The 72,089-nt window shown below is 44.1% G+C and overlaps 1 protein-coding gene across 1 annotated transcript; it reads right to left on the bottom strand.

The window, feature by feature from the left end:
• Positions 1–47,255: 47,255 nt before the first annotated feature.
• LOC143942291 (olfactory receptor 5V1-like) lies at positions 47,256–71,545 on the bottom strand. Its single transcript, XM_077463526.1, has 2 exons — positions 71,343–71,545; positions 47,256–49,930 (listed from the first exon to the last, which is right to left on the bottom strand). Exon 2 carries the CDS (start codon positions 49,526–49,528, stop codon positions 48,584–48,586), a length of 945 nt encoding a protein of 314 aa, XP_077319652.1. The 5' UTR covers positions 49,529–49,930; positions 71,343–71,545; the 3' UTR covers positions 47,256–48,583.
• Between the last annotated feature and the right edge of the window lie 544 nt (positions 71,546–72,089).

The raw sequence follows: 72,089 nt of genomic DNA, 5'->3' as shown, positions 1-72,089 counted from the left end.
TGGGGCAGTAATGGTTTCAACCTTTCTGCTATCACTTTTGAGAAAATCTTCACGTCCGTATTTAGAAGAGAGATTGGTCTATAACTCCCAGGGGATGTTGGATCCTTCCCCTCCTTCAGTATCAGAGTTATATAAGCCATTAATGCTTCTTCCCTCAGTTCTTCCCCTTCTGCGACTGCGTTCATATACTCGCATAATTTGGGCGCCAATATTTTTTCAAACTTTTTATAATATAGAATTGGAAACCCGTCCGGGCCTGGACTCTTCCCAATTGCCATTCCCCTTATTGCCCTCCCAACCTCGTCTATCGTTACCGGGGCCTCCAACCTCTCCAGCTCATCCTCTGGGACTGTAGGGAGATCTGTTCCTTTTAGGTACTGGGTATTATCTTCCTTATTTCTACTTTTCTCCTTTCCCTGTCCTACCTTATATAGCTGACTATAGTAGCGATGAAAAACCGTCGCTATTTCAGGGGTGGAATGCTTCATTTCCCCCTTTTCATTTTTTATTTTTGATATGAAGGACGCATTTCTTCTCTCCCGCACTACTCTCGCCAACCATTTCCCGGGTTTGTTCCCCTCCTGGTATCTTATACTCTCCGCCCAGTGGTTAACTCGAACCCTTTCCTTCTCTAAAAGTCCTTCCAGTTCTAGTTTCTTATCTTTCAGCTCTACTCTCTCTGGGATCCCCTTTGGTCTTGTTTGTTGCTCCAATTCCCAAATCTCCTTATTTAAATCTTGTAACCTTTTCCCTATTTCCTTTTTTTTCCCTGTCCCGATACTTATTAAAATTCCTCGTATAAATGCTTTATGGGTCTCCCATAACGTACTCCTCGTAACCTCTGGGGAGTCATTTCTTATAAAGAACTCCTCCAGCTCTGTTTCAACCCTACTTCTGATCTCTGGTTCCTGTATCAACGCTTCATTTAGTCTCCATGTCTCTCTTTTGGCCTGATCTGTTACTAGCTCCAACTGCACCATGACTGGCGCATGGTCGGACAGGGAGATAGATTTTATTACTGTATCTTTGAGTGCTGGGAGCATTTGATGTTCAATCAGTACATAGTCAATTCAGGTGAATGTCCCATGCACCGATGAATAGAAAGTGTAGTCTCTGCTATTCGGGTGTTTAATCCTCCAAGCATCAACTAACTGAAATTCTGAGAGCAGTGCCTTTATCTTTTTATATCGAGGCCCCGACCATCGAGGGGACCCCGCTGAGGAGTCCGCCCAAGGGTCGATGCACATATTCAGGTTCCCGCCACTATCAATTTACCTTTTCTAAACTCTGCCAATAAGTCCAGGACCTTCTTTAGGAATTTATCTGGGTCCCTGTTTGGGGAATATATGTTCGCAAAGGTGTATACTCCCTCCGAGATTCTTCCCCTTATAAACAAAAATCTCCCCTCCGGATCGGCCATTTGTTTCTCAACTTCAAACCTAACACTTCTCTCGAAGCCTATTGCTACCCCTCTGGCATAACATGTAGTAGAGTCACCGTAGAACCATGTAGGGAACCTCCAAGACGTCAATCTCCCTTTAACCTCGTGTGACATACAGTGGTGTGAAAAAGTGTTTGCCCCCTTCCTCATTTCCTGTTCCTTTGCATGTTTGTCACACTTAAGTGTTTCGGAACATCAAACCAATTTAAACAATAGTCAAGGACAACACAAGTAAACACAAAATGCAATTTGTAAATGAAGGTGTTTATTATTAAAGGTGAAAAAAAATCCAAACCATCATGGCCCTGTGTGAAAAAGTGATTGCCCCCCTTGTTAAAACATACTATAACTGTGGTTGTCCACACCTGAGTTCAATTTCTCTAGCCACACCCAGGCCTGATTATTGCCACACCTGTTCACAATCAAGGCATCACTTAAATAGGAGCTGCTTGACACAGTAAGGTCCACCAGAAGATCCTTAAAAGCTACACATCATGCCGAGACCCAAAGAAATTCAGGAACAATTGAGAAAGAAAGTAATTGAGATCTATCAGTCTGGAAAGGGTTATAAAGCCATTTCCAAAGCTTTGGGAATCCAGCGAACCACAGTGAGAGCCATTATCCACAAATGGCGAAGACATGGAACAGTGGTGAACCTTCCCAGGAGTGGCCGGCCGCCCAAAATTACCCCAAGAGCGCAGCGACGACTCATCCAAGAGGTCACAAAAGACCCCACAACAACGTCCAAGAAACTGCAGGCCTCACTTGCCTCAGTTAAGGTCAGCGTTCATGCCTCCACCATCAGGAAAAGACTGGGCAAAAATGGCCTGCATGGCAGAGTTCCAAGGAGAAAACCACTGCTGAGCAAAAAGAACATCAAAGCTCATCTCAATTTCTCCACAACACATCTTGATGATCCCCAAGATTTTTGGGACAACATTCTGTGGACCGATGAGACAAAAGTGGAACTCTTTGGAAGGTGTGTGTCCAAGTATATCTGGTGTAGAAGGAACACTGCATTTCATAAAAAGAACATTATACCAACAGTAAAATATGGTGGTGGTAGTGTGATGGTCTGGGGCTGTTTTGCTGCTTCAGGACCTGGAAGACTTGCCGTGATAAAAGGAACTATGAATTCTGCTGTCTACCAAGAGATCCTGAAGGAGAATGTCCGACCATCTGTTCGTGTACTCAAGCTGAAACGAACTTGGGTTCTGCAGCAGGACAATGATCCTAAACACACCAGCAAGTCCACCACCGAATGGCTGAAGAAAAACAAAATGAAGACTTTGGAGTGGCCTAGCCAAAGTCCTGACCTGAATCCTATTGAGATGTTGTGGTATGACCTTAAAAAGGCCGTTCATGCTCGAAAACCCTCTAATGTAACTGAATTAGGACAATTCTGCAAAGATGAGTGGGCCAAAATTCCTCCAGGACGCTGTAAAAGCCTCATTGCACGTTATCGCAAACGCTTGGTTGCAGTTGTTGCTGCTAAGGGTGGCCCAACCAGTTATTAGGTTTAGGGGGCAATCACTTTTTCACACATGGCCATTATGGTTTGGATTTTTTTTCACCTTTAATAATAAACACCTTCATTTACAAATTGCATTTTGTGTTTACTTGTGTTGTCCTTGACTATTGTTTAAATTGGTTTGATGTTCCGAAACACTTAAGTGTGACAAACATGCAAAAGGAACAGGAAATGAGGAAGGGGGCAAACACTTTTTCACACCACTGTATGTGTTTCCTGCAGACATATCACATTCGCCCCCTACAATTCCAACTCCTTATTTACTCTGAACTTTTTTTGGGGAGTACTTATGCCCCTCATATTATATGTTATCAATTTCAGCCTTGTCATGTCTCACTCATTCCCTCCCCCTCCTCTCCCCCCCCCCCCCCACCGGGGGGGGGCGGCATGCCCCTTCCCCACTGGAGGTCGGTATGGGGAGAGAGAGAGGAGGGGGAGCCGAGAGAGCGCGAGAGAGAGCACACATACCCTGTTTGAGAGAGAGATTACCCTCTATCCCACCCCCCCACTTCCCTAAATTTTTCCTTCTCCCCCGATTTTCTTGATCCTCGATTTTATATAGGATCGATCTATTTATTTTTTGGGCTGATTTCACTTGTTCTCTTAGGTCCCTCAGATTCTGTTCATACCCATTCATTCTTTCCTCCAACTCTTCCACCCTACCTAGTACTCGACCAATATCTGCCCTTATCCCGGCTATATCGGATTTAAGTGAGGTTTCAACCTTAGTCAGTGCCTCTGTGAATATCTCTCTCAACATACGCCAGCTCTAGATCTCCTTCTAATTTGGGGTGGGGGATCGGGTTGGGGGGGGCCTCTCCTTTTTTCCCCAATTCTTGCCTTCTTTTGATCTTGTCTTCTTCCCGGGAGCTTACCCCCCCATCCTAGTGCGAGTTGGGCACAGATCCTTAGACCTTTCCGCTCCCCGCCCTTCTCCTATCTCCATAGTTTTGCTGATACCCGTGCCTGATTTTCTTGATGTCTTCTGACTGGGGGTTTCCTGGCTGCTTTCCATCATACTTGTCTCCCCCACCAAGTATCGTTGTATCCCCCCAGGGCTAGCAGGCCCCGCTCCTCCCCTTTTATTCGCCTTCCCCCGCATTCTCCTTTTGTAGTAGGTTAGCTCCAAGGCCCAAAACCTCCTTTTTTTTTTCCAAGCCGATGTCCTTTTCCTTTCCTATAACTCTCGTGGGGAACGAATTGATTACATCACTTTCGGGGTGGCGGGACGCTTCCGTAAATAGGAGGAGTACTGGAGGGACTTATTTTGTGTGCAAATATTTTCTTTCTTTATTTTCTTTTTCCCCTTCCTCCTCCTTCTCTCCCCTTCCCCTTCCTTCTTTCACAGAGTAGGCTGTACACAATGGTGTAATCCTTTCCCCTTATGCCAGTATACCAGTGGGCAGCAACGGTGTTATTAGCGAGCTGTGGGCACCAGTCCAGTTCTCCACCCCTAAGCAATGTGTCAGGGTTCTCCCTCTTTCCCCCCCCCCCTTTTTTAGCCACAGATATAGGTCCTAAGTCAGCTACAGCATTCACCACCTGTGTCTGCCCACAGGGTCGCTTTCAGAAAGTGCTGGGCAAACAGTGGGGTAAGGTAGACATAAGGGTTGACAGTTGCAAGTGAGCGCAAATCCACACCGCTACTTTATACCTCTGTATGAAACATATGTGTAAGAAAAAAAACAGGAAATTCCGCACTACATTGCTGCTTATCTGTCCTTCACATATCCATCCACCTCACGTCCCTTCTCACCCTACAGGGTTTATATCCAATTGATCAGGCAGCGCTGGTACCAGACTGGTGGTCTAATAGTGAGCATCACGTTAATAGCAGTCATTAACAGGCTTATGTATATACACCTTGCCACTTTCAGAGAGTGGTCATTTCAGTGATAGTTTCATCAGTAGTAGTAGTAATGGTAGATATTCAGCTGTCCATCCACCCTCCTTTCATCCACATTCCTTGCTCATCTGGCTGTTCCGCTGCTCCTCAGCTCTGCCGTTACTATCTAATCCATGACCTTACCAATACATGCAGGGGTGGAGATGTCCGTATAGCCAGGTCAGCTCAGTGATGAGGGGGGGTGCAGAGCTCCGCACAGAGCCGCCGTCCCACCGCTGTATCCTTGCCTCGCAGTGGAACGCTCTCTCTGCCACTCTCTCTGTGTTGTCTTCGTCCAGAGCGTCCGCTATGCCGCGTGCGTGCGATGCGAGCATCTGACGGCGGGTAGGCCGGGTAGGATGGGAGGAGTCGCTGACACGTAGCAGCCGTCGGAGCGGCTTGCGTCCTCCTCCCCAGTCATCCCCGCCTACCGCCCTCCGTATCGCTCGCACCGCCGGCGCCGTCTACCCGTCATCAGAACTGGTACATTTTTGAAGTGTAGCTCCAGTCAAAAAAACGATTTTTAAGCTTTTAGGAAAACATAGGGAAGGGTTATCACCCCTGAATAATTTGTTTTGCCGTCCGTCTTTTTTCCTCTCACTTCCTGTTATCTCCTTCCATTTGCAAGTAGGAGACGTTTGTAAGTTGGATGTTTGAAAGTAGGGACATGCCCTATATGCTCTGCAGAAATGGGGGCCTAAGGTGTTGGTGTTGCCACAACACTGTAAGCCCTCAAAGTTACTCTTGCTGGGGGTTGAAAAACTGGACCTTAGGCACTGCTTGCTGGTGCCACAACACTGCAACCTCTCCCATATACTCAAGTTGGAGTGCAGGAATGAGCCCTGCTGCAAAGCATTGCATCAAAAATTGTAATCACACGCCCCTGTTAAACAGGAGCTGAAAAATTGGGCTGGTGGCATCACCCAGAACCAAAAATGTTCTTCCAAGATATCAGCGGAGGAGGAAGAGGATAGACAATCAACATAACAGGACAGTCACTCAGCATCAGCATAGGCAGTCTTGAAGGGATGTGATATTTAAAAAAAAAATATTCAGTTACATCAGCTTCAGGTGCTTGGTAGCTGGTGGTTATCCAAGACTGATTCTTCTTTATGAAGGTCAGTCGATCAACCGAGTCGGTGGACAGGCGCACCCTGTGATCGGTAACAAAGCCACCAGCAGCACTGAAGGTGCGTTCCGAAAGAACGCTGGATGCAGGACAGGCCAGTAGCTCAATTGCATACTGTGCAAGCTCTGGCCAGTGATCCATCCTCAAGACCCAGTAAGCCAGAGGATTTTCGGTGGGAAAGGTGTCCAAGTCTGACCTTGCCCCTAGGTATTCCTGCACCATGTAAATCAGACGCTGATGATGGTTGCTGGAACCGATCATATCTTGGGGCTGCAGACTAAAAAATTGTCTGAACGCATCGGTCAGACGGTCATCTTCTCCACCTCTCCTTCTGACCCTTCTGAAGCCTCAGCAACACGTTGTCCAGGACCAGGAGTTTGTAACCTTCCAGTCTCTGGGAACACGTTGCACAGACCTTTCTGCAAGGCCTCCCAGAAATGTCTCATCCTCTGCTCCCTCTGCGATGGCAAGATAAGGTAGGCAACCTTACCCTTGTACCGTGGATCAAGGAGAGTGGCCAGCCAGTAATGGTCCCTTTCCTTGATCCGAAGAATACGAGGATCCTTCCTCAGGCTTTGCAGGATCAGGGAGGCCATGCAGCGTAGGTTAGCTGAGACATTCGGTCTGGAGTCCTCTGGGTCACTAAGGACAACATGATCCGCAGCCACCTCCTCCCAGCCACGTAGAAGTCCATGGATTTCTTGGGACTGTAAATCATTCCAACAAGACTGCTGCTGCTGATGTTGGGTGCCAGGCTCCACCTCCCTGCTGACACAATCATCCTCCTCCTCCTCCTCCTCCTCTTCCTGTGTGATGGGTGGGACAGCAGGAACACTGTTTGGATAAAGGGGGCCTTGAGAGGCAAGGAAGTCCTCCTCTTCCTGCCTCTGTTCTGCCTCAAGTGCTCTGTCTATTATTCCACACAGCGTATGCTCCAAAGGTGGACAAGAGGTACAGTGTGAATGATGCATGCACTGTCACTGCTCACCATCCTTGTGGCCTCCTCAAATGGTGACAGGACAGTGCATGCATCCCTGATCATGCCCCACTGGCGTGGTGAGAAAAAAACTGAGCTCCCCTGACCCTGCCCTTGTGCCGTAGTCACACAGGTACTCATTTATGGCCCCCTGCTGCGTGTGCAGCCGCTGCAGCATGGCCAATGTTGAGTTCCACCTGGTGGGCATGTCACACATAAGGCGGTTATTGGGCAGGTTCAACTCCTTTTGGAGATCAGCCAGCCGAGCACTGGCATTAAATGACCAGCGGAAATGCACACAGACTTTCCTGGCCTGCTTCAGGACATCCTGTAAGCCCGGGTACCTGCCCAAGAACCGCTGCACCACCAGGTTAAGGACGTGAGCCACACAGGGCACATGGGTCAGTTGTCCATGTCGGAGGGTGGAGAGGAGGTTGGTGCCATTGTCGCAAACCACCAATCCTGGCTTAAGCTGGCGTGGCGTCAACCACCTCTCAGCCTGCCCCTGCAGACCTGACAAAATATCTGCCCCAGTGTGGCTCCTGTCCCCCAAACAAACCAGCGCAAGCACTGCATGGCATCGTTTTGCCTACGTGCTTGCGTAGCCCCTTGAACGCCTACGGAGCACCGCTGGTTCTGAGGACAGAGCACTGGAAGAGGCCATGGAGGAAGAAGAAGAGGAGGGGGTGGAGGAGAGAGGTGTTTCACAACCAGTAGCAATAAAGGGTAGATACAGGTGTATACTGTGCTGTGCTGGAGGCACACAACACCCACTAACTCCTGCAGATGCCTTTATTATAGATGTCAGGAATCCGTCCGTTCCATTCGACCGGCTCTCCGTGCGCGCACACGCGTTCGTGTTGCGGGTCGTCGTAGGCACGAGCGCCTTCCGACGCGCGCGGGTGCACGACGATCGTATGTACGCGCAGCGCACGCACGCACGGGCGTACGTTAGCTTGATTGGCGCCAGTGGCCCTTTTTAAGGGCACAGTTGTTGTGGTTCTGTGCTGTCTCGTCTGCAGCTAGTGCCTGAAGTTACCTGTTACCTGTCTGCTACTCATCTGATACCTGACCCGGCTCCGTTTGACCTTGCTGACCTCTCCTGCTCCGACCCCGGCTTGTTTGACCCTTCTTGGACTGTTTTCCTGTTGCCGAACCTCCTGCTTGTACCTGACACCTCTGCTTGATTCCTGCCTGTTCCTGAGTCGGCTACCTCCTCGTCCAGCGGACCTTATCCATCCAGGATCCACAGTCAGCAGCCTTCTCCTTGTCTCTTCCATACTACTGAGAGTTCCTGCTCCAAGGATCCTTACCTACCCAGCACCGGTTGCTGCACCTGGCCGGACTCTTCTACCCCGCTGCGCTCCTGTCTCCCTGTCCCCATTCCAGAGAGACCGGAACCAGAGCCGTAGGAGAGGTCCCCTTCCACCAAGTCAGACTCAATACCAGACGTTCCTAACAGTACGAGACAGCCATGTCTGAGTCTGCGGAAGGGACCTCCGCCATGAAGGAGATTTGCTCCCACCTTGCGGCCCTCACCCAGGCCGTGAAATCCCTTCAGGATGGCTACTCCAGGTTGGAGGAACGTGTCCAGCACCTCTCTACTCCGGGATCATCTGACGCCATACCTCAGCCTCCTCCTGTCCAGCCAGCTGCACATTCAACAGTCATGATGCTCCCACCTGAGCCTAGGGTTCCCACTCCTGAGAGATTTTCTGGGGACCGCTCCAAGTTCCGGGCTTTTCGCAACGCGTGCCAGCTTTACTTTACCCTCCAGCCCAGGACTTTCTCTCTGGAGGCCACCAAGGTGGGGTTTGTCATTTCTCTCCTGCAAGGAGAGCCTCAGTCCTGGGCCCACCATCTCTTGGAGAATGACAGCCCCCTTGTACAGACTCTCGCCACCTTCTTCGAGGGGATGGCGCAACTTTACGATGACCCCCAACGGGCTACCACCGCAGAGTCTGCATTAACTGCGCTCCAGCAAGGCCGCAGGACGGCTGAGGACTACGTCTCGGACTTTAGACGCTGGAGCGCAGATACCCTGTGGAATGAGGCGGCCCTTAGACACCAATTCCGTATGGGCCTGTCTGAAAGCCTCAAGGATGAATTAGCTCGTGTCTCCACTCCTGACGCTTTGGAGGACTTAATTGCTCTGGCCATCCAAATAGACCGCAGACTTCGCGAGCGTAGGGCCGAACGCTCTTCCCAACCACTGAGACCTGCCTGGATGACGGCTAGGACCTCGTCTCCCACACCTTTCTTCTCTCCGCCTCCTCAAAGAGGACCTACCAGTGTGCCTCCTGCTCCTGAGGAACCGATGCAACTTGGACTACTCCGACCCTCTCTGCTTCCTGAAGAGCGAGCCCGCCGCCGTCAAATGAACTTGTGCCTATACTGTGGCGGCCCCCGGACACTACGTGGCCAACTGTCCTGTAAAGCCACGTAAGTGCCTCTCACCTGTGTCTCACAGTTCCTTTAACCCACCTTCCAACCCTCTCCATGTTGTCCTTCTGCTCTCGTTTCAGCTGCCAGGAAGAACCATACACGTTAATGCCATTCTTGACTCCGGAGCCTGCGGCTGCTTCATCGACTCCGCCTTCACCGACCTGCATTCGATTCCACTACAGAAAAAGACTCATGGACTTGCTATCTTTTTGGCCGATGGTTCTCAGATTAAGTCCGGCCGAGTCACCCAGGAGACCCTTCCACTATCCGCCTCTACTCCCTGCCAACATTCTGAACTATTAATCCTGGATGTCATCTCATCCCCACTTTTCCCTGTGATTCTGGGCATTCCGTGGCTGCAGGCCCATAATCCCCTCATCGACTGGACTTCAAGGGAGGTGAAGTTCCTCTCCCCTTACTGCCGGGACCACTGCTTGCCTGGGGCTTCTACACACACCAGGACACTCCTCTGCCTAGACCCAGACTTGGACTTATGCCAATCTGTCCCCGAACCTTACCATGAGTTTCTGGACGTTTTCAGTAAACGGGGGGCTGACTCCTTACCCCCACATCGTCCCTATGATTGCCCCATTGAGCTCCTTCCTGGGGCTGAGATCCCGTTTGGACGTGTCTACCCTTTATCCGAAAAGGAACAAGAGGCCCTGAAGGCTTACATTTCCGAGAATCTCCAAAAGGGGTTCATTCGTCATTCCACATCTCCTGCCGGGGCTGGAATATTCTTTGTTACCAAAAAAGATCAATCTCTTCGACCCTGTGTGGACTATCGGGAATTGAACAAGGTTACGATCAAAAATCGCTACCCCCTACCTCTGATTCCTGAGCTCTTCCAGAAGCTGAGGTCAGCTACCATCTTCTCTAAATTGGACTTAAGAGGTGCCTATAACTTGGTCCGCATACGAGCAGGCGACGAATGGAAGACCGCTTTCCGAACTCGTTTTGGGCACTACGAGTATCTGGTAATGCCTTTCGGGTTGTGTAATGCCCCAGCCACCTTCCAACATTTAATTAATGATGTCTTCCGTGATTTCTTGGATATCTTTGTCATCGTATACCTTGATGACTTTCTGATCTTCTCCAGGTCCCTGGAACAGCACCGGGGGCACGTCGGCAGAGTTCTGCTTCGGCTCCGGGAACATGGACTCTATGCTAAAGCCGAGAAGTGCAAATTTGAACAGCAGGAGATCCAATTCCTCGGTCTCGAAATCTCCCCAGTAGGCATCAAGATGGACCCGCAAAAGGTCGCTGCTGTCCTCGAATGGCCAGCCCCTACTGACAAGAAAGGCATCCAGCGCTTTGTGGGCTTCGCTAATTTTTATAGAAAATTCATTAGAGGGTTCTCTGCCATTATTTCCCCCATCACCCAGCTTACCAAGCAAAATACACGCTTTCTTTGGGGTCCTGAAGCCCAGGCTGCCTTCAAGAGACTTAAGGACCTGTTCACCTCCGCTCCTATCCTCAGCCACCCGGATCCATCCAGACCTTACATTCTAGAAGTAGACGCCTCTGAGATAGCTGTAGGGGCGGTAGTCTCCCAGCGCCTTGGCGTGGACGACCTGATGCACCCCGTAGGGTTCTTTTCCCGAAAACTCTCTCCAGCGGAAAGGAATTATGATGTAGGCGACCGGGAATTACTTGCCATTAAGTCCGCTTTGGAGGAATGGAGATATTTACTCGAAGGGGCGGTACACCCCGTGCTCATCTACACGGACCACAAAAACCTCGAGTACCTCCGCTCCGCAAAACGCCTGAAACCTCGGCAAGCTCGCTGGGCCCTCTTTTTCTCCCGGTTCTGTTTTCATATAACTTATCGTCCTGGATCTAAGAACGTTAAGCCTGATGCACTTTCCCGTATGTTTGACAGCCCTAAGGACACCACACCCCCGGATACCATCCTCCCTGCTAATACTTTTCTTCTCATCCAACCAGATCTAGTAACTCTGCTCAAGAATGCCTCCTCCTCCTCTCCCGGTCCCCCGGGAATCTCGCTAGCATCCAGGGAGGGTCTGCTTTGGAAGGACAACTTGATCTTCGTCCCTGAAGACATGAGGATTAAGGTCTTGGGTCTCTGTCATGACCACCCGCTCGCTGGGCACTTTGGTGTCCGCAAGACTTTAGAACTAGTACAGCGTTCCTTCTGGTGGCCAGGCGTGAGGGAATTTTGCAAGCAATATGTAAACACCTGCCCCGTATGCAGCCAGAATAAGGTTCCCAGAAATCGGGCTTGGGGGCTGCTTAAACCTCTTCCCGCACCCGACCGCCCTTGGCAGATGATCACGATGGACTTCATTGTGGAACTTCCCCCTTCTGAAAACTGCACTGCCATATTTGTAGTTTGTGACCGTCTGACCAAGATGGCCCACTTCCTACCCTTAGCGGGAACCCCCTCTGCAACCGAGACTGCCCATGTCTTTATTAAGGAAATAATCAGGCTCCACGGGGTACCCACCAATATTGTGTCCGATAGAGGGGTCCAGTTCACCTCCCGCTTTTGGCGAGCCCTTTGCGAATCTTTAAGAATTGAACTAGCTCTGTCCTCCGCCTACCACCCACAGACCAACGGGCAAACGGAGCGCACCAATCAGACCCTCGAGCAATATCTTAGATGCTTCTCTTCTTTTGTCCAGGATGATTGGGTCCCCCTGTTACCTCTGGCGGAATTCGCCTATAACAATGCCAGCCATGCCACCACTGGGCAGTCCCCGTTTTTTGCCAACTACGGTTTTAATTTGTCTTTTCTTCCCGATGTTCCTACAGAATCCCAGGTTCCAGCGATCCAGGACAGGATATCCTTCCTGCAACAGAATAATCGGACGCTTCAGGAGGTCATAACCAAAGCTCAGGCTGACAGAAAGAGGAGCTTCGATCGAGGAAGAAGGGGAGAACTAATCCTTCAAGTCGGGGACCAGGTATGGCTGTCTTCCTCTAATTTAAAGTTAGCATGCCCCTCCAGGAAATTGGCACCCAAGTTTCTGGGCCCATTTCCCGTTAAGAGAAAAATCAATGAGGTGTCTTATGAACTGCTCCTGCCTGATTCCATGAGAATTCACCCAGTTTTTCACGTAGCTCTTCTTAAGCCTGCTGTACCCGATCCCTTCCCTGGTAGAGAAACAAGACCAACTGACCCTGTGCTAGTTGATGGCAATGAAGAATTTGAAGTTGAGGCCGTTCTGGATTTCAGAAGACGACGGGGACAAGGTCAGTTCCTTATTAAATGGAAGGGCTATGGCCCAGAGAGTAATTCTTGGGAACCTGCTTCTAATGTACATGCCAATAGACTGATCCAGGCTTTCTTTGCTGCTCACCCGGAGAAGAGAGCCTCTAGGGGCACCCGGAGGTTGCCCCTTGTGGGGGGGCAATGTCAGGAATCCGTCCGTTCCATTCGACCGGCTCTCCGTGCGCGCACACGCGTTCGTGTTGCGGGTCGTCGTAGGCACGAGCGCCTTCCGACGCGCGCGGGTGCACGACGATCGTATGTACGCGCAGCGCACGCACGCACGGGCGTATGTTAGCTTGATTGGCGCCAGTGGCCCTTTTTAAGGGCACAGTTGTTGTGGTTCTGTGCTGTCTCGTCTGCAGCTAGTGCCTGAAGTTACCTGTTACCTGTCTGCTACTCATCTGATACCTGACCCGGCTCCGTTTGACCTTGCTGACCTCTCCTGCTCCGACCCCGGCTTGTTTGACCCTTCTTGGACTGTTTTCCTGTTGCCGAACCTCCTGCTTGTACCTGACACCTCTGCTTGATTCCTGCCTGTTCCTGAGTCGGCTACCTCCTCGTCCAGCGGACCTTATCCATCCAGGATCCACAGTCAGCAGCCTTCTCCTTGTCTCTTCCATACTACTGAGAGTTCCTGCTCCAAGGATCCTTACCTACCCAGCACCGGTTGCTGCACCTGGCCGGACTCTTCTACCCCGCTGCGCTCCTGTCTCCCTGTCCCCATTCCAGAGAGACCGGAACCAGAGCCGTAGGAGAGGTCCCCTTCCACCAAGTCAGACTCAATACCAGACGTTCCTAACAATAGAACACCAGCAATAAAGGGTAGATATAGATGTATACTGTGCTGTGCTGGAAGCACACAACACCCACTAACTCCTGCAGATGCCTTTATTATAGAATACCAGCGATAAAGGGTAGATATAGGTGTATACTGTGCTTTGCTGGAGGCACACAACACCCACTAACTCCTGCAGATGCCTTTATTATAGAACACCAGCAATAAAGGGTAGATATAGATGTATACTGTGCTGTGCTGGAGGCACAGAACACTCACTAACTCAATGCCTTTATTATAGAACACCAGCAATAAAAGGTAGATACAGGTGTATACTGTGCTGGAGGCACACAACACCCACAAACTCCTGCAGATGGCTGTATTAGAGAACACCAGCAATAAAAGGTAGATACCGGTGTATACTGTGCTGTGCTGGAGGCACACAACACCAACCAACTCCTGCAGATGGCTCAATTAGAGAACAGCGATTTAGGTAGCTACAGGTGTATACTGTGCTGGAGGCACACAACACCCACTAACTCCTGCAGATGGCTCAATTAGAGAAGAGCAATATAGGTAGCTACAGGTGTATACTGCGCTGGAGGCACACAACACCAACTCCTGCAGATGGCAGATGGCTCAATTAGAGAACAGCAATAAAGGGTAGATACAGGTGTATTCTGCGGTGAAGGCACACAAACAACACCCACTAACTCCTGCAGACGCCGGAACACTACACAAGGCCACCACGCTGGCGTCCTTATATAGTGTGGGGCATGTACTACACAGCCTGAGCTATAATTGGCCACAGGCATCCTGACTGTGGCCAATCATGGCTCTCCTCGCTGCCAGCGCTGTGATTGGCCAAGCATGCGGGGTCACAGTACATGCTTGGCCAATCATGAGCCAGTAATGCACTGCAATGGTGCAGTGCATTGTGGGCCATGAGCGCCACGCAAATTTGGCACGAACGGCCCACAGAGTTCTGGCTTCGCCGAACGGATGAACGCATGTTCGACTCGAACACCAAGCTCATCCCTAGTAATCAGCATGGATTCATGAAGAATCGTTCTTGCCAAAGCAATCTATTAACCTTCTATGAGGAGGTGAGCTTCTATCTAGATAAAGGAAGGCCCGTAGATGTGGTGTATCTGGATTTTGCATTTGATACAGTTCCCCATAAACATTTACTGTACAAAGTAAGGTCAGTTGGCATGCACCATAGGTTGAGTATATGGATTGAAAACTGGCTACAGGGGCGAGTTCAGAGGGTATTGATAGATAAGGAGTACTCAGAATGGAAAGTGGGGTCCCCCGGGGTTCTGTCCTGGGCCAATCCTATTTAATTTATTCATAGGCGACCTGAAGGATGGGGTAAACCATTCAATCTCTTTAATTGTGGATGATACTAAGTTAAGTAGGGCAATAACTTCTCGGCAGGATGTGGAAACTTTGCAAGAAGACCTGAACAAATTAATGGGGTGGGCAACTATGTGGCAAATGAGGGTTATTGTAGAAAAATTTAAAATAATGCATTTGGGTGGCAAAAGTATGAATGCAATCTACTCACTGGGGGGAGAACCTCTGGGGGAATCTAGGATGGAAAAGGACCTGGGAGTCCTAGTAGATGACAGGCTCAGCATTGGCATGCAATGCCAAGCTGCTGCAAGCCAAGCAAACAGAATATAGTCATGCATTAAAAGGGGATTAACTCCAGAGATAAAACTATAATTCTCTCACTCTACAAGACTCTGGCTTTGGGCACTTTGGATTAATCCATCTTATAAAAGCTAGTAGCAGCAGCAGCAGCAGCAACAAGAAAGTAATTTGTTTTTCACTCTGTGTATGGAACTCTCTGGCACCTTAAGTTAAAGGCTGGGAAGGCTGTTCAGCAGTGGGGATGTATCTGGGGTTGGTTGTTGCAGACTTCATTCATAAACAAATGTTGATATGCAAATCTATGTGTTAAGATTATAACTGACTTTAGGGCTGGACTGGGACAAAAATGTGGCCCTGGACTTCATCCAGACCAGCCCACTTAAATTTTGCAAACAAGCACAAAAACAGTATATAAAACTATATGCAATTGTGCAAAAAAACATAAGTAGCATAACATAAGGAGTCCTCACTAACCTCTTTAATTATTTCACTTATTCTCCTCTGTATTTTTTATCTTTCTCACATCACTGTGTGAAGTTGAGGGCGAACCGCGCAGCCATTACTTTGTCATTGAAACCGGCCCACTGAGCCATCGGCCCACCGGAAAACTCCCTGTAGTCCCAATGTCCAGTACATGCCTGACTGACTTACTGTAGAAATACAAAAGAAGCAGCTAGACGGCCACTTAGCTTAGGGTTTGACAAAGCAACTAGACTGCCTCAAACATTTGGGAGTCACATTGCACCGCTGAGTTGTGGCTTTTAACGGTATAAAACTATACTCAAACATGTCATGTAATGGGAGAAACATCATCATGACCATCAAATTAAGTAAAATTTTATTTTTCATTCTTTTTAATTGTGTATGTGTTAGCCTCAAGGACATTTTAACATGTGGATTTGAAACCCCCTGATGGTCGGAGGTCATACTACTTCCCTGGCCTCACATACAGAAGGACTATATCCTTTCACCTGCCTTTGATATCTGTCCTGGCACTGACTACAGAGAAATTTTGAGAGATACAGCACTGATTCTCTCCACCAGGTCTTATCACACTTTATACCTTGCCATCTTCAGTCAGAAGGTTGGGAGGGGAGTGACTGCACATACATCACAAGGTCTTACTCACCTTCTACCTTTGGGATCTCTGGCATCCACCCAGCCAATGCCCCTCCCTCTCCCAAGCTGGCTGCTCCACCTTCCCTTTACTTTACACTCTTCACAATCCACAGGGTTAACTTGAAGTTTTTCACTTTTTTCCCCTAATTATATTCGCTGTAGGAGCACAGTATCTCTCTTCATAGGAATCAGACCATGCATTTTTGGTGCTCATACCTTTTTGGTTGTTCTCGTTTCCCATAAGATAAATAATAATGCCTCAATCCTTTAACCCATAACAGGGTCCTGCTACAGGGCAACCCCATTCTTCATGTAGAGACTATATCTCCATGTAAATGTCCACCCTTCTGCTTTCTCTGGAAAACCCCAAAGCCTGGCCTTTTTTCCTGCATATATCCCTTCTCAAATTGGAAGTGACATAGAGAAGCATACACAACAATGCCTTTAACTTCTAATGCCGTGTACACACAATCGGAATTTTGGTCGGAAAAAGCTCTGATGGTTTTCCTGACGGAATACCGACAGGATTTCGCACAAGCTGTCTTGTGTACACACGGTCACACCAAATTCCGACCGTCAAGAACATGGTGACGTACAACACGTAAGAAATTTCAAGACCCAGTGCACCACCCTTTGGGCTCCTTCTGCTAATCTCGTGTTAGTTGAAGTTTGGTGAGAGACGATTTGCGCTTTTCAGACTCCTGCTTATTCTGATTGTTTTACTGCTGTCCAGTTTGTGCTTGTGGGTTTGTATCTGGTTTTCAGTGCGTGTAGTCAATTTGTATCTGTTTTTCAGTGTGTTCTTGTCCGCTCGTTTCTGGTTTTAAGATCGCTCTTCACCGGTCTTGCTGTTCTTCAGTGCGTTCATTTGGTTCGTTCTGACCAGCCGACCGTTTTGAAGCCATGTTGCGGTTACGTACTCGTCATAGAGTTCGTGCTATACATGGACTTGGTGTTGGGGTTCTTACTTTGACACAAGCCCAGTCCATGAACAGGGTGAGGAGGAGTTCATGGACCAAGAATTGGTTACTTCAGCGTGGCCAATTCTCTCAAATGCCTTTGCTGCATGAGATCCAGGAGAATAACCCTGATGATTTCAGGAATTTTCTCAGGATGACGGACCCCGTTTTTCACCGTCTGTTTGCTTTGCTCACCCCTTATATTATGAAGCAGGACACTTGCCTGCTGCAAGCAATCACTCCGGAGCAGAGGCTAGTCGCCACCTTGGGGTACTTGGCGACTGGGAGAAGTCTACAGGACCTCAAGTTCTCTACAGGCATCTCCCCCCAGGCTCTGGGGATCATTATTCCAGAGACCTGTTCTGCCATCATTCGGGTCCTGCAGAAGGACTATATTAGGGTAAGATTTATCCTTTAACATCACATTATATGTTTAATGTTATATTTAATGTTTGCTAATGTTTTATATTTATTTCATCATTCCATAATTACCCTGATTGTAATATGCTGTGAATGTCCCCTTTATCCTCATGCATGCTTGAATCTTTTAATGCTCCTTTTTTCGCCTACATGCATATTTGCCTTCACTAACCTCCCCAGCATGCTGTCCTGGGCCCATACACACCTATAGCCTAGTCACTTAACAATTTATTTTGTCAGCTCCATTGTGTCAAGCCCTATACAGACTATCAGATTTTCTGATGATTTTTTTCTTCAGATTTACCCAAACCATGTAGTGCCAGGTCCTGCCTGATTGCATACAAATTGAAACTCCTAAGGTTTGACCTCATATTATATGGTTTTGGTAAATATGAAGGGAAACAAATCTGCAGAAAATCTGATAGTGTGTATGGGGCTTGACACAATGGAGCTGTCAAAATAAATTGTTAAGTGACTAGGCTATAGGTGTGTATGGGGCTTTATAGGCTTTTTTGTGGCTCACAAACTCATTTAGAACCCCCCCCCCCCCTAAAATTTGGACAATGGGCCATCAGAGGGGGTGAAGAATCTGATAAGTGAACCTTATGTTTTGTACAGATGCTCAATAGTGTTTAGGTTTTGGCCAGTCCATCACCTTTACCCTCAGCTATTTTAGCAAGGCAGTGGTCATCTTGGAGGCGTGTTTGGGGTCATTATCATGTTGGAATACTACCCTGTGGCCCAATCTCTGAAGGGAGGGGATCATGTTCTGCTTCAGTATGTCACAGTACATGTTGGCATTAATGGTTCACTCAATGAACTGTAGCTCCCCAGTGCCAGCAGCACTCATGCAGCCCCAGACCATGACCCTCCCACCACCATGCTTGACTGTAGGCAAGACACACTTGTCTTTGTACTCCTCATCTGGTTGCTGCCACACACATGTTTGACACCATTTGAACCAAATAAGTCTTGGTCTCATTAGACCACAGGACATGGTTCCAGTAATTGATGTCCTTAGTCTGCTTGTCTTCAGCAAACTGTTTGCGGGCTTTCTTGTGCATCATCTTTAGAAGAGGCTTCCTTCTGGGATGACAGCCATGCGGACCAATTTGATGCAGTGTCTGGCACTGAACCCCCACCCCTTCAACCTCTGAAGCAATGCTGGCAGAAGTTATACATCTATTTCACAAAGAAAACTCCTGGCTATAACGCTGAGCACGTACACTGAACTTCTTTGGTCGACCATGGAAAAGCCTGTTCTGAGTGAAACCTGTCCTGTTAAACCCCTGTATGGTCTTGGCCACCATGCTGCAGCTCAGTTTCAAGGTCTTGCCAATCTTATAGCCTAGGCCATCTTTAGCCCTTGTACACACGGTCAGAGAATCTGTCGGAATGAGTCTTATCGGACCGTGTCGTCAGATAATCCGACTGTGTGTGGTATGCATCGGACTGATTCCGTCCGAATCTCCGTCCGACCCAATTTTCCAACATGTTGTAAATATTTCCCGACCAACTGGGCCGGACAGATCTAATCCGATCATGTGTAGAGCATTTTCATCGGACCAAGTGCCACGCATGCTCAGATCAAATTCCTACATCAAAGCTATTGGCTACTAGCCTGAATGTAGTTCCATCGTAATGAAATTACATCATCACGTTCTGAAAGATCGGATTTTTCGCCAACTTGGCCCGACCATGTGTATGCAACAGTTTCGGACACAATCCGTCGGACTAAATCCGACGGGCAAAATCCGACGGATTTGGTTGGCAAAATCTCCGACCGTGTGTACGTGGGCTAAGAGCAACAATTCTTTTTTTTTCAGCTCCTCAGAGAGTTCTTTGCCATGAGGTGCCATGTTGAAATTCCAATGACCAGTATGAGAGAATGAGAGTGATAACACCAAATTTAACACACCTGCTCACATCTGAGACCTCATAACACTAAGGAGTCATATGACACCAGGAAGGGAAATGGCTAATTGGGCCCAATTTGGATATTTTCACATAGGGGTGTACTCACTTTTGTGTCCAGCGATTTAGATATTAATGACTGTGTGTTGAGTTATTTTGAGGGGGCAAATTTACATTGTTATACAAGCTGTACACTCACTACTTTACATTGTAGCAAAGTGTCATTTCTTCAGTGTTGTCACATGAAAAGATAGAATAAAATATTTGCAAAAATGTGAGTGGTGTACACACTTTTGTGAGATACTGTGTGTATATATATATATATATATATATACACATATACACATATACATATATACATATACACAGTACAGACCAAAAGTTTGGACACACCTTCTCATTCAAAGAGTTTTCTTTATTTTCATGACTATGAAAATTGTAGATTCACACTGAAGGCATCAAAACTATGAATTAACACATGTCCAATTATATACTGAACAAAAAAGTGTGAAACAACTGAAAATTTGTCTTATATTCTAAGTTCTTCAAAGTAGCCACCCTTTGCTTTGATTACTGCTCCGCACACTCTTGGCATTCTGTTGATGAGCTTCAAGAGGTAGTCACCCGAAATGGTTTTCACTTCACAGGTATGCCCTGTCAGGTTTAATAAGTGGGATTTCAAGCCTTATAAATGGGGTTGGGACCATCAGTTGTGTTGTGCAGGAGGTGGATACAGTACACAGCTGATAGTCCTACTGAATAGACTGTTAGACTTTGTATTATGGCAAGAAAAAAGCAGCTAAGTAAAGAAAAACGAGTGGCCATCATTACTTTAATAAAATGAAGGTCAGTCAGTCCAAACAATTGGGAAAACTTTGAAAGTGTCCCCAAGTGCAGTGGCAAAAACCATCAAGCACTACAAAGAAACTGGCTCACATGACGACCGCCCCAGGAAAGGAAGACCAAGAGTCACCTCTGCTGCGGACGATAAGTTCATCGAGTCACCAGCCTCAGAAATCGCAGGTTAACAGCAGCTCAGATTAGAGAACAGGTCAATGCCACACAGAGTTCTAGCAGCAGACACATCTCTAGAACAACTGTTAAGAGGAGACTGTGTGAATCAGGCCTTCATAGTAAAATAGCTGCTAGGAAACCACTGCTGAGGACAGGCAACAAGCAGAAGAGACTTGTTTGGGCTAAAGAACACAAGGAATGGACATTAGACCAGTGGAAATCTGTGCTTTGGTCTGATGAGTACAAGTTTGAGATCTTTGGTTCCAACCACCGTGTCTTTGTGCGACGCAGAAGAGGTGAACGGATGGACTCTACATGCCTGGTTCCCACCGTGAAGCATGGAGGAGGTGTGATGGTGTTAGGGTGCTTTGCTGGTGACACTGTTGGAGATTTATTCAAAATTGAAGGCATACTGAACCAGCATGGCTACCACAGCATCTTGCAGCAGCATGCTATTCCATCCGGTTTTTGTTTAGTTGGACCATCATTTATTTTTCAAATAGGACAATGAGCCCAAACACACCTCCAGGCTGTGTAAGGGCTATTTGACCAAGGAGAGTGATGGGGTGCTGCGCCAGAGGACCTGGCCTCCACAGTCACCGGACCTGAACCCAATCGAGATGGTTTGGGGTGTGCTGGACAGCAGAGTGAAGGCAAAAGGGCCAACGAGTGCCAAGCATCTCTGGGAACTCCTTCAAGACTGTTGGAAAGCCATTTCAGATGACTACCTCTTGAAGCTCATCAACAGAATGCCAAGAGTGTGCGGAGCAGTAATCAAAGCAAAAGGTGACTACTTTGAAGAACCTAGAATATAAGACATATTTTCAGTTGTTTCACACTTTTTTGTTCAGTATATAATTGGACGTGTGTTAATTCATAGTTTTGATGCCTTCAGTGTGAATCTACAATTTTCATAGTCATGAAAATAAAGAAAACTCTTTGAATCAGAAGGTGTGTCCAAACTTTTGGTCTGTACTGTATATATATATATATATATATATATATATATATATATATATATATATTGTAATGTTCGGGGGACCAGGTAGATCGCAGGGCACAGGCTTTTCACACAAGGGGTTTATTAAACTTAAACAGCTTTACAGCAGCCAAAAACAAAAGGGAAAGGTTTTTAGTCTCACCGACTTGCAAAGTCCAGAATAGCTGTCTCTATCAAAACAGTGCTTGATTTTGATGGCAGGTAGCTTCCCCTGCAAGGAGCCTTCCAAGCAGGACGTTGCTGTCCACGTCTGTTGCTGCAACAACCCAAAACAAACACCATCCACCATGTCTTCTCCACTCCTCCACACCCATCTACCACTTCCTGTCTTGTTTTTAAAGACACTTCCTCTAACAGGTGGGTTAAATCAATTGTATTCCCTTAAAGAGACCACAAACCAAATAGAGGGGAAATATAGCATCCTTCCAGGACCCAGCCACGACGTCCTGTACATATCCCCACCCTGTGCCCCAACGCCAAGGAGGTGGATGCAACAGTGGAGCTCAAACAATGGACTCAGGAGAGGGCATCTGCATTTTGATGCAGTCTCCCGGGCCTATGCTCCACTATAAATTTAAATTCCTGGAGTGCCAGGAACAACCGGGTAACCCTGGCATTAGTCCCTTTTCCTTGTCTCAGCCATGTTAAAGGGGCATGATCAGAAATCAACCTAAACTTCCTCCCCAAAATGTAATATCTGAGGGATTCCAGAGCCCACTTAATGGCCAGACACTCTCGTTCAATTATGGCGTCGTTTTTCTCCGCTGGTGTTAACTTCCTGCTGAGGAAGACTATCGGGTGTTCCTCGCCATGAATAACCTGTGACAACACCGCTCCCAATCCTACATCGGAAGCATCAGTCTGGACAAGAAACTCTTTTGAAAAATTAGGTGCTACCAGGACAGGGTGTTGGCACAGCGCCGACTTGAGCTCCAAAAAAGCCTTCTCAGCGTCTACATTCCACTCCGCCATGACCGATTTCCGACCCTTAGTCAGATCGGTCAACGGAGCCACCAACGTGGCAAAGTTGGGTACAAACCTCCTGTAGTATCCCACCATGCCCAGGAATGCACGTACCTGCTTTTTGTGAGGGGGTGGGGCCAATTCTGTATAGCCTCTATCTTGTTGATCTGCGGTTTCACTACCCCTCTACCCACGATATAACCCAGGTATTTCACCTCCTCCATTCCCAAAGCAAATTTTTCAGGGTTTATTGTAAACCCCTCCTTCCAAAGAGAGTCCAGCACTGCCTGAACTTTGGGCAAATGTGATTCCCAGTCTTTGCTAAAAATGACTATATCGTCCAAGTACACTGAGGCATACTTCCGGTGAGGTCGTAAAATCCTATCCATTGCTCTCTTGAACGTGGCTGGAGCAGTTTGCAATCCAAAAGGCATCCTTTTGTACTGAAAACTCCCCTCTGGGGTAGAAAAAGCAGTGTTCTCTCTAGCAGCCTTAGTCAATGGTATTTGCCAATACCCCTTGGTAAGGTCTAACGTAGTGATATACCTGGCTGCACCTAGTCTCTCGATAAGCTCATCTACCCGGGGCATGGGGTAGGCATCAAACCGAGAAACTTCATTAAGTTTCCGGAAATCATTGCAGAATCGCAGAGTCCCGTTGGGCTTCGGTACCAACACAATCGGGCTCGACCACTCACTCTGTGATTACTCAATAATCCCTAGGTCTAACATCTTTTTTACTTCCTCTGAAACGGACTTCCTTTGAGCCTCTGGGATGCGGTAGGGCCGGACAAAAACTTTGACTCCTGGTTCTGTGATAATATCATGCTCTATGACACTAGTGAGCCCTGGCAAGTCTGAAAATTTTTCTTTATTTCTCTGCAAGAACTCCTTTGCCTGCTGACTTTGGGTTTTAGACAGGGTATTTGCTACTTGGACACTCTCCACCCCAACCCGAGGCTCAAGTTTTGTACTAGCCAGGGAGGTCACTGGTTCCCTGTCTGTCCAGGGCTTTAACAAGTTTACATGATATATCTGATATGGTTTCCTCTTGCCTGGCTGGTGGACTCTATAATAAACCTCGAAAGGGCCTTGCCATCTGGCCAAGAATTTACTTTCCACAGTGGGAATCAACACTGCTACTCGATCCCCCACTTGGAAGTTCCTAATTTTGGCTGCCCTATTATAGACCCATCGTTGAGCCTCCTGGGCTTTTTGTAAATGTTCCTTAACTAGCGGCATCACAGTTCGGATCCTCTCCTGCATTTGAGAGACATATTCAAGAACACTCTTATGCTGAATTGGTTCACTTTCCCATTCTTCTTTAACAAAGTCCAGTAATCCACGAGGTCTTCGCCCATATACCAATTCAAAGGGCGAAAACCCAGTGGAGGCCTGGGGCACTTCTCGGATAGCAAACAGGAGAGCTGGTAACAGGCAGTCCCAGTCTTTCCCATCCCTTTGTACCACTCTCTTGAGCATAGACTTAAGGGTCTTATTAAAACGTTCTACCAATCCATCTGTTTGGGGATGGTAGACCGATGTGCGCAGCTGTTTAATCCGGAACAGTTTGCATACATCAGCCATAACCTTCGACATAAACGGGGTGCCCTGGTCTGTGAGTATTTCCTTGGGAAAACCTGTCTGTGTAAACAACTGAAATAGTTCCCGTGCAATAGCCTTAGAGGAGGTATTCCGCAGGGGTAGCGCCTCAGGATATCGAGTGGCATAGTCGAGGATCACCAGTATGTAAGAATGACCTCGAGCCGACTTTACCAAGGGACCCACTATATCCATGGCTATCCTCTCGAATGGGACCTCAATTATGGGCAGAGGGACCAACGGGCTCCAGAAATGGGTCGCCGGAGCGGTCAACTGACAGGTGGGACAAGAGGTACAGTATCTCCTTACCTCTGCTTTCAAGCCTGGCCAGTAAAACCGGTCGGCGATCCGTGCCTCCGTCTTTTCAACTCCCAGGTGTCCCCCTAAAACATCATCATGGGCCAGGTCCAGGACATTGCGTCTATACTGTTGGGGTACCAATAATTGTTCTACCACATTTTCTCTCACTTTAGTAACCCGATAAAGCAATTCATTACATATTGAAAAATGTGGCCACCGCTCATTAGCACCTGGCTCTTGGGGCTCCCCATTTATTACTACAACCTGTTCCCGTGCCCTGGCCAAAGTGGGGTCCTGCATCTGGGCAGTACCAAACGCCCTCTGGGGAACACCCAAATCTGGCAAGGCAGGGGTAGAGGCCACTTCCTCATCCTCTTCCCCCAGCATTACCTGAAGCGGGGAAGGTTCCCCCCCCTCAGTATTCAGGTAGGTCTGTGAAGCCCACATTTTGACATCCTTAACAGTGTCAGCACTACTTTCATCACCATTAACCAAATCCTTAGCATTTTTATCAACTGGGTCCATATTACGAACATGCGGCATCTCAGGGTTATTATCCTCAACAACAGGAACAGAGGGACTAGTTTCTTCCCAGTCTCTGGACCTTTCGGATAGTTCTCCTTGTCCCCACAGTTTTGCAAATAACGTCATGTACCAAGTTCTTTACCACCCCCACCTCTTGAGTACCAGTGCCACATGCTGTGGAGATAGACACTGAGATGAGAGGGTACTCTCTAGTGTCCCCATGAATGCACACAACCCGTAAAATTTTTCTTACCGGACCGATCTTCCCAATTACTCTAGGGTGAACCAGGGTTACCATGCTTCCAGAGTCCAGAAAAGCCCGTGCAGGGTGGTGGTTCACTTGGACTTCACACTCAAATTTCCCCTCTCCAAGGTCAAGATGTGTTGTACACGCTTTATGGGCATAAAAAGACCCCCTCCGAAGAACCCCGCATTCCATGGGTTCTTCCTGCAATGGGCAGTGGGCCGGGTATGGCCCCAGGCATGACATCGCCAACATTGTACATCCCCTCCTCTCCGATCAGGAACAGGTCGCTGAGGGGGACATCCTTTCGAAGGGCGGCAGTTGGTCGGAAAGGCCGTGGCAGACTGGGCCCTTGACGCTTGGTGGGGCCAAGCAGATCCTCCACCACTGTATATCGTTCCACCATCTCGACAAGGAGGTTCACGGTTTTGGGGTCTCCATGGCTGACCCACCATTGAAGGCAGTGGCAGTGACCTTAAGTATCGGTCCAACACGACCCGCTCCACAATTTGGGGGCCAGACAACACTTCGGGCTGCAGCCATTTTTTTACTAGTTGCACCAGGTCATGCATTTGAGATCGCGGTGGCCGGTCTGAACGATACTTCCATTGGTGCACTCGTTGGGCCCGAACAGTCGTAGTCACCCCCAACCGAGCCAGTATTTCTGCCTTTAGTTTTTGATAATCTTTAGCGTCTTCTGGTGGTAGGTCAAAATAAGCTTTTTGAGGATCTCCGGTGAGGAAAGGAGCAATTAAGCCGGCCCACTGGTCCTGGGGCCACCCTTCTCTCTCTGCCGTCCTCTCAAATGTTGCCAGAAACGCCTCTACGTCATCACTCAGGGACAATTTCTGCAAAAAATGGCTTGCCCTTATGGTCACCTGGTTGCCAGGGGCAATGACCACTTGTTCACGGCCCTGAGAAAGCTGCTGCACTGCTTCTTTTAAGGCAGCCATCTGAGCCTGCATAACCCCTTGTTGGGTCACTTGCTGGGCTGCTAACTGGGCCACCAACTCGTTGTGGTGCGTTTTTTGTACCTCCAGCTGGGTTGCTAAGCGCTGATTAGCTTCCTCATGGCGAGTCTGCGCTTGTATATTAGCTAAGGACAGCTGTTTAATTAGCTCCTCCATTGTTTCAGCTTTCAACAGTTGTGCAGCTTTAACCCAGGACATAAATTCACTGTACTGTCCCTTTAAATGTCAGTTCAAATCCAATGCAAAAAAAAATAGCAAGAAAAACGCCTGTTACTTTGTTCTGCCCGCATTCCAGCACCACTTGTAATGTCCGGGGGACCAGGTAGATCGCAGGACACAGGCTTTTCACACAACAAGGAGTTTATTAAACTTAAACAGCTTTACAGCAGCCAAAAACAAAAGGAAAAGGTTTTTAGTCTCACCGACTTGCAAAGTCCAGAATAGCTGTCTCTATCAAAACAGTGCTTGATCTTGATGGCAGGTAGCTTCCCCTGCAAGGAGCCTTCCAAGCAGGACGCTGCTGTCCACGTCTGTTGCTGCAACAACCCAAAACAAATACCATCCACCATGTCTTCTCCACTCCTCCACACCCATCTACCACTTCCTGTCTTGTTTTTAAAGACACTTCCTCTAACAGGTGGGTTAATCAATTTTATTCCCTTAAAGAGACCACAAACCAAATAGAGGGGAAATATAGCGTCCTTCCAGGACCCAGCCATGGCGTCCTGTGCAATATATATATATATATATATATATATATATACATACAGTATAGTATATCACAGTTTGTAGACTCTATAACCTTCACACAGACTAAATAACGTACACTGATTTGGGTTCTCTTTACCAAATAAATGTAGCAGAATACATTTTGGTCTAAATTTATGAATGAAGATCATGTGTTTGCAATTTTTTATATAACATAAACTAGGAAATACATGTTTTTTTTTTTTTTAACTTTCAGTATTTTGTTGTTTATATAGCAAAAAAAAAAACAGCGGTGATTAAATAACATAATAGCAAAACTCTTTGTGTGAAAATATTGTATAGATTTCATTTGCATACATTGTTGCATGACCGAGCAATTGCCAGTTAAAGTTGCACAGTGCTGAATAGCAAAAAAAAGTGGTTAAGCACTGACAGCAGCATTGTACTGAGCATCAAATAAACTAATAGTTATGTTAGAAAAAAAATGCCTTCTTTACAAGGTCTCTGCAACCCTAGTGAAAATCCTGGTACTTTCCTTTACGGGCATGTGTATATGTTGTACATTTATCCAACCATGACCCACAAGCAGTACTCTCACATGTTCAGGAAGCCCAGTGCTTGGAACTTGCATAGGTTCAATCACTGTCCAATTGGAGAGGCTGGAAAAATGGGATTGGCATTTTTGGAGGTCCAAGCAGCAGATCTAAGCATCAGGTAAGAGCTCTGAAGAAAAGTACAGAATCTTTTAAGGGGTCTGCTTAGTAATATTTTCACCCAAGATTCACAAAACTTTCTCCTAAGGAATCCTGTGTGAAAAATGGGTGAATCTTGATTGTACATTGTGTCAATTAAGAGTGAAAACACTGATAATCATAATAGATTAAGTTTCAGAGACATAGCGGGAAGTAAGATCAGACCTCACCAAAACAAGGGTAAACTTACCACTGGTATCAAGAACAAGTGTCCCAATGTCCTTTAAAGTACAGCATTACTATTAAATGGGCAATACATAATTGATTTAAAAGAAGCCATTCTCATATACTGTACAGTATGTATATGTATGTAATTGTGCATATACAGTAAGTTATATAACATATCTAACTATCCAACATACTAAATGCATTTTAACAAGACTCAGTGGATTCATTATAATGTTTATAATTACCTAAAACTTATTATCCCATGAGATACCAAGCAATAAACAACCTTCTAGTTATATGACAGACATCTAACAGTACCTTCTGTACGATATATATACACCATTACTTCACAGTATTGTCATCATTTGCAATTACAGGGAACTAGATAAGGTAAGTACACTGAATATGAGAACTTTATATTGTGAAAAATAATTAAAGGACAGATGGGAACACAAGGGCATGCACAGTAGTACAGCACAGACAAATAACAAGTAAATGTTAAATATTGTGGGCATTATTCTGCCAATAGTACACTATTCTGCCAATAGTGCACAAAAAGGGTTCCAAAGTTATAAGTGATCCAAACATGTTAGTCAGCCTCTAAGGGTTTCAGACTTGTCAGTCATTCTAGTTGTTAGTAGTGATAATATATATTTTTTTGGACAGGTTCAGCATAGTGATCACTTGTTATTATTATTGTCTGTATGGACCTAGCTTTGTGCACTGGCCCAAATCATTTGGTGAAGGGGGGATTATGGCGTGGGGTTGTTTTTCAGGGGGTGGGCTTGGCACCTCAGTTCTAATGAAGGGAAATCTTAAGGCGTCAGCATATCAAGACATTTTGACAATTTCATGTTCCCAACTTTGTGGGAACAGTTTGGGGATGGCCCCTTCCTGTTCCAACATGACTGCGCATCAGTGGACAAAGCAAGATCCACAAAGACATGGATGAGCGAGTTTGAGGTGGAGTGGAAGAACTGGGTTTGCGGTGGAGGAACTGAGTTTGGGGTGGAGGAACTTGACTGGCCTGCACAGAATCCTGACCTATACCCGATAGAACACCTTTGGGATAAATTAGAGTGAAGACTGCGAGCCAGAACTTCTCATCTAACAGCAGTGCCTGACATCACAGGAGATTAATAGCCCAACTACTGGTCTTGTAGGATGTTCTTGGGTGAATGTTTTCAAATTTATTGAGGAGAGAATATTATAGCTAATAGTTTCTATTACATGATTAAATTGCAGTGTTGTGCAATCATGAGAACATTTTGGGCTACTAAAATTCTTGTAGAGGTTTGGGGGATGTGTAAAACTGTACACGTTATAATGTAACAGCACAATGTTAACGCACAGCCTCAGAAACAACGTAGTTTAGCAGTGCAAATTTACATGTTAATTTTTTGGGGCTTTTAAAAGTAGTTTAAATACTGCAGTCCCTTCTCCACTCCTCCAGTTCTGCCAAACACGCAGAAGCCATGTAATCTCCATTTTGGGTCCAAACTGTGGACCTTGTTCAATGTTTCTGCTGCCAAAGTACCACTGTTATTAAATGTCTCTGCCTGCATGTGGATAAGTGGATGCTTGCTTATTGGTTTATTTTCTTTTAAACCATTGATGGACCATGGTCAGTACGTACTAACAATATTTACTTTTCAGAAGGCTCAGGAACATTAACAGTTTATAGTTATGTACTCCTCAGTTTGCGGGGATATGGAGGTACAGTGAAGGAGGAGGGTAAACACTAGTTACCATACAGCAACGCAGTGGCATGCTGCATTTAAAGGACAGTTCCAACAGTTGCAACAAGGTCCTAGCAAGAAAAAAATTCAATAGAGTATTCCCAAACCGAAAAAAAAAAAAAAATGTTTATTATATGCTTGCTGCTAAAATAAATAAAAACAAGAGTCCTAAGAAGAACAGTTAGATTATTGGATCTCTGAAAATGGGAGAGTACATAATGGTATGTACCTTACCATACTGAAATCCAAAGTATATTATGGTGTTAGGCAGATATGAAAATTGGATGGCCACACTCTCGAAGAAGATGCAAAAAAGTTTTATTTAAACATCTATAAAAGCAAATAGCAATAAGCTTACAAGTAGGGGAGGAAAGAAGAGTTAATGCATTTCACACATGAAAAATTCTTTTTCAAAACCACAATAAAGCAACCACCAAAAACCCTAATATATTAAATCACATGATACCTCAGGTGTAATCCATTAGGTAGTTAGAGCAAAAATACCAAAATCTATTTCCATTATGAAAACAAAACAAAAAAAGATCAGATAGATACAATACTAATCACAAATGTGACATATTAAAAGTTACATCATGTACTCTTCAAATATAAAAAAAAGGACAAAAAAAACAAAAATGAAAATAGACATAAAGGTATACAGGACATATAGTGATGTTCTCAAAAAGAAGCACAGTAAAAACAAAACCACACACACACACGACAGTGATATTGTTAGAATGATTGAGAGAAAACCAATGAGCCATCAAATACATGTATAAATAATACAAAATATATATACTGTATATATGCAAAAATATGTGCATATGGAGGAAACTCAAAGCTAGTCTCAATCATAGTAATGGGTCAAGTCCCATTCAAAATTGAACCCAATTGGGATTCTGATTTGGAGGATAAAAATCCAGAAAGCCTCCCATTTGTACAGGAGTCTGAAGCTGTCACCAAAAAATGTATGTTTTTTTAAATATCATTGTTTTATGTATTTTAAGCATTTTCCTCAACATATGACTGGCAAAGTGCTTCAAGAACACTCTTTCCTTCTCTTTGTATAATAGACCCCTGGATAGTAAAAGTTGGAGGTTTAGAGATACTGCATTTTGGTAGAAGTTTTCTCAGCTTAAGGGATAATACCTTTATAAATGAATGTACAATTTATGTGTCTACGCTGTAACTGACTCTAAATGTAATCCATCAAATAAACACATCCTTGTGCCACAATTCACCATTTTTTTTATGTTATGTAAAAAAAAGCATCAACAATTCTTGTGTACATAAATCAAAATTTGTCATGGGAAACCAGTCTAATTTTAATGACTTCATACTTGTGGGATTTGTCAGTTTTGAGAATTACAGCCTTGCAATGTTCGCTGTCTCATTTATCATCTACATTCTGACCATCACTGGAAATTTATTGGTCACCTTGGCTGTGTATTGTAATGTTAACCTTCATACCCCAATGTATTTCTTTATCACTAATCTGTCTTTATTGGAGATATGGTATGTGTCCAATACAACACCTAAGCTTCTAGCCATGCTGGTAACCAAAGACAAGAGAATTTCTTTCCACTGGTGCTTTGCTCAACTCTACATGTTCTGCAGTTTGGCCATCACTGAGATTTTTTTGTTGGCCATTATGTCCATTGACCGATTTGTGGCCATTTGCAAACCATTGAGATATACCACCATCATGACTGGGAGAGTATGTACATGCTTAACCTCAATATGCTGGATTTTGGGGTTTTCAGAGGCAATAATTCCCACAACACTAATATCACAGGTACTATTTTGTGGAAAATACTTTGTTAATCATTACTTCTGTGATGTGGCTCCTTTGTTAAGCCTATCTTGTGGTGACATAACTGTTACAGTCACTATAAATAGTTATTTTAGTGGTTTTACTACCATGTTTAGCCTGGGGATTATTATTGTAATGTACATTAATATAGTTATCGCAATCATGAAGCTAAAGACTAACACAGGACGAATGAAGGCCTTCTCAACGTGCTCTTCACACATAACTGTGGTTACACTGTACTGTGGCACAGCGTTTGCTGTGTACGCCAGCCCCAAAGATACTCAATTTATGAATTATGACAAAATTATTTCTCTTGTATATACTATGGTAATACCTTTCCTAAATCCAATTATATACAGCCTGAGAAATCAGGAGGTTATTTTAGGTCTAAAAAGAGGATTTCAAAAGATTTTGATTCAGATCAATGGGAGATAAAAAATATCTTTTCAGCATTTCAAGAAAGCATATACAGTAGTATTAAAAAAATTGTACTTTGCACCAAAACTAACTGACATAATAAATATAAAACTAATGATATTAAAGGTCTGCTCCCCTAATTAGGTAGGTATACTACTGAAAATACTTGTGAAATTAGGTGTAGAGGGTGCTCAAAAGACCAATGATAATTGAACTGTGCATAGAATGAGTGTTCAAATATCTCAAACAACTACATTAAATAGAAAAGTTAAATGCAAAGTGCCATACATAATTGTGCATGATCAGTGATACACACAAGTAAGTGAAACAATAAATTAACCAAAACCAAAATCAATCAAAGTCCCAAACACAAATACGTCTTCTGTGTTGATTCTTCTAGGCAATAAAAATATTGGATATTCCTTCACCAACTGAGAGAAATACACCCAAAGTGCTCCATATTTGTATTCTGCTTACCAGAAGGTGGTAACCTCTTTACTTAAAAAGCAGGTCAAATGCGCTTTAGCAAGATAATGCTTTCTGCAAATGGTGAAGACTGTGAATGCAAAAACTCCTCCTCCGCAAAGATCATAGATGGAATATGTAAATAAATATAGGAACCAATAGCGTAATCCTGTTTAATTTAAAAAAAATAATAATACAGATGCCAAATGGCTGCTTACAAGTCTGGTGTCTTAGCCTGGCACTGGGGCTGTGAGCATGTCAGGTGATCAGATGGTGCCTCACGGCTCAGCTGGCGTGCATTCAACCATCCAGCATGGAACAACCAAAGGGACTGGAAGGGACGTGACCAAGACTCGCCTCAACATACGATTCGTTATTATGTCATCAAGAAGCAAGATGATGACGTAATAATGAAACGTACATCGAGGCAAGTCTTGGTCACATCACATTTGGTTGTTCTATGCTCTATGTTCTATGGGACGCAAGCCAGCTACAAGGTTGAGCCGCGAGGCACCATCTTATCACTCGACATGCTCACAGCCCCAGTGCTGGGCTAAGGCACCAGACATGTAAGCAGTCATTTGCCATTTGTATTATTATTTTTTTAATTAAACAGGACTACGCTATTGGCTCCTATATTTTTTTACATATTCCATCTATGATCTTTGCGGAGGAGGGGTTTTTGCATCCACAGTCTTCACCATTTGAGCAAGCATTATCTTGCTAAAGCGCATTTGACCTGCTTTTTAAGTAAAGGGGTCACCACCTTCTGGTAAGCAGAATCCATATATGGAGCACTTTGGGTGTATTTCTCTCAGTTGGTGAAGCAATACCCACTATTTTTATTGCCTAGAAGGATCAATACAGAAAACCTATTTGTGTTTGGGACTTTGATTGGTTGATTGACAGCCTTTTGGTTCATTTATTGTTTCACTTACTTGTGTGTATGACTGATCATGCACAATTATTTATGGCACTTTGCACTTTAATTTTATATTTAATGTAGTTGTTTGCGATATTTGAACACTCATTCTATGTATAGTAGTAAAACTAATTATATTTCTATTTGCAATCATAAAATGGAGGACATTTGGAAAATTTGGGCAAGCTAATATAGAGCCGCCTCTGGAGGAGCAGCTGCATATAATGTCTCTGTGTAATTGAAGATGAAACAGCTAGCACACCACTTATTGTACACCATTACTGACACAACTTGCACATTTTAACAGTCTATTCGAACAGCACCAATCTGAGCAAGGATAATTAATGTGTCAAAGAGCACAACATATTTTGTTGGGAGGAAATAATAGAAAAGAGCATTGGTAGTGCTTAGATAATAACATGCAACTGTATGAGTATCTTATGCTTAGTACCAAGATAAAAAAGGCTAAATTAGAATGGATTGGAATGGTGCCTTCCTCAAAGGTAGATGACATAAGCACATTGGCTGCGAGTGGGAGGGCCTTTTAGATAATAACACAGTCTCAATAGGGAAGTAAATCAACTCGCTGAAGTTTAGGCTCACATAGACTTGGTCCAGTATAACTTTAGCCATCAGTGGGGGGGGGGGGGGGGTCACAATAGACTCCCAATTTCCAAGTCATGGGTGACAGCCATTTGGTCCTGGACACACTGTCTCCAGCAGCAGAATTCCAAACATACTTTTGGGGGGGGGGATCTTCAGTAGTGGGGTGGGTGGGATACCGTGCAGATAGTCCCCATACACTCCTGCACTCCCTCACCAAATGTTCTCATTCCTCTGCCCCATCCAATTCCTTCTCCTCTCTTTTTAGTTAGAACCAGACACCACCAATTTGGCTGCCCCAGTTGACCACTGCGTTTCAGTATTATTGAATGTTAAGCTAATGGTCTTCTTTAAGATAACTGCTGCATTTGTACTTGAACAACTGTTCAATTGAACTCTTTCAATTCTACAGGAAAATAATGCAGCAACAACAGGCAAGAAAACCAAAATCTGTAGCAACTATAATCTTGGCTACATAAACAACTGTGTAGAGCTTTCTGAAATGTGTTCTGTTTATAATTCACCACTGTATATGCTTAATTGTTTTTTTGTGAGACCCTGCCAAACATCGTGCATAAAAAAAGAATGCCAATTAAATGTGCTTGCATAACAAAAATGTTTCCTGCCTTTCTTTGTAAATTTCTATTGCGGTTATGCTGATAATGGAATTTCGTTTTTGCTTTTTACCACCTTATACAGCTATGGTAGTTTTGGGGCCCTTTAATATCAGAGAGAAGCAGCTACTCCTCTTCTTTGGTCCTGATGCCAACCAAGGTCCTGGTATTGGCAAAGGTAGCCTGTATGATCTGAACTGAATTTTGCAATCTCTGACCATCCCCTGTAGTGTATCTGAAGTTTGTAACCATCTTGGAAGCATTTTGGAAATCTCTGACCATATCATTATCAATTTATGACCATCTCCTGTAGCATGTCTTTAGTAGGGATGAGCAGAACACCCCCCGGTTCGGTTTGCACCAGAACTTTCGAACGGACCGAAAATTTGTGCGAACTTTAGAACCCCATTGAAGTCTAGGGGACTCGAACCTTTCGAAATAAAAAATGCTAATTTTAATGGCTAATATGCAAGAGATTTCCTAAAAAGGGGTTGGGGACCAGGCTCCTTCCCCAGGGGACATGGGTCAATGCCTAAAATGTTTTTAAAAACAGACGTTTTTTTGGGAGCACTGATTTTAATGACGATTAAAGTGAAAAAAAAGTGAAATATTCCTTTGAATATCGTGCCTATGGGGTGTCTATAGTATGCCTGTGAAGTGCCATGTGTTTTCCGTGTTTAAAATAGTCCCTGCACAAAATGACATTTAACAGAAAAAAAGTCATTTAAAACTGCTTGCAGTTTTAATGTAATATCTGGTTCCGGCAATACTGATCAAAATCATTGAGAAAAAGGGCATGGGTAGCTCCCCCTGCCCATTATCAGCCCCTTTTGGGTCTTGTACGGATATTAACCACTTTCCGACCGGACCATTTTGCTGGTAAATGACCAGAGGTCTTTTTACAATTTGGCACTGCGCTGCTTTAACTGGTAATTGCGCGGTCATGCAATGTTGTACCCAAACAAAATTTGCGTCCTTTTCTTCCCACAAATAGAGCTTTCTTTTGATGGTATTTGATTGCCTCTGCAATTTTAATTTTTTGCGATATAAATGTAAAAAGACCGAAAATTTTGAAAAAAAATGGTATTTTCTACTTTTTGTTATTAGAAAAATCCAATAGACTCAATTTTAGTCATACATTTAGGCCAAAATGTATTCAGCCACATGTCTTTGGTAAAAAAAAAGTCAATAATTGTATATTTATTGGTTTGCGCAAAAGTTGTCACATCTACAAACTAAGGTACGTTTTCTGGAATTTACGCAGCTTTTAGTTTACGACTGCCTATCTCATTTCTTGAGGTGCTAAAATGGCAGGGCAGTACAAAACCCCCCCAAATGACCCCATTTTGGAAAGTAGACACCCTAAGGAAATTGATAAGTGGCATGTTGAGCCCATTGAATATTTTATTTTTTTGCCTCAAGCGATTGAATAATGACAAAAAAAAAATATTTTTTTTTTTTTTACACAAAGTTGTCACTAAATGATATATTGCTCACACATGCTATGGGCATATGTGAAATGACACCCCAAAATAAATTCTGCTGCTTCTCCTGAGTACGGAGATACCACATATGTGGGACTTTTTGGGAGCCTAGCCGCGTACGGGGCCCCGAAAACCAAGCACCGCCTTCAGGCTTTCTAAGGGCGTAAATTTTTGATTTCACTTCTCACTACCTATTACAGTTTTGAAGGCCATAAAATGCCAAGATGGCACAAAACCCCCACAAATGACCCCATTTTAGAAAGTAGACACCCCAGGCTATTTGCTGAGAGGCATTTTGAGTCCATGGAATATTTTATATTTTGCCACAAGTTGCGGGAAAATTACAAACTTTAATTTTTTTTTATTTTTTTTTCACAAAGTTGTCACTAAATGATATATTGCTCACACATGCTATGGGCATATGTGAAATGACACCCCAAAATAAATTCTGCTGCTTCTCCTGAGTACGGGGATACCACATATGTGGGACTTTTTGGGAGCCTAGCCGCGTACGGGGCCCCGAAAACCAAGAACCGCCTTCAGGTTTTCTAAGGGCGTAAATATTTGACTTCACTCCTCACTACCTATTACAGTTTTGAAGGCCATAAAATGCCAAGATGGCACAAAACCCCCACAAATGACCCCATTTTAGAAAGTAGACACTCCAAGCTATTTGCTGAGAGGCATGTTGAGTCCATGGAATATTTTATATTTTGCCACAAGTTGCGGGAAAATTACAAACTTTTTTTTTTCTTCTTTTTTTTTCACAAAGTTGTCACTAAATGATATATTGCTCACGCATGCCATGGGCATATGTGAAATGACACCCCAAAATAAATTCTGCTGCTTCTCCTGAGTACGGGGATACCACATATGTGGGACTTTTTGGGAGCCTAGCCGCGTACGGGGCCCCGAAACCCAAGCACCGCCTTCAGGCTTTCTAAGGGCGTTACAGTTTTGAAGGCCATAAAATGCCAAGATGGCACAAACCCCCCCCCCCAAATGACCCCATTTTGGAAAGTAGACACCCCTAAATTTAGGGGTACACTAGTGAGACTAGGTAATAAATGGCGGGTGCCCTGAAACTATAAAAAATAACTAACCAACCAGCGTCACCTGTAACAGTTATATGGTGATCACTGGTGAAAGGGTTAACTAGGGGGCAATCAGGGGGCTTTATGCGGTAGTATATGGGGGTCCCTGGCGCTATAAAAAGCTGCGGCGAACCTAAATACCTACCTGCCTAACTAGCGTCACCTGTGACACTAATACAGCGATCAGAAAAACGATCGCTTATTAGGCTGGGTTCACACTGGAGCGATGCAGGAACGCCACGAATCCGCGGCGGGTTCCCGCATCACATGCCTCCCGGCGGCAGTTCACACTGCCCTATGCGAACTGCTGGGAGTGTCAGTGAAATGTTAATGACACCCCCAGATCAGTTCGCATATCGCAGTGCGATCTGCAAACTCGGATCGCATGGTGTGAACACCCATGCGATCCGATTCTGCTGCGGACCAAAAAAAGGGTCCCGTGCGAGTTTGCAGTGGGTGCGGCGGGTGCGACACGAATTCAGCCATACTATCTGTATGGCTGAACTCGAATCGCACAGAGATCGGATGTGATTTGCACTGCAGTGCGGTGCGAATCACATCCGTTCTCATAAACCGCTGCAATGTGAACCCAGCCTTAGTGACACTGGCGACGGGGGGTGATCACGGGGTTAAACCTTTATTGGGGGGGTTAGGGGGTACCTTAGAACTAAAGGGGGCTAACCCTAACTGCCCTAACAGTTATTACAGTCACAAATGACACCCGCCGGGTGATCAGGGGGTTAAACCTTTATTAGGTAATAAATGGCGGGTGCCCTGAAACTATAAAAAAATAACTAACCAACCAGCGTCACCTGTAACAGTTATATGGTGATCACTGGTGAAAGGGTTAACTAGGGGGCAATCAGGGGGCTTTATGCGGTAGTATATGGGGGTCCCTGGCGCTATAAAAAGCTGCGGCGAACCTAAATACCTACCTGCCTAACTAGCGTCACCTGTGACACTAATACAGCGATCAGAAAAACGATCGCTTATTAGGCTGGGTTCACACTGGAGCGATGCGGGAACACCACGAATCCGCGGCGGGTTCCCGCATCGCATGCCTCCCGGCGGCAGTTCACACTGCCCTATGCGAACTGCTGGGAGTGTCAGTGAAATGTTAATGACACCCCCAGATCAGTTCGCATATCGCAGTGCGATCTGCAAACTCGGATCGCATGGTGTGAACACCCATGCGATCCGATTCTGCTGCGGGCCAAAAAAAGGGTCCTGTGCGAATTTGCGGCGGGTGCGGCGGGTGCGATGCGAATTCAGCCATACTATCTGTATGGCTGAACTCGAATCGCACAGAGATTGGATGTGATTTGCACTGCAGTGCGGTGCGAATCACATTCGTTCTCATAAACCGCTGCAATGTGAACCCAGCCTTAGTGACACTGGCGACGGGGGGGAATCACGGGGTTAAACCTTTATTGGGGGGGTTAGGGGGGTACATTAGAACTAAAGGGGGCTAACCCTAACTGCCCTAACAGTTATTACAGTCACAAATGACACCAATGCAAAAAAAAAAAATGACATTGGTGTCACTGTGACTGGGGGGCAGGGGTAATTGGGGGGGTGATCGGGGGGGTGTGAGTGTGCCTGGCATGTTCTACTGTGTAGTGTCGTGTTGGTGCAACTCACCGATCCTCTCTCCTCGGTGTCGGAACGAAAAATACCGACACGGAGGAGAGATTACATCACTTCCTCTCCTGTGTTTACATTACAGGAGAGGAAGTGATGTCACGGAGCATTTTCATTCGTCGGGAGCGATCGCGAGGGGGTGGCCATGAATGAATGACCGTCCCCTCGTCCGGGATCGCTCCCGAACGAATACCGACCCCCGATCGGGCCCCCGACCCACGGGCAGGCAAGGACGTACATGTAAGCCCTTATGCCTGCCCGTGCCATTCTGTCGACGTACATCGTCGTGCGGCGGTCGGCAAGTGGTTAAGGGGAACCCCGTACCCAATAAAAAAAAAACCCAGGCTCTATATACTCAGAACAAGAGTATACAGGCGGTGCAAACAAGACAGGGACTGTGTAGGTTTGTTGTATTAAGTAGAATCTGTTTGTAATTTTGAACTGGTACATTTTTAAAGTGTAGCTCCAGTCAAAAAATCTATTTTTAAGCTTTTTGGAAAACATAGGGAAGGTTTATCACCCCTGTATAATTTTTTTTGGCCGTCCGTCTTTTTTCATCTTACTTCCTGTTGTCTCCTTCCGTTTGCAAGTAGGATACGTTTGTAGGTTGGATATTTTAAAGTAGGGGCCTGCCCTATATGCTCTGCAGAAATGTGGCCCTAAGGTGTTGGTGTTGCCACAAGTTAACACTGTAAGCCCTCAAAGTGACTCTTGGTGGGCGCTGGAGCAGCCTGCTGTGAACTATTATATCAAGAATTGTAATTACATGCCATTGTGAACAGTGGTGGAAAAATTGGGCCTTTGGTGGTTGTGGTGGCGGTGGTGGCGGTGGTGGCGGTGGTGGCGGTGCTGGTGCCACAACACTATAAGTCCTCACAGTTACCCTGAGCCCTGCTGCAAAGTATTGCATCAAAAATTGTAATTACATGCCCCTGTTAAACAGGGGCTGAAAAATTGGGCTGGTGGCATCACCCAGAACCAAAAATGTTCTTCCAAGATATCAGCAGGATCATTGAGGAGGAAGAGGATTGTCAATCAATATAACAGGACAGGCACTCAGCATCAGCATAGACAGCCTTGAAGGGATTTGACATTTCAAAAAAAGTGATTCGGTTACATCAGCTTCAGGTGCTTGGTAGCTGGTGGTAATCCAAGACTGATTCATCTTTATGAAGGTCAGTCGATCAACCAAGTCGGTGGACAGGTACACCCTGTGATCGGTTACAAAGCCACCAGCAGCACTGAAGGTGCGTTCCGAAAGAACGCTGGATGCATGAGAGGCCTGTAGCTCAATTGCATATTGTGCAAGCTCTGATCAGTGATCCATCCTCAAGACCCAGGAAGCCAGAGGATTTTCATTGGGAAAGGTATCCAAGTCTGACCTTGCCCCTAGGTATTCCTGCACCATGTAAATCATACACTGGCGATGGTTGCTGGAACCGATCATACCTTGGGGCTTCGGACTAAAAAATTGTCTGAATGCATCGGTCAGACGGCCACCTTCTCCACCGCTCCTTCTGTGACTGACCGTAGCCTCAGCAAAACGTTGTCCAGGACCAGGAGTTTGTAACCTCCCAGTCTCTGGGAAGGCGTTGCACAGACCTTTCTGCAAGGCCTTCCGGAGATGTCTCATCCTCTGCTCCCTCTGCGATGGCAAGATAAGGTCTGCAACCTTACCCTTGTACCGTGGATCAAGGAGAGTGGCCAGCCAGTAATGGTCCCTCTCCTTGATCCGAAGAACGTGGATACGTGGATCCTTCCGCAGGCTTTGCAGGATCAGGGAGGCCATGCAGCGTAGGTTAGCTGAGGCATTCAGTCCGGAGTCCTCTGGGTCACTAAGGACAACATGATCCGCAGCCACCTCCTCCCAGCCACGTACAAGTCCACATGTTTCTTGAGACTGTAAATCATCCCTAAAAGACTGCTGCTGCTGATGCTCAGTGCTAGGCTCCACCTCCATGCTGACACAAGCCTCCTCCTCCTCATCCTCTTCCTGTGCGATGGGTGGGACAGCAGGAATACTGTCTGGATAAAGGGGGCCTTAAGAGGCAATGAAGTCCTCCTCTTACTGCCTCTGTTCTGCCTCAAGTGCCCTGTCCATTATTCCACACAGCGTATGCTCCAACAGGTGAACAAGAGATACAGTGTCCCTGATGCATGCACTGTCACTGCTCACCATCCTCGTGGGCCTCCTCAAATGGTGACAGGACAGTGCATGCATCCATGATCATGCCCCACTGGCGTGGTGAAAAAAAAACAAGCTCCCCTAAACCTGTCCTGGTGCAGAGTTACTCATTGATGGCCCTTTGCTGCGTGTGCAGCCACTGTAGTATGGCCAACGTTGAGTTCCACCTGGTGGGCATGTCACATATAAGGCGGTTATTGGGCAGGTTCAACTCCTTTTGGAGCTCAGCCAGCCGAGCACTGGCATTAAATGATTGGTGGAAATGCACACAGAATTTCCTGGCCTGCCTCAGGACATCCTGTAAGCCCGGATACCTGCCCAAGAACCGCTGCACCATCAGGTTAAGGATGTGAGCCACACAGGGCACATGGGTCAGTTGTCCCTGGCGGAGAGGAGGCCGGTGCCATGGTCGCAAACCACCATTCCTGGCTTAAGCTGGCATGGCGTCAACCACCTCTCGGCTTGCCCCTGCAAAGCTGACAAAATATCTGCCCCAGTGTGGCTCCTGTCCCCCAAATAAACTAGCGCAAGCACGGCATGGCATCTTTTTGCCTGCGTACTTGCGTAGCCCCTTGAACGCCTACGGAGCACCACTGGTTCGGAGGACAGAGCACTGGAAGAGGCCATGGAGAAAGAAAAAGAGGAGGGGGGTGGAGGAGGGAGGAGTGTCACAACCAGTAGTAGCATTTTGGAGGCGTGGTGGCGGAACAACCTCCAACACTACTGTACCTTGTCCTGCATCCTTCCCAGCTGCCAGAAGAGTGACTCAATGGGCCGTGAAAGATAGGTAACGTCCCTGTCTGTGCCTGCTGGACCATGAGTCAGCGGTAATATGTACCTTACCGCTGAACGCCCTGTCCAGCTAGGCATGGACATTGCCTTCCACATGCCGGTAGAGAGCCGGAATTGCCTTCCGTGAGAAAAAGTGGCGTTTGGGGACCTGCCACTGAGAAACCGCACATTGCACAAACTCATGGAAGGGGGCCGAGTCTACCAACTAAAAAGGCAGCAGTTGAAGTGCTAACAATTTAGCCAAGCTAGCATTCAACCACTGGGCATGTGGATGGCTGGGAGTGAACTTCTTTTGACAGTCCAGCAGCTGGGGCAGGGAAATTTTCCTGCTACAATCGGACATCGGTGTACTGCTAGCAGAGTGCCCACAAATACTTGGCTGTGACACACCTAATTCTACACCTTCATTCCTCTCAGAGCAGGTTTCATTGAGGACTGAAGGTCTAGTGGGGTTGGAGATGCCAGCTGATGAAGAGCAAGGAGAGGTCCGCTTTGTTCTTTGGTGTGGGTCTTTGAGGTATGCTTGCCAACGAGCTGCATGGTAGGTTAACATATGTCTGGTCAAGCATGTGGTGCCCAAGCGGCTGATGTTTTGGTCACGCGAGATAAGCTTGAGACATATGTTGCAAATAGCAGTGGTGCGATCTGATGCACTGGTCTCAGAAAAGGCCCACACCAAAGTACTTTTGGAATAACGCGCAGAGACAGCACCCTGCACAGGCGGAGCTCTGCGGTGTGATTCAGTCTGTGTGCTGCCCCTAAACTGGCCCCCGGAGGGCATTCTGCCTTGTTGGAGATGTGCCTCCTCCTCCTCCTCCTCTCTCCTATCAGGCACCCACGTGGAGTCAGTGATCTCATCATCCCCTCCCTCTTCATCACTGGAGCAAACCTGGCAGTATGCTGCAGCTGGTGGAACATGACTGCCAGATTGCTGTCCTTCTTGAGCATCCCCTCTCTCTGCGCTCATGCTACTACCTTCCTCTAGCTGGGTATCATCATCAGAGCCTTCAAAATGCTGGGCATCCTCCTGGAGCATGTACCCAACACTGTGGTCAAACAGTTCAGGGGACTCCTCAGGAGGACATGGTGGGTCTAGGGAAGGAGTGACTGATGGCATTGAGACGAGGGAAGGGGATGCGTTAGCAGCTGCTTTGCTAGGGCCCTGAGCCTGGGCGAGAGAGGATGAGGAGGATGAAGAGGGCTTGGTCATCCACTCTATCAAGTCTTCGGCATGATGTGGCTCAACACGTCCAGCTGCCGAAAATAAGGACAAGCATGTCCCATGGCCACGTGCTGATGACATTGCACCGCGTCCACAACCAGCACTGTTGTCTCTAGACACAGAGCCTGCTTGCCTTCTTTTATTGGCTCGTGATTGTCTGCCTCTCCTTGTTGGCCTTCTAGACATAGTAGTGGCCTGCAGGGAGATGGAAAAACCAGCAATTGGGTAATATATATTGTGCTGGAGGCACACAACACCCACTGTAAAGGCTGCATATGCCTGTATTAGAGAACAGTAGCAAAAAAGGGTAGATACAGGTGTATACTGTGCTGGAGGCACACAACGCCCACTAACTCCTGCAGATGCCTGTATTAGAGAACACCAGCAATAAAGGGTAGATACAGGTATATACTATGCTGTGCTGGAGGCACACAACACCCACTAACTCCTGCAGATGCCTGTATTAGAGAACACCTATAGCTGGCTATCACAGTAAGAAACTTGGAAGGCTAACAACAGATACAAACAAACCCAATGGTTTGTTTGTATCTGTTGTTAGCCTTCCAAGTTTCTTACTGCAATAGCCAGCTATAGGTCTGAGCGGGTGGCGTCTTTTTGTATCACTGTTGTGTTTTTTGGTCAGGCATCTCACTGACACCTGCATGCATTTGCAAATGTGTGCAGACTAAACCCCTGTTTTAACGCATACTGTTAGACAGGTTAACTGGTTGTCTGTGGGCTGGTGGTAAGTAAAGCTTGGGTTTTTCCTCGGTTTTTCCTTGGGTTTGTTTGTATCTGTATTAGAGAACATCAGCAATAAAGGGTAGATACAGGTGTATACTGTGCTGGAGGCACACAACACCCACTAACTCCTGCAGATGCTGTATTAGAGAACACCAGCAAAAAAGGGTAGATACAGGTGTATACTGTTCTGTGCTGGAGGCACACAACACCCACTAACTCCTGCAGATGCCTGTATTAGAGAACACCAGCCATAAAGGGTAGATACAGGTGTATCAATAAATATTAAATGGGCTCCCGCGCTTTATATGGAACTGGGGGGCAATTCTCAAATTAGGTTTTAATGTGCACGAACGTATGAGACGTGTTTAACGTTTGCAGCTTGTTAGTGGCAGATAGATAGGGGGTTCTTTAAGGCTCACAGGATTTTGTTGTTTTGTTATGTTATACTTGCCTGCTTTTGTACAATGGTTTAAAACGCTCCCGCACCTCCTCTTCGGGGATCCTCCGGCTGGTGCTCCAGGCTCCTTCATTTGCCACCTTAGGAAGATGCTTCAGAACTCCCATTGAAATCTCTGTTTAACATTTATAAACTGGAGCTTAATGGCACTTTAAAAGCTTCAAAAAATAGGCTTAACAATTTCTATAGCCCTTTATATTCTGCTTCTTGAGGAAGACATCAAAAAATGTCTTAAAGTTTTCAACACTTTCAACTATTATTATTTTCCAAAGAAGGGAGTTTCACATTTTAACTGCACTAGCAGTAAATAATTCTTTCCATAAACCTCATTTCTTCTAATCTCAATTCATGGTCACATATCTTTTTCGGGGGCTTTATAGTAAAAAGTTTATTACAATTATTGACATCACCTTTGCCATATTTGTACATTATAATTATAGAGCCTCTTCTTTAGAGTAAATAATTGTAATCTATGTATTTGATTCTCATAGCTGGTTTCCTGCACCCATCGTATTAATGTTGTTGCCCGTTGCTGAACTCTTTCTAATGCAACATAATTTATGGTGATCAAACCTGAACGGCATATGCAAGATGAGGCAATCTAGTTTTGAGGCTGAACCAATGCCTTAGTGAATTTCCTTGATATGCTTCCTTTATAACCACCCAAGAATTGTATAAATTGATTTTGGAAAATATTCTCCCTGGATATTTTAAAAAGTTTAGGGATATTATTAGTGAAACCTACTCATCAGCCCTCATTGATAAAGACACATGGTGCTTTCTGAATGTGAGTTATCCATTTATTTCCACATTCTATGTGCTGCAGAAGGTCCACAAGAGTCTTTTGGATCCACCAGGCAGACCAATAGTGTCAGGCATTAATGCCTGACAGAACATGCCAGTGATGACTATGGATGACTATCTCAGACCTTTTTTTTCCCCACTCCCTTCTTATATACAAGACAAAAGGGACCTTCTACATACCCTAGAGGACCTCAGAGTCCCCCGGATGCCTGTATGGTCACAATAGATGTTGAAGCATTGTATAGCTCAATACCCCCCTGCAAGTAGTTGGCAAATTTCTGAAGGCAAAGCAGAGGATCCTTTGGCCATACAATTTGTTTGTTTTGCAACTTTTGCAATATATACTTTGCTTTAACGTTTTTGTATTTAGAGGCTCCCACTTCCTCCAGGTCCAGGGGGTAACAATGGGGACACAATATGCCCTGTCCTATTCCAACCTGTACCTGGGGGGTGGGAGCTCCAACTTTTTTCTAGTGAAGACTCATCAATGTGCCTGTGCCACATTCTTTCGTGGCACAGGTACATCGATGACATTTTCATGATTTGGGATGGCACCACAGAGGAACTGCTAACGTTTATGAACCAGATTGGTAGAAATAACTTCAACTTGAAGTTTACAATGGAATGTAGTCAAGAAATAGTCATGTTTTTGGATATTAAGATAGAGGTTGATGAACATAGCAGCCTTTTTTCAGAACTATATAGAGAGCCGTCATCTATATTACATGCGACTAGCACCCACCCTAGATCCTTGGTGCAGAGCATCCCTTATGGGCAATATTTATGGCTAAGACACAACTGTGCCAAGGAGGAGGACTTCATTCTGTGAGCCAAAGAATTGCTGACCAGACTCATTAAATGGGGTTATACAAAAGCCTGTATGAAAAAAGCTTTTAGGAAAAAAAAACAAAAGACTAGGCATTCCTTGATATATTCAAAAAAACAGAAGACTGAACGTCAACCAATAAGATTGATCACTAGATACTCGCAACAACATACATAACTACCTGATGTTTTATCATGTCACTGGCATCTTCTCACTGATGATGCCATTGTGAATAAATACGTGTGGACCAAAACCAACCATTACATACAAAAAAAGCAAACTCATTGAAAGACCATCTTACCAAAAGTGATCTCTCATTTTTATTTGATTTGATTTAACTCAATTTAATTCAATGTATGTACTCAGCACAATGTGACCTGAGTTGATTTGTTTCAATACATTTTTTGATTTAATTAATTTAACTTAATTCAATTGATCTGTTTAATTTGATTCAATTTTATCTAAGGCTCTTTATAAATCAGAATCCCCGAATTCACTATAACACAATGTATTATTTATTATTCATTATGTTATACTGTATTATATATATATTACATTTAATATCATATATATGAATAAGTATTTTGGACATAAATAAGAACTACTAAAACCAACATATTAAAGATTGAAAATTTTAAATTTAAATTGAAAAACAATTAGAAAACAATTAAAACAATCTATGCAATAATAATAATAATAATAATAATAATAATAATAATAATAATATAAAAATAAAAACATATGTAAATAAAAAAATATCAAACAATAAATTAATAAATATTAATATATCAATAAATCAATGAATTTGTTTCTCTGGCAGGCTGCCAGTTACTCGGGATCAAGGCCCCTTAATACAGACTGTCTATACACATATTTGAGCCATTTTTCTTGCTCCTTCTACTTTTTTTCTGCTTCTTTATTCATTCATTTTTCTGTGTATTTTCTTACACTTCTGATATGTTGCACTGCTCCATGGATGGAATCCCACATGTTTACCCTTTTTGGATACCTTTTTTATGGTATGTACACCAACACTTTGATCTGCATCTCTGCAAAATTATAGTTTTTATATATTATTTTAGTTACATATATGTATTTTTCTCTGTATTTTCCTCTGTTTTTGGTTTTGTGTTTTACTTTTTATGTGTTGTGTTTTGTTTACTTTTACACTTTTTTCTTGTTTTACAATGCCACTCATACTGTAATTTCTAGACTATATATGAAATACTATAATGTATTGTATTTTATTACTTGATTAACGGTTTCTGATAATGTATTATTATAATAATTATTGATGATTATATACATTAAGTACCTAAGAGTATTTATAATGTACCCTTAGTACAAATAGGATCCCCTGAAGAAGCTATCGGCGACACACATAGTAATCCAATGTTGCTGATATTTGTGACTCCATCTGTTTGACCCCCAGCCAAAAGGAATCTTCTTGGACCACAGTGTAATCATTACAGGGCCATCCATGTGGTTTTTCCATTATCAGCTCTCTGTTATGGTTTTCCTATGCGGGACAGTAGTTTATACAGACATGTCTATGTATTTATTTAGTCATGTGCTTTATATGTGATTCCAATAAATCGAACTTTTTTTTATCTTTGTGAGACCTATATTTTTCCTATTCGGGGTTTATAGTGGCAACCCTAAAATTCCATCTTTTTTTCTTTTTTGTGTTTTTCATGTTTCCTTTATAAGTTTAACTCACTTCAACATTCGGTTGTGTCAGCGGGAAGTATTGATAGCTTAAAAAAAAACTCTTAGATGGGCATCTTAGTGAGCACAGTATATAGGAATATGGGATATAATTTTTGACATGAGCACACACACACACACACACCCAAATAGGTTGAACTTGATGGACTGATGTCTTTATTCAACCTTAGCAACTATGTAAATATGTAACTAATAAGCTATCTGGAGAATGTTGTGATCAGGCATTGGCCAGCATAAACATTTACTTTGTAAACTAAAATGTTGATATACAGATTACACAATTAAGTAAATCCTGATAGCAGGGGTCACTACCTCCTTGGTTGTGTGTACATGTATTTTTTCGTACAGATAAACCCCCTGTTCCAACCTCTCTGCTTGTGAGCTTCCAGTGCTACAAAATGACCCTTACCACTTTTCCACAGCAAAGGAAAGTGTCTCCTAGTTTTTCCTTTTTATTGATCAACAGGTACCAATTATTCACATCTTCATTTACATTTAATTGAAATCAAGTGTCAGTCCAGGGCAGAAAACCTTTGCTCACCTGATGGGACCCCTAGGGGTGTAGTTGAGAAAGAGACACAGATTCCCCTTGTTCCCTCCCCATTTGTGAGTAGATTAAATGCCTCCAAAGCTTCTGGCCAACCTTAACATAATTCTGATATTAATCTTTCACAAGGTTAAAAAGTCGCTAAAAACAGATATGATAGCTGGAGTTTGGAACTCTATAACCCAAATACAATATACAGTTGTCAGACTAATTGTGTGTAATAGCATATGATCATTATTATTATTATGATTATTGACTGACTACTAAATCAAACCATTAAATCCTTACTGGCTAGGGTGGTTGAAGGATCTAAAATTTACACCAAGACCCTAAAGACTGATACTATAAAAGGATCAGTTGATGCCGAAAAAGGCTGGTGAAAATGCTGGTAATCTACTGAGGGCAGAGTGGTAAGGAGGGAAATGAAGGTAAAAAAATAATTGCACAGCTTCTTTTGTTTGGAAAATTACAGTAGATCCCTGCATTGGACCCTATGTTACACCAATGGGAAAGTTTCCCAATTGACACTGCCAAGAAGAAATATTGCATGGAGACCCCATAAAACTTTTGCAGTGGTGTCTGATGAATTGTAGCTATACCCCTGCTTTAAATATTCATAATAATCATATCAATGATTAAAATCATTACACACCCCAGCTACAGTTTACAAATGCTTAGCACTCTGTGGAGTTGGACCTTACAGTAATTAATCATGTTAACATACTAACAGACAGATACAACATTTTTGATTTTCAATGCAATCTTAAATTCTGATTTCTGAAAAAAATCTTCTTAATAGACCGATTTACCTCTGCATTCCTCAGGGTATATATAAGAGGATTCAAAGCTGGTGTAATAACAGTAACCAGAATAGCACTCATTCTGTCTCGTTCTAGAGAGTTGTCAGTGCTTGGCCCCAGATATGTCACCAGTGCAGTTCCGATGTACAAAAATACAACAGTGAGGTGTGAAGTGCAATTAGAAAAAACTTTTCTTCTATCACGAGAAGACCGGATGTTCAGGACATGGCTTCCAATAAATATATAGGAAATAATGATAAGTGTGAAGGTACTCACAGCGACAAGTGCAAATATAACTGATGTGATGAGTTCATCCAAATGTGTATCTGCACAAGCTAGTTTTAGAACCGGTTTAATATCACAATAAAAATGGCGGATCTGCTTTATGTTACAGTAAGGCAACCTAAATGTTATAATTGTTTGTGATAATGAGTAGAGGAACCCAATGAGCCAACAACTTATGGCCAACTGACTACAAGTTGTTCTTGCCATGATGAGATGATATTGAAGAGGGTTACAAATGGCAACATATCTGTCATATGACATGGAAGTGAGAAGGAGGGCCTCAGTACTTCCCAAGAGATGGTAGAAATATAGCTGAGCATTACAACCAATTATGGATATTCTTTTGTCTCCAATGAGTAAGCCAAATAGCATTTTAGGGACAGTAGTGGTAGAGTAGAAGAAGTCCAGGAAAGCAAGGTTGGCAAGAAAAAAGTACATTGGTTTGTGAAGGGAGTGATCAAGAATAATCAGGGCAAAAATGCTGGCGTTCCCTAATATGTTGAACAGATAACAGAGAAGGAATGTAAAAAAGAGTAAAATCCGAAGCTCCGGGACATCAGTAAGACCTAAAAGAATGAATTCTGCTATAGCAGTGTGATTTAACCTATCCATTCACCAATCTTTAGGAGGAGCTAGAACATTTGCACGAAATCTTTCGCTTAGTGATTACCCAATAAAAGTCTTTAAGTCCTTACTAAAAGTCCTTACTACCTGCACATATAATTTGCTTTTTAGATACTGCAGAGAAAGTGTGCCGTCTCCAAAGCTTGAATGATTGTCATACAGTGAACATTTAGGTTTGTGGACTCATGATCTGCTTATTGGATAATTTTTCTTTTCTTGACCCATACTGTACATTCTCTAAATAAGGAGCATTATGCACCCATCATGTGGACAGAAATATTCCTAAGTTACAGTGGGAGACTGTAAAAAAATTCCCAACATGGAAAATAGATTGTGCATATGACTTCGGTTTCCCAAATATGTTTGTTTCTGTGTGGTCAGGTATATGAACTGAAAAAAATATTTTTTTATTATCCTGTTGAAGGTGAATGCTACCAAAGTACACGTTCCTAATTACCAGTATAAATCTTACTACAACTTTTACATTTATGAACAGAAATATATGAACACAAATGAACATACAGTATGTTCATTGCATTTGGGTTAATTTATGATAATTTGGCTTGATGCACTCTATTATTTTAACACCTTCCCTCCCGGCCTATAGCAGGATGAGAGTCAGGCGATGGCTTTCCCATCCTGACTGGACATTATATCAGGTGGCCACACAGACAATGACTGATCAGTGTACTGGCTCACTGTTGATACCATGTGACCGACATGACCAATTACAGACAAGGCCAATCACAGCCCATCTGTACCATGTGATTAGCTTTGAACAATCACAGCTAATCACAACAAAACAAACTGAATAAATCAGTTTCCTTCAGTAAAGTGCTTGCTTATAGCAATGACATAAACTGCTATAAGCAAACATAATGTGTAAAAAAAAAAAAAAATCCTGATCACTTCTCCAGAGTAGTATAATGTTACTATGGTAACATTGTGTTAAAAAAAAAATCATTAAAAAAAAGGAAAACAATGTAATGAAAAAAAATGTATACATTATCTTATCGTACTGTCAGCAGTCAGTGTCCCTGATCACCGGCACATATGATGATGCTCTACTGCACTAGTGACAGTATGTAAAAAAAAATTGTGAACATGTATTTTTTTCTCATAGTTAAAGAAATTAAAAAATAAAACTTCAAAAACCCTACCATGCCATTTACTAAATACCTCGAACTGTCTACTTTCTTAAAAGGGGTAATTTGGAGTGGAATTTCTACTGTCCTGGCATTTTTGAGCCTCAAGAAATTAATTCTGTCAGTACATCAGGTTTGACTAATTTACATATAAATAGACTCTATAACTTTCCTACAGACTAAAGAATATACACTGATTTGGAGTACTTTCACCAAAGAAATGTAACAGAATATATTTTGGGTTAAATTTATGAAAAACAATTATTTATTTGGATTTTTTTAACAGAAACAAAGAAAAACATGTTTTCTATCTAATTTTTCTGTCTCTTTGTTTTTTTTAGCAAGCAAAAAAAACCCCCAAAAAAACAGTGGGGATTAACTACTTCCCGCAAACCCCCCTCATTGTACGTTGGTAGTTTGATGTAGAATAACAGAGTTATGGTAGCAGATAGCAGCCATATCCCTGGTATTTTCTTCAATGGGCGGACGGTCCGCATTCAGATAAAAGTGGTCTCTGTGGTGGATTCACCACAAGATCACTTTTATCGCTTACCAGAGCTGACGGTAGCAGTGGAGATGATCCAATCTTATCCTCTCAGTAGCATGGAGCCAAGTGAGGGAAAGATGACCCTCACTCGGCTCCATAACATTGGATGATGGAAGCAATGTCAAATGTCATTTCCGCCCCTATGGTCTTAGGGAAAATTATAATTTTTTTAAAAAGAATGTTTTTATTTATTTATTTATTTTAATTGCATTTAATTGTAAATGTGAGATCTGAGATCCCCCAGGTCTCAGATCTCACATTAAAGAGGTCCTGCCATGCATTTTTTTCTATTACAACTTTTATAGGAATAAAAGTGACCCAAAAATACCACCAAAAGAAAGCTCTAATTGTGTGAACAAAATTATAAAAATTTTGTTTGGGAGCAGTGTTGCATGACGGCACACTTGTCATTTAACCACTTCAGCTCCGGACCAATAAACACCTTAAGGACCAGAGGTCTTTTTGCAATTTCGCACTGCGCTGCTTTAACTGGTAATTGCGCGGTCATGCAATATTGCACCCAAACGAAATTTGCGTCCTTTTCTTCCCACAAATAGAGCTTTCTTTTGATGGTATTTGATTGCCTCTGCGATTTTTTTTTTTTGCGATATAAATGGAAAAAGAGCGAAAATTTTAAAAAAAAAAGATATTTTCTTCTTTTTGTTATAAGAAAAATCAAATAAACTAAATTTTAGTCATACATTGAGGGCAAAATTTATTCAGCCACATGTCTTTAGTAAAAAAAATGTCAATAAGCGTATATTTTTTGGTTTGCGCAAAAGTTATAGCGTCTACAAACTAGAGTACATTTTCTGGAATTTACACAGCATTTAATTTATGACTGCCGATCTCATTTCTTGAGGTGCTAAAATGGCAGGGCAGTACAAATCCCCCCCAAATGACCCCATTTTGGAAAGTAGACATCCCAAGGAAATTGCTGATGGGTATGTTGAGCCCATTGAATATTTATTTTTTTTGTCCTAAAGGATTGAATAATGACAAAAAAAAAAAAAATTTACAAAAAGTTGTCACTAAATGATATATTGCTCACACATGCCATGGTTATATGTGGAATTGCACCCCAAAATATATTCCGCTACTTCTCCCGAGTATGGGGATACCACATGTGTGGGACTTTTTTGGAGTCTAGTCGCGCACGGCACCCCGAAAACCAATCACCACCTTCAGGATTTCTAAGGGTGCAAATTTTTGATTTAACTCCTCACTACCTATCACAGTTGCGAAGGCCATAAAATGCCAAAATAGCACAAAACCCCCCCAAATGACCCCATTTTGGAAAGTAGACACCCCAAGCTATTTACTGAGAGGCATGTTGAGTCCATGGAATATTTTATATTTTGCCAAAAGTTGCGGGAATATTACAAACTTTTTTTTTTTTTGCACAAAGTTGTCACTAAATGATATATTGCTCACACATGCTATGGGCAGAAGTCAAATTACACCCCAAAATAAATTCTGCTGCTTCTCCCGAGTACGGGGATACCACATGTGGGGGACTTTTTGGGAGCCTAGCCACGTACGGAACCCCGAAACCAAGCACTGCCTTCCGGATTTAAATATAAAATGCTACCAAAAAACCTGTTAGCGATGGCAGGGATCAGGCCTGACTCTGCGATCGCTGCAGTTATGTGTTTAGTGTTTTGTAAGTGACAGTGATCGATCGATACTGCACTTGGGTGGGCTGGGCAGAGGGGCAAAACGCAGGTGCTAGCAGGTATCTGGGCTGATCCCGCTAACAATGCGTTTTTTTGGAACCCTAAACTGCTGGGGACGCTAGTATAGATCTGATCAGATCAGATATTGATCTGTTCAGATTCTATAGCACTACGGGAGGTGTATGCTTTGCGTGTGGGTGTTAGCGGTACTGGCACTAACCTAGCGCTGCCTGGGGCGACGCAGACCCTGACCCTAAAACCTAATTGATATCACCCGCCGGGTGATCAGGGGGTTAAACCTTTATTGGGTAATAAATGGTGGGTGCCCTGATGCTATAAAAAACAAACTAACCAGAGTCACCCGTAACACTTATACGGTGATCAGTGGTGAAAGGGTTAACTAGGGGCAATCAGGGGGTTCAAATTTTTATTAGGTAGTATATGGGGGTCCCTGGCGCTATATAAAAACCTGACGGGGAACCTAAATAACTAACTGGCTAACCAGCGTCACCAGTGACACTTATACTGTGATCGCTGGTGAAAGGGGGTGAAAGGGTTAACTAGCAGCAATCAGGGGGTTAAAACCATTATTGGGTAGTATATCGGGGTACCTAGCGCTATAAAAACCTGGCGGTGAACCTAAAAAAATAACTAGTTACCTAGCGACACATGCAGCGATCAGAAAAATGATCGCTTAGTGACACTGGCAAAAGGGGGTGAAAGGGTTAACTAGCGGCAATCAGGGGATTAAAACCATTATTGGGTAGTATATCGGGGTACCTAGCGCTATAAAAACCTGGCGGTGAACCTACAAAAATAACTAGCTACCTAGCGACTGTAGCGACACTAATGCAGCGATCAGAAAAACGATCGCTTAGTGACAGTGGCAAAAGGGGGTGAAAGGGTTAACTAGCGGCAATCAGGGGGTTAAAACCATTATTGGGTAGTATATCGGGGTACCTAGCGATATAAAAACCTGGCGGTGAACCTAAAAAAATAACTAGCTACCTAGCGACACATGCAGCGATCAGAAAAATGATCGCTTAGTGACACTGGCAAAAGGGGGTGAAAGGGTTAACTAGCGGCAATCAGGGGGTTAAAACCATTATTGGGTAGTATATCGGGGTACCTAGCGCTATAAAAACCTGGCGGTGAACCTACAAAAATAACTAGCTACCTAGCGACTGTAGCGACACTAATGCAGCGATCAGAAAAACGATCGCTTAGTGACAGTGGCAAAAGGGGGTGAAAGGGTTAACTAGCGGCAATCAGGGGGTTAAAACCATTATTGGGTAGTATATCGGGGTACCTAGCGATATAAAAACCTGGCGGTGAACCTAAAAAAATAACTAGCTACCTAGCGACACATGCAGCGATCAGAAAAATGATCGCTTAGTGACACTGGCAAAAGGGGGTGAAAGGGTTAACTCTAGGGGCAATCAGGGGGTTAAATCTTTATTGGGGGGTGATAGGGGGCTACCCTGGACCTAACACTAACTGTCCTGACAGTTTTTACTGTCACAACTGACACTGAATGCATTGATCACTAAAGAAATGATCAATGCAATCAGTGACACTGTGACTGGGGGGGAGGGGGGGCGGGGGGCGATCGGGGGGGGTTTGTGTGCCTGTGTGTACCTACATGTCAGTGTAGTGTTGGTGCACACTTACTATTAGTCTTCTCCTCGTAGTCTGGTCAAAAAGACCGCCCCGAGGAGAATGACATCACTTCCTCCTTCCTGTGTAAACAATACACAGTGGGAGGAAGCTTCTCATTGGCCAGGAGCGATCCAGAGGGGGTGGCCGAAAACCAACGGCCATCCCCTCATCACGGAGCGCTCCTGGACCGAACCGGACCGTCGTATCCAGCGGGAGGGGGTCTGATCGGACCCCCCACCCGCTGGAAGGCAGGCACGTACATCTACGTGATTGTGCCTGCCTGTGCCATTGTGTTGACGTACATTGGCAATACGGCGGTCCTGAAGTGGTTAAAGTGCAACAGCAGTGAAAGCTGAACATTGTCCTAAGCAGGAAGAGGGTAAAAGTGCCCTTTACTGAAGTGGTTAAAACATATGATGCAAGCTATAGCCGAATGAAAGCCACAGCGTGGACCTGAATTTTCAACCTAATTTGGTTGGTCAGCAGACTGGTTGGTGAGTTGAGCTATGGAATTGTCTTTGTTTTATATGTATATGCCCTCCATGGGCTCCTCACTATGAAGGCCAGCTATGGGTGTGGACAGTGGCCAGTTTTTTGTCACTGTTTGTATATATGGTCCAGGGACACACTGGGCACCTTTGCTGCCATTGTGCTCTTGCTGGGTGTCCAGTGTGCTCCTGTACCTTTAAGGGGGCTTGGGCAGTCTTCAGGCACCTGTTCTACATCTATCCATTCCATGCATGTGCTTCCACTGTGGAGACACTTATAAATTTGTGTTAGGACTGCAAGCAACACAGGGTGCCGTGACAAGGCCTTGCAGCTTTCATATGCGTTTGCAAATGTGTGCTAACTAAACCCCTGCTTTTAACAGATGGTTAGACAGGTTAATTTGGTTGATCAGCAGACTGGTTGGTGAGTTGAGCTATGGAATTGTCTTTGTTTTATCTGAATTTCCAGGAGGGCCATCATATGACGGCCTACCCTTTGCACGCACTGTGATTACTGAGTCACTGAGATCCCGGCCACTTACCACGTGATCAGCTGTCAGCTTACGACAGCTGATCACATGATGTAAACAAAAGCTTGGTAATCGTTTTTTTTCTCCTCATGCTGACAGTGTGAGGAGAAAAAAAAGCCGATCACCTGCTTGTGTGCAAGGGATATCAGTCCTGAAGAGGAAGAGGCAATTCTGCCACATCTGTGCCCACCAAAACCCCCTTCCAGTGCCACCTACTATTGCCAACTGCCAGTGCCAACCAGTACCACCTATCAATGGCCACGAATGCCAGCTATCAATGCCTACAAGTGCCACCTATCAATACACACCAGTGTAGCCAACCAGTGCCAATCAGTGCCCGTTATTGCCACCCATCAGTGCACATCACTGCCACCTATCAGTGCTCATCAGTTCCGCCTCATCAGCATACATCAACGAAGGAAAAAATTACCTGTTTGCAACATTTTAATACAAAATATAAATATTATTTTTTAACAAAAAATAAAAACCACAGAGGTGATCAAATTCCACCAAATACCACCGTACGTGGCTAGGCTCCCAAAAAGTCCCACATATGTGGTATCCTCATACTCAGGAGAAGCAGCAGAATGTATTTTGGGGTGTAATTCCACATATTCCCATGGCGTGTTTGAGAAATATATCATTTAGTGACAACATGGTTCAAAAAAAAAAGTTTGTAATTTTCCTGCAACTTGTGGCAAAATATAAAATATTCCATGGACTCAACATGCCTCTCATCAAATAGCTTAGGGTGTCTACTTTTCAAAATGTGGTTATTTGGGGGGGGGGGGGGGATTGTGCCATCTGGGAATTCCATGGCCTTCAAAACTGTGATAGGCAGTGAGGAGTGAAATCAAAAATGTATGCCCTTAGAAATCCTGAAGGCGATGATTGGTTTTCGAGGTCCCGTACCAGGCTCCCAAAAAAGTCCCACAAATGTGGTATCCTCGTACTCAGGAGAAGCAGCTAAATGTATTTTGGGGTGCAATTCTACATATAACCATGGCATGTGTGAGCAATATATCATTTATATGAAATAAAAAAATACACCCTGCAGGACAAAGTCATAATGAGCTAGCATGCATAGCATACTAGCTCATTATGAATTACTTACCTAAGATCGAAGCCCCTGCATCGGCCCTCATTTGCATCGTCCGACGCCACCATCTATCCCAAAATGACATCCGGGTATCGTGACTCCGATACCTGGAAGTCTCTCCGGGATAGATGGTGGCGTTGGAGGATGCGAATGAGGGCCGATGCAGGGGCTTCGATCTTAGGTAAGTAATTCATAATGAGCTAGTATGCTATGCATGCTAGTTCATTATGCCTTTGTCTTGCAGGGTGTATATATATTTTTTTTTTAGAGGCTTTACTTCCTTTTTAAAGACCTGATTTGAATCCTATTTAAATGCTGTAGGGGTTTAAAATGGACAGTTCATGCAAAGAAATCCACAAACATCTTACAACTGAAGGAATTTGCAGGAAGAGGTCAAACATGTCATTGATCTTAGAGGCTGGTGGGCTGTCATGTAAAACACAAAAAAAAAAGTAATTTCTGCTAATGAAGGCAATTCCAGCTTCTTAGACCAAAGGTGTACTTCCTTTTTCCACAGTACATCATTAGATCTATTGATATTATATGTTTTTTTTATTGTTCTAATAGATTACCTTTTTCCTTGTTAAATCTTTTCATTGAATTTCAAGTGAAAAAAAAAGGGAAGTTTACAGATCATAACAAGCATCATATCATGAGTATCGTAAATTAACAATATAGTTATAATCAGGTATTGATCACATAGATTAGGTATGTTATAAGTGAAAGTATAAGTAACATAGAGATTGTATACTATAATATTATAAGTACTGAACTAAATTAGGAACGAACTATATGAGAGAATTAATGAAATATGCCTCCAGACCACCTGTCCACCCCAAATGGGTTCAAGCTGTGAACAGGTGGGGGCAGATATAATTAAAAAGTAAAACTCTTTTCCTGATTAACTTTAGCTCAGCACAACCAGTATTTAAAGAAAGTTTTGAAGAATAGACCCTCTAAAAGAGAGATCGATTCTCTATGTTGATGAGAAATAAACCAACTTTTTAAATATAAAACATAAATAAAAGAAAAAAAGAAAAAAAGAAGAAGAGGGATGGAAAAGAGAGAAGAAAAGGGATGAGATGAAAACTCTCAAGGTAATGACCTGGTACATGACATAAATCAATAGCACAACAGCGATACACAAGGGTTTTATTGTGGGAACAGCAATGACTGGTCAAAATCAGAAGGAAAGAAATGTTTAACCCATGGTTTAGATTACCTTTTTCTCTTTGATGAATTTTCCGCCTTTTTGAATAGGCAAACATTCAATTTCCCTGGAGTGTACTTACTTTTCCAAATGACTGTATTTTTACAAATAAAAGTTATAATTACCACAAAATAATGAATACAGTTGTAATGCATTTTCAATTTTTTTCTAGCATAGCCAGGTGGGAAAGAATGAAATAGAAGTAAATGCAGGTGACACAGTGGTGTAGTAGGTTGCTGGTTCAAATCCCAGCCACGATACTACCTGCCTGGAGTTTGCACGTTCTCCCTGTGCCTGCGTGGGTTTCCTCTGGGTACTCCAGTTTTCTCCCACACTCCAAAGACATGCTGGTAGTTTAATTGGCTTCTGTCCAAAATCGGCCCAGTATATGAATGGGGACCTTGGATTGTTGGCTCCTTGAGGGTAGGGACTGATGTGAGTGTGAGACGTACAGGGGTAGGGGCAATTGTAGACACTCACTCAGGTTGAACTGGATGGTCTGATGTCTTTATTCAACCTTACTAACATTGTAACTATGAATAGTTACAAAATGATGATGGAATAGAATGAGAAATAATAATAATTAAAATAATACACCTTTAAAAGAGCAATCAAAGTAAAGCTAGGAACAATATACAGTATCACACAAAAGTGAGTACACCCATCAAATTTTTGTAAATAATTTATTATATTCTCAAATGGAAGGTCTCTAACATCCACCAGCTCCGGGATGTCATCATGGAGGAGTGGAAGAGGACTCCAGTGGGAGCCTGTGAAGCTCTGGTGAACTCCATACCCAAGAGGGTTAAGGCAGTGCTGGAAAATAATGGTGGCCACACAAAATATTGACACTTTGGGCACAATTTGGACATTTTCACTTAGGGGTTTACTCACTTTAGTTGCCAATGGTTTAGACATTAATGGCTGTGTGTTGAGTTATTTTGAGGGGACAGAAAATTGACACTGGTAAACAAGCTGTACACTCACTACTTTACATTGTAGCAAAGTGTAATTTGTTCAGTGTTGCCACATAAAAAGATATAAAAAAAATATTTGCAAAGATGTGAGGGGTGTACTCACTTTTGTGAGATACTGTACAAGTATGCTGTCAAAGAAAATGTTCAGACCCTTTTCATACCAGTGTCTGCATTACAATGTAGTGGCTGGTGTGTGTGATGAATGTGATGGGAAGGCTGCAGTGCCGATGGCATCAATTGCTGCACATTGCACTATTCACTTTCTTTTGATTAACTTTATTAAAATGTCACACTAATATTTCATTATGTTGTATCGGCTGGTGCACAGTGTAAGGTGGTGGATTGCGCCAAATAAAAGTACACATCTGCTGTACTTTTTTCAGTTCACACCACTACAATGCAATGGGTAGGAGACAAGCCGTTCTAATTGTTTTGCGGTCAGGTTGCAATTGGACTGTGCTGCCAGGGATGGGCTCAGCCATTCCTTCTCTGAGCTGACCGCTCAGCTGTCAGTTAATTGGCAGCTCCTATCTCTCCACAGTTAATCAGCTGTTGGTGATCCTGCTCTTCAGTCCTGCCTACTTAAGCCATCCAGTCCAGGGGAGCTCTGCCTTCGCCTTGGTCACATCACAAGAAACCATCTCCTGCGTTCCTGTTTAAATACTGGCTTTGCTGACATCCTTTCTGGCTCCAGATCCTGCTTGCTGTTTCACTACTTTGGCTGATTTCTGGCTTGGCTGACCATCTGTTCTGGTTACTGAACTTTGGCTATGTTTTTACTATGTTTGTTCTTTTTACTTTTATTATTAAACAAGTGTGATTTAACTGTACTTCTGTCTCAGTTTGATTTCATGGTTTCTGATACCATCACACACAGTTCCACCACATGTGATGTGAATAGATTCTTAATACCACAAGTACCACTAAACTTATGTTATAGTTCAATTTTTATTAATACCTTCAATTCATTTCCAAGGAAAATGAAAACATTTTTAAAGTAGGCTTGTGGACAAATGGCTTGCATGCCATAAATGGGATCTGTGTTTCTGAAAAATGATGGAATGGTGGTATTTGTAGACACTGATTTATGATATATGATATATGCAAGATGTGGTAGATAGCAAACAGAGCATGCAAAATATTCCTTTCTGTCTCATAGTAGTTACAATGTAAAAATACAGAGCCATATTTTCCAATGCACAAACAGTTGTTCTGGGCTTGTTAACCCTTGTTAATTTAACAACTTCAGCCCCGGAGGGTTTTACACCTTTCCTTACCAGAGCACCTTTTGTGATTCAGCGCTGCGTCGCTTTAACTGACAATTGGGCGGTCGTGCGACGTTGTACCCAAACTAAATTGAAACATGTCGGAGTGATCACTTGTAAACAAACCGGCGTCATGTTATGACGCCGGTCCTCCCTCCCCCTCTCTATACCAATCGGTACAGCGGAGGGGGAAGAGATCGGTGTCAGCAGCGCTGTGGGCTGCATCTGCAGTGCCCACATCGCTGCTCACCAAAATGTAACCCCTCAATTTCCTGCCATTACTCTGCAATACTCTGCAATACCCTGCGACACTCTGCAATACCCTGCAACACTGCAATACCCTGCAACACTCTGCAATACCCTGCAACACTGCAATCCCCTGCAACACTGCAATACCCTGCAATACTCTGCAATACCCTGCAACACTCTGCAATACCCTGCAACACTGCAATACCCTGCAACACTCTGCAATACCCTGAAACACCCGCCAATACCCTGCAACACTCTGCAATGCTCTGCAACACCCGCCAATACCCTGAAACACTCTGCAATGCTCTGCAACACCCACCAATACCCTGCAACACTCTGCAATGCTCTGCAACACCCACCAATACCCTGCAACACTCTGCAATGCTCTGCAACACCCGCCAATAAGCTGCAATGTTCTGCAACGCAATACTCTGCAATGCCATACTCTGAGATACCCAGCCATACTCTGAGATACCCAGCCATACTCAGAGATATCCAGCCATACCCAGCCATAGTCGGTGATACCCTGCAATACCCAGCCATAGACATCCCCCCCTCCCAGCACCCTCCGGTGCTTCTACCGACTCGCCAATACGGTCAAAGCCAGAATCTTTTTTTTTTTTTTCAGGCTTTCCAGCCTAGAGGTGAGATGTGGGATCTTATTGACCCCATATCTCACTGTAAAGAGGACCTGTCATGCCATATTCCTATTACAAGGGATGTTTACATTCCTTGTAATAGGAATAAAAGTGATCAAAAAATGTATTTTTGGGGAAAAAATGTCAAACTAAAATAAATAAAGTAAAAAGAACAATAACATTTTTTTTTTTTTAAAACGCCCCTGTCCCCATGTGCTTGCATGCAGAAGCGAACGCATACGTAAGTCCCGCCCACATATGAAAACGGTTTGCAAACCACACATGTGAGGTATCGCTGCGAACGTTAGAGCAAGAGCAATAAGTCTAGCCCTAAACCTCCTCTGTAACTCAAAACATATAACCAGTAAAAAAAAATGTAATCGTCGCCTATGGGGGAAGTGACGTTTGGCGCCATTCCACGAGCGTGTGCAATTTTGAAGAGTGACATGTTAGGTATCTATTTACTCAGCGTAACTTCATCTTTCACATTATGCAAAAATTGGGCTAACTTTACTGTGTCTTTTTTTTTTTTTAAGCACAAAACTTTTTTTCCCCAAAAAAAGCATTCGAAAAATTGCTGCACAAATACCGTGTGAGATAAAAAGTTGCAACGACCACCATTGTATTCTCCAGGGTGTTTGCTAAAAAAACATATATAATGTTTTGGGATTCTATGTAATTTTCTAGCAAATAAATGATGATTTTTACATGTAGGAGAGAAATGTCAGAATTGTCCTGGGTGCTCCAGAACGCCTGATGGCGCTCCCTGCATGTTGGGCCTCTGTATGTGGCCACACTGTGTAAAAGTTTCACACATGTGGTATCGCCATACTTGGGAGTAATAGCAGAATGTGTTTTGGGGTGTAATTTGTGGTATGCATATGCTGTGTGTGAGAAATAAACTGATAATATGACAATTTTGTGAAAAAAAAAGTAAAAAAAATCTTGATATTGCAAAGAATTGTGGGAAAAAATGACAACTTCAAAAAACTCATCATGCCTCTTACTAAATACCTTGGAATGTCTTCTTTCCAAAAAGGGGTTATTTGGGGGGTATTTGTACTTTTCTGGCATGTTAGGGTCTCAAGGATTGAAATAGGCCGTCAGTACTTCAGGTGTGATCAATTTTCAGATATTGGCACCATAGCTTGTGGACTCTATAACTTTCACAAAGACCAAATAATATCCAACAATTTGTACTTATTTTTACCAAAGATATGTAGTAGTATAAATTTTGGCCAAAATTTATGAAGAAAAAATTACTAATCTGCTAAATTTTATAACAGAAACAAAGAAAAATTCATTTTTTTACAGAATTTTCTGTATTTTTTCTTTTATAGCACAAAAAATAAAAAAACGAGCGGTGATAAAATACCACCAAAAGAAAGCTCCATTTGTGTGAAAAAAAGGACAAAAATTTCATATAGGTCCAGTGTTGCATGACTGAGTAATTGTCATTCAAAATGTGAGAGCACCAAAAGCTGAAAATTGGTCTGGTTATTAAGGGTGTTTAAGTGCCCAGTGGTCAAGTGGTTAAGGAGAATTCCTCCCCTATATAATCCCTCCCATATGGGAGGCACCTCAGTTTTTTCGCCAGTGTCTATGGTGGTTGGTCACGTAAAACTTTAGCTCTGTGCAGGTCCCTGCAGGGGCCTAAAGCCGCGTACACACGGGCGGACTGTATGGCCAACTTAGTCCGTCAGACAATCCGACGGACAGTCCGTCCTACTTTCGAATGAACGGACTTGACCACATGGATGCACAAACAGTCCGTCGAAAGTTTGCGCGATGACGTGTACAGCACGTACGACGGGACTAGAAATAGGAAGTCCAATACACAGCAATGCAACCTTTCGCCGTGTAAATCCTTTCTGAGCATGCGCCATACTTAGTCCGTCGAACTAGCCTACTCACAAGCGGATTGTCCGCTGAAACCAAAGTACGACGGACAATATTACGGAAATTCCGAAATACTTAGTCCGCCAGACTGCACGCTGAAAAAGTCCGCTGAAGCCCACACACGAGCGGACTGTCCGCTGAAATGTGTTTCGATGGACTAAGTTGGCCAGACAGTCCGCCCGTGTGTACGCGGCTTAAGGGCTACAACAAACCGGATCCATACCTCGGGCCGATATTTGACTCCCAAGATGGTATGGTACCCGGGCCTCATCAGCCGAAGAAACGAGGTTTGGCCTGTAAGTCCTCTCCTATTGGAAGACTGGGCTCTGGGAAAACCAGACTTGGTGTAGTGTTTATGCAGAGTGCATGAAATTTTACATGGTCCAGGTAGGAGGCTCTTCCGAGAAAGAGCCCCAGATAAACCTGAAGGTTGGCTAACACTGCCCGCTGTGATGGGTGAAGGCTGGAATTTGTCTGTTTCAGCAATTCCTGCGGCGAGGACAGGTAAGGGAAGTTAATCCTATATATATATATATATATATATAATTATATGACAGATTTCTTCATTTTGAGTAGTTGTATGTCTTACCTGGTTTCCACCACTAGAGGGAGTAATAGCAGCCTGATGCATACTTACATGACTTTCAGTACACATGCTCAGTGAAGCCTGGTTCTCCAGCTGTCTCACGTCTCCACTACAGTCCCTGCCACAACAAGGTAACACAGGGGTCCCACGTAGCTTGGGGGTCCCACGCAGCTCCGGTGGAGTTCTCCTTTCCCCCCTGGATCCCGCGGTCCTCGTGCATGCGCGCCGGCCTAATGGAGGAGGGGAGGAGTGTGGTTGTGAACCGTGCACGTCAGTGTGCATGGCGCTGTACTGCGCAGGCGCCAGGCGGCAGTTTTAAAAGGCCCAGAGCGTCAGGGGGCTGTAATTGGAGACACAGGAGCTGTGGGCAGTAAGCATCCGTGGGGATTGGATCCAGGCAAACCTTAGACACCTACTCAGCATCAGGCTGTACAGTTTAAGCATATATATTTATTGTGAGACTTTAAGCACAACAGTGATTGCACTTGTACTAGTACCTCTGCTTTGTAGCTTAGGACTATGTCTCCTCGTAAGAGGGTCTCGGGGGGGGTAGCAAAGGCACTGGTAAATCACCGCCTAGGTCCAGGGGTTCTAAAAGTACCTGTAAGTTACCATCCCCCCCTGCAAGACTGGAGCCAGCCTCTCAAGACGAGTCAGTGCCCCTGTCAGGTTTTGCAGCCTCTCCTAATGCCCCAGCCCCGGTTTATGTCACTGAGGACTCCCTTAGGGCTACATTGGAGGGTTTTGAAGGGAGAATAATGCATTTTATTTCTGCTTCCCTGAAAGATAGCAGGAAAAGGGGTAGATCCCCTCCCTCTGCTGAAATTTCTCTCTCAGATGATTCTTCTGAAAATGAGGAGAGATCCACGTCTTGGGACAGGGATCATGAGCAGTCGGATGATTCAGAGGAAGAGGAGAGAGTCCCCTCCTCCCAGGCACTCAGAAAACAGGTGCGGTATTATACTGAATTGGTGCGTACCACATTCAGAATGCCTGCCGCTGAAGTCGCTACGTCCTCTGTTTATTCCCTGGGAGTCAGGAAAGCCCCACAGACTGCCTATTCCTTTCCAATTCATCCCTCAATGGAAGAATTGTTGTATGAGGATTGGGGACATCCCGATAAACTGTTTGCTCCTCCTAAAAGGTTTTCTATGCATTATCCTCTGGAGGAAAGTTTCACCAAGAAGTGGGGGGTCCCATCTGTTGATGCGGCTGTTTCTTGCGTGAATAAAAACCTGACTTGTCCCTTGGATAATGCGCAGGTATTTAAAGATCCAACTGATAAAAAGCTGGAAACCTTATTAAAAGCCTCCTTTTTCCATGGCTAGCGCTGTAGTGCAACCTACAGTCGCAGCCGTGGGGTTAAACTGTGGGGGTAGGGTTAAACTGTTTGCTCCTCCTTAAAGGTTTTCTATGCATTATCCTCTGGAGGAAAGTTTCACCAAGAAGTGGGGGTCCCATCTGTTCATGCGGCTGTTTCTTGCGTGAATAAAAACCTGACTTGTCCCTTGGATAATGCGCAGGTATTTAAAGATCCAACTGATAAAAAGCTGGAAACCTTATTAAAAGCCTCCTTTTCCATGGCTAGCGCTGTAGTGCAACCTACAGTCGCAGCCGTGGGGTTGTGTCAGTTCCTCAAGGAACAGGTTAAGCAGATGCTTGGGCTCCTTCCCAGTGAGGAAGTAGAAAATTATGCAGAATTGCCTGATATTCTGTGTTTCATGATTGATGCGATTTTGGATTCTGTCCAACAAGCATCACGTTTGTCTCTCATGTTGGTACAAATGCGAAGGGCCCTATGGCTAAAGAATTGGGCAGCTGAGCTGTCATGCAAGAAGCATTTGATTGGGTTCCCGTTTAAAGGGGAATGTTTGTTTGGAGAAGAGTTAGACAAATTCGTCCAAAAAATCTCAGGAGGTAAATCTACTCTCCTTCCAGTCAAAAGGAGCAAGCGTCCTTCATTTAGGCGTGCTCTCTCTCCCGGAGCATCAAGCTCTAAGCAGTGGTGACGGCCTTCTCAGCCCTCCTCTACAGGAAAGGCTCAGGGCCGAGCCCAGGGGCAGAAAAAGACTTGGGGGCGAAAGCCTGCCAAGCAGAGCCCAAAAGCTTCCTTGTGAAGGGGCGCCCCCGCTCAGCCGAGTGGGGGGAAGGCTCCTGCAGTTTGCAGGAGCCTGGCGGGAAGAGATCCGGGACAAATGGGTGATCTCTTCCGTATCTCTGGGCTACAGGCTAGAGTTTCAGGAGATTCCACCTTCTCGTTTCCTAAGGTCAAGGATCCCCAGGGATCCAGTAAAGCAAAAACCGCTATTTCTGGCCTTAGATCACTTACTATCCCAGGGGGTGATAGTAGAAGTGGACCCAAAAGAACAGGGTTCAGGATTTTACTCGAATCTCTTCACCGTTCCGAAGCCAAATGGAAGTGTCAGACCTATCCTAGATCTGAAGGATCTGAACCGGTTTTTACGCGTCCTTTCCTTCCGAATGCAGTCAATCCGCACTGTAGTCTCCTCCCTGCAAGTTTATGGCATCAATAGACATCAAAGATGCATATCTTCACGTGCCAATTTTTCCCGCACATCAAATATTTCTAAGGTTCGTGGTAGAGCTGCGCCATTTTCAATTTGTGGCCTTGCCGTTCGGGCTTGCTACGGCCCCTCGAGTCTTCACGAAGATTCTGGACCCTCTCTTGGCAAACCTAAGAGCTCAGGGTATAGCCGTCATGGCTTATCTAGACGATTTACTTCTCATGGAGAAAACAGTAGCGTTCCTGAACCGCAGCATAAACGCTAGAACACCTGGAACGCCTAGGTTGGATCATACACCTAGAAAAGTCGTCCCTACAGCCTGCCACCAGGTTGGAATACCTGGGTATGGTCATCGACACCGCTCAGGGCAAGGTGTTTCTTCCAAGGCCAAAAGCCTTGGCCATTGGGGATCTGGTGCGCCTAATTCTGGGCAGGAGGTCATCCCCCATTCGATTATGCATGAGACTGTTAGGGAAAATGGTCACCTCCTTCGAGGCCGTCCCATTTGCCCAGTTCCACTCAAGACCTCTGCAAAGATGCATCCTTGCGGCTTGGAACAGGAAGCCCCAATCCTTGGATCTTCCTATGCGTCTATCCCCAGGGACACGCAAGAGTCTCGTCTGGTGGTTACAAACCAAGAATTTGCTGAAGGACAAAACTTTTCTTCCTCTTCCATGGAAGATGATCACGACAGATGCCAGCCTGACGGGCTGGGGAGCAGTGTTGGAGGAGACGTGCTCGCAGGGGAAATGGTCTGCGATCGAAAGGCTATTGCCCATAAATGTCTTGGAGATCCGGGCAGTTTATATGGCTCTCATAAAGTGGTCTTACAGACTACGAGGTCTCTCTGTTCGGGTTCAGTCCGACAATGCCACAGCAGTGGCTTATATCAATCACCAGGGCAGTACCAGGAGTCTGGTGGCCCAAAAAGAGGTGAATCGCATACTTGTCTGGGCAGGAAAGCATGTTCCGTGTCTTTATGCAGTCTTCATTCCAGGAGTGGAAAATTGGCAGGCGGATTTTCTGAGCCGCCAGCAGTTGTGCCCAGGAGAATGGGCTCTGCACCCCGACGTGTTTCGGGAACATATGTCACAGGTGGGGTACTCCAGACGTAGATCTGTTTGCATCCAGGTTCAACAGGAAACTGGACAATTGCTCAGGGGTCAGATGCTCTGACAGTTCCCTGGGATCAGTACAATCTGATCTATGCCTTCCCCCCGAGCCCGCTTCTGTCGCGGTTCCTGGGAAGAGTCAAGAGGGAGACAAAATCGGTCCTTTTGGTGTCCCCGGCTTGGCCCAGGCGACCATGGTATACAGAGATCATGAAGTTAGCAGTAGGCAGGCCATGGATCCTCCCTCTCCGGCCAGATCTGCTCTCACAGGGTCCAATTTACCATCCTGCTTTACAAAGTCTGAATTTGATGGTTTGGCTGCTGAGACCCACATTCTGAGAGACCGTGGCCTTTCGGGGCCAGTCCTTTCTACTCTGGTCAATGCCAGAAAGCCAGCCTCCAGGCTTATTTATTACAAAATCTGGAGGGCATATGTTTCCTGGTGTGAACTCAGGAAATGGCATCCTAGAAAGTATGTCATTAGCAGGATCTTGGCCTTTCTCCAGTCAGGCCTAGAAATGAAGTTGGCCATAAGCACTATCAAGGTGCAGATTTCGGCCTTGTCAGTGTTTTTTCAGAAGCCACTTGCATCACATTCCCTGGTGCGGGCTTTCATCCAGGGGGCCATGCGGTTAAGACCGCCAGTCAAACCTCCGGTATGCCCATGGGATCTGAATTTGGTTCTCTCGGCTTTGCAGGGGCAACCATTTGAACCTTTACATCTGGCTTCATTAGTTCTCCTGACTAAAAAATTGGTCTTCTTGGTAGCCATATCCATGGCTAGAAGAGTATCAGAGCTAGCAGCTCTCTCCAGCAAGGAGCCTTATCTAATTATTCATAAGGACCGGGTGGTCATGCATCCCAACAGGTCCTTTCTACCTAAGGTGGTTTCGGGATTCCATTTGAATCAAGACGTAATCCTACCATCCTTTTTTCCGGACCCACAGTCCGCAGAAGAAGAATCTTTGCACACTTTGGATGTGGTTAGAGCAATCAGTATATATCTTCAAGCAACTGCTCAGATAAGGAAAACTGATTGCTTGTTTATTTTGCCAGAAGGCCCTAGGAAGGGCCAGGCGGCGTCAAAATCCACTCTCTCAAGGTGGATTAGACAGGTTATTTCTCAGGCCTATAGTGTAAAGGGGAAGATTCCTCCTTTTCAAGTGAAAGCGCACTCTACTAGGGCTGTAAGTGCTTCTTGGGCAGTGCATCACCAGGCCTCCCTGGCTCAGATCTGTAAGGCTGCAACTTGGTCATCAGTCCACACATTCACCAGATTCTATCAGGTGGATGTCAGAGGGCAAGAGGATATCGCCTTCGGGCGCAGTGTACTGCAGGCTGCAGTTTAGGTCCTCCGGTCCCTGGCGGTCTATAATTATGATCTGTGTCTCCCTCCCCTCAATCTGAGCATTGCTTTGGGACATCCCACTATGTAATGAAGCTCCTGTGTCCTGTGATGTATGAAATGGGATTTTTATATACAGCTTACCTGTAAAATCCTTTTCTTGAGAGTACATCACGGGACACGCCCCTCTTGGGTTTTATGTGGTTTCTTATTGCTTTGCTACAAAAATGAGGTGCCTCCCATATGGGAGGGGTTATATAGGGGAGGAATTCTCCTTAATTGGGGTCAACCAGTGTCCAATCACCAGAGGTGCCTATATAACCCACTATGTAATGAAGCTCCTGTGTCCCGTGATGTACTCTCAATAAAAGGATTTTACAGGTAAGCTGTATATAAAAATCCAATTTTTTCCTCGGTTTAGGCCGATATGTGTTCTTCTACATATTTTTGGTAAAAAAAAAAACGTAATAAGCGTATATTAATTGGTTTGCACAAAAGTTATAGCATCTACAAAATAGGGGATGGTTTTATGGCATATTTTTTTTTATTTTTTATTAGTAATGTCGGCGATCTGCGATTTTTTTTTATCGGGACTGCAACATTATGTCAGACAGATTGGACACTTTTGACACTATTTTGGGGCCATTGTCATTTATACAGCGATCAGTGCTATAAAAATGCATTGATTACTGTATAAATGACACTGGCAGGAAAGGGGTTAACCACTAGGGGGGCGGTAAGGGGGTTAAGTGTGTCCTAGGGAGTGATTCTAACTGTGGGGGGGTGGGCTTCAACACACATGACAGTGATCACTACTCTGAAGCCAATCCAGTCCCAGCATCAGCTGTCACCTGCAGCTTCAGTGTGGAGGCGGGTGCAGGAGAGGCAGCCGACAACGGAATCCCCATAGTAACTCTATGGGTGACGTCACTTCACAACCATTTCACAGCTGTTTTTTGGTAATGTCCTGCACACAGCTTCTGCTGCTGGAAATTGGACCAGATCGGCTGCAGAATAGGTAAGTACAGCAATTTTTGCTTTACAGGGTTGGGTAGATTAGGTTTAGAATGTGGCAGAGAGCAGGTTTAGAGTTTGTTTTTGCCTGGACTTACACTTTAAGATATAAAAATGGGACTTTACAGATAAGAGATTTGGGACAAAGAGACATATTGAATAGGAAAAAGAAGATTTTTAGGGACTTTAAGGAAGCCAAGACCTGGTAAGGTCACGTATTTCCATCCCTATGGGACTTTACATGAACTGGTAGGATCATGTATTTCCATCCCTGTTGAGTCAAAATGAAGAGGACAAGAAAGGTGGGACTTTATGTGAACCACATGATAGCGAAGGAGTGATTTAGTTAAACAAAAGGAATTTTATTCATATAGCAATGTACACATATGTACATAAATTGTTAGTATCAAGTAAAGGTGTAACGTGGTAACAACAATAACCATAATATAATTATATTATTATGATAACAGGGATATCTTGAGATATAACCACTGGCATCAATGGTAAAATGATAAACATAATGATGGACAACAAACAATTTAATAACAATAGTATCTCAATTAAGACCGTAATAAAATTCCATAGTTAAACATGGACAAGCTTGAATAAAATCATAATTACGAGGTAAAGCCTGCAGGTCCTATGGCCTCACTGGACCTGGAAAGGTAAGTATCATATAGTAGCTTAAAAATAGGTGTAGATGGGTGGAAACACGACATCAAGTAGCTCTACGCATTTTATGGCTGATACACCACTCATCTGGAGCATGCATGTGAAAATCTAAAAATAAAAAATATGAAAATGATCAATAATCATTGAAGGCATGAGCCTGGGTAAAGTGACAACCCCAGCAGCACTGAAGTGCAGACTTACTGATTAGAATTGGCTAGCCAATGATGCGGCGGTGAGGTGCCAAAAGCATCCGGGATAACCTCCAACCGGGGGCCATGGAGGACAGCCCAACCGGGGCGACCCAAACAGGCAGTCAACAGGGCGGGCAAGGGACCACAAGGAATCACTGTTAAGAGTGAAAAAAGATCAAGATTGAACTTAGGAGTCACTTAGGGTGACTGATTGTGAGAATGTGGAAAAAGAGACCTGTGCCGGTGAAGAGAAAAATAATAATTGACAGCTGGCAGTCGTAGGCTGCCAGAGAAGTTGGTGACAGAGAACCAAAGTGGAATTCTATTATGGTCTTAATTGAGATACTATTGTTATTAAATTGTTTATTGTCCATCATTATGTTTATTATTTTACTTTACCCCTGCTCATGCCTTCAATAATTATTGATCATTTTCATATTTTTTATTTTTAGATTTCGATTTTCACGTTCATGCTCCTGATGAGTGGCGTATCAGCCACAAAATGCGTAGAGCTACTTGATGCCGTGTTTCCACCCATCCACACCTATTTTTAAGCTACTATATGATACTTACCTTTCCAGGTCCAGTGAGGCTATATGTCCTGTAAGCTTTATCTTGTAATTATGATTTTATTCAAGCTCCATGTTTAACTGTTGAATTTTATTACGGTCTTAATTGAGATACTATTGTTATTAAATTGTTTATTGTCCATCATTATTTTTATCATTTTACCATTGATGCCAGTGGTTATATCTCGAGATATCCCTGTTATCATTATGGTTAACACATTGCTCATTTTGAATGCAAAGCTCAATCATTATGGAGAATTTGTAAAATTTTTAAAATTCTAATTTTCATATTGCAATGACTGGGGGATTTATTGCAAGAAGACAAAGGGATTAGTCTAATTTGTGAATGACGTTATGCTACCACAACAGACAAAGATACATAATACAAATAATAAAGAATACTTACAAGGATTTGTACTAAAATAAAATGTAGAAATATTGAAGTTGGAAAAGATGTAGCCATTTCTATATTTGCCTGTGTTCTTTTTTTTTTTAAGACAACACTGAAGAAAAGCTTAGGTAATATAAAAGCCATTATAATGAAAAATGTAAACTACAATCTAATGAATTTGCCATCGTCATCCTCACTGAAATCTAACATATTACTCATCTTCATCATAGTTTTCCAGGAAGCTGCTCGGTTATATTTTATAGAGCAATGGCAACTTGGGAATTTATCTCTCTCAAAGCTCCCTGGTCAATTAGAGAGGTAAGAATTCAATAAGCAAGTGTTATGGGAATAAATATCATAAGGATTATTTTTATAAGAGTTATACATAGAACTAAAGACCAATCAGAGGACAAGAATTAATTAGAGCTCCTAATAGAACACTATAAAGAGCAAATTATATAACATCATAAAATCATCTAATTTATATAATTCATGTAGAAATGTATAAACAGCTGACTCTCCTGTTTACAGAGCCTTTCTGTTATTGATATACTGTATATTTACAAATCAAATAAGAGATGAAGTCTGCATCTACAATACAAATGGTGTGGGAACAATGTAGTAGTAAACATCCCAGACCAGATTTTGCTGCCACGGTCACGACACAAAGGTGAGGACATTTTGTGGGACATCTTCAGGACACATGCACTTTGTCAGGGCCTGGATCTGAACCTTGTTCTTCTGCTGCGTCTGGTAGTAACT

This window comes from Lithobates pipiens, unplaced genomic scaffold (assembly GCF_037356315.1).
Source record: "Lithobates pipiens isolate NorthernLeopardFrog02 unplaced genomic scaffold, aLitPip1_a1.2 Scaffold_30, whole genome shotgun sequence".
Lineage (NCBI taxonomy): Eukaryota > Metazoa > Chordata > Amphibia > Anura > Ranidae > Lithobates > Lithobates pipiens.
This window is presented reverse-complemented; position numbering and strand designations above follow the sequence as displayed.

What these genes read in the sequence shown, in the direction of transcription:
- LOC143942291 (XM_077463526.1), bottom strand. Translation starts at nt 49,528, where the DNA reads ATGGATAGGTTAAATCACACTGCTATAGCAGAATTCATTCTTTTAGGT.